The 64,941-nt window shown below is 46.4% G+C and overlaps 3 protein-coding genes and 1 pseudogene across 3 annotated transcripts; 2 read left to right on the forward strand and 2 right to left on the reverse strand.

Moving 5' to 3' along the window:
• Positions 1–4,258: 4,258 nt before the first annotated feature.
• emilin2b (elastin microfibril interfacer 2b) lies at positions 4,259–16,100 on the reverse strand. The gene is made up of 9 exons (XM_056583779.1): positions 15,517–16,100; positions 15,203–15,328; positions 14,141–14,295; positions 11,957–13,789; positions 6,426–6,674; positions 6,194–6,247; positions 5,809–5,859; positions 4,776–4,892; positions 4,259–4,596 (listed from the first exon to the last, which is right to left on the reverse strand). Exons 1-9 carry the CDS (start codon positions 15,672–15,674, stop codon positions 4,259–4,261), a joined length of 3,081 nt encoding a protein of 1,026 aa, XP_056439754.1. The 5' UTR covers positions 15,675–16,100.
• Positions 16,101–16,244: 144 nt separating this feature from the next.
• Positions 16,245–50,614, reverse strand: smchd1 (structural maintenance of chromosomes flexible hinge domain containing 1). The gene is given in 50 exon segments (XM_056583778.1): positions 16,245–16,733; positions 17,097–17,255; positions 17,848–18,022; positions 18,540–18,610; positions 19,726–19,829; positions 20,894–21,075; positions 21,395–21,517; positions 21,864–21,949; positions 22,290–22,409; positions 22,494–22,614; positions 22,714–22,860; positions 23,275–23,406; positions 24,385–24,469; positions 24,562–24,626; positions 25,757–25,875; positions 26,521–26,678; positions 26,829–26,908; positions 27,214–27,342; positions 27,847–28,008; positions 29,367–29,485; positions 29,798–29,883; positions 30,108–30,256; positions 31,595–31,825; positions 32,663–32,791; positions 34,589–34,728; positions 35,251–35,323; positions 35,578–35,677; positions 37,743–37,887; positions 38,112–38,225; positions 38,522–38,599; positions 38,734–38,844; positions 39,111–39,193; positions 39,905–40,011; positions 40,117–40,185; positions 40,602–40,715; positions 41,097–41,294; positions 41,676–41,859; positions 42,117–42,237; positions 42,998–43,211; positions 44,649–44,727; positions 44,845–45,011; positions 45,757–45,876; positions 45,967–46,081; positions 46,327–46,460; positions 46,654–46,736; positions 47,298–47,456; positions 47,829–47,904; positions 49,991–50,035; positions 50,037–50,183; positions 50,361–50,614. Coding segments are annotated over 49 exon segments (5,994 nt in total). The 5' UTR covers positions 50,160–50,183; positions 50,361–50,614; the 3' UTR covers positions 16,245–16,623.
• On the forward strand, positions 36,810–36,918 carry LOC130377795 (5S ribosomal RNA; annotated as a pseudogene).
• Positions 50,406–59,327, forward strand: mettl4 (methyltransferase 4, N6-adenosine). Its single transcript, XM_056583780.1, has 8 exons — positions 50,406–50,951; positions 51,829–51,894; positions 52,064–52,454; positions 52,748–52,817; positions 53,120–53,294; positions 53,669–53,934; positions 54,362–54,465; positions 58,570–59,327. Exons 1-8 carry the CDS (start codon positions 50,721–50,723, stop codon positions 58,743–58,745), a joined length of 1,479 nt encoding a protein of 492 aa, XP_056439755.1. The 5' UTR covers positions 50,406–50,720; the 3' UTR covers positions 58,746–59,327.
• Positions 59,328–64,941: the final 5,614 nt, after the last annotated feature.

Consider the following 64,941-nt stretch of genomic DNA (forward strand, 5'->3'; position numbering starts at 1 on the left):
ACCAATAAAAAACGACAGTGTTACCCCTTATGTTTTTTTTCATGACGACCAATAAAAAACAACTGTGTTACCCCTTATGTTTTTTTTCATGACGACCAATAAAAAACAACAGTGTTAACCCTAATGTTTTTTTTCATGACGACCAATAAAAAACGACCGTGGTACCCCTTATGTTTTTTTTCATGACGACCAATAAAAAACGAGTGTTACCCCTTATGTTTTTTTTCATGACGACCAATAAAAAACGACAGTGTTACCCCTTATGTTTTTTTTCATGACGACCAATAAAAACAACAGTGTTACCCCTTATGTTTTTTTTCATGACGACCAATAAAAAACGACCGTGTTACCCCTTATGTTTTATTTCATGACGACCAATAGAAAACGACAGTGTTACCCCTTATGGTTTTTTTCATGACGACCAAAGAAAAACAACTGTGTTACCCCTTATGGTTTTTTTTATGACGACCAAAGAAAAACGCCAGTGTCACCACTCATGTTTCATTTGATAAAAACGACAGTGTAACTCCCTGTGTTTTAATGGATAAATATCGACAGTGTTACCCCTTTTTTTTTTTTCATGACGACCAATAAAAAACGACAGTGTTACCCCTTATGTTTTTTTTCATGACGACCAATAAAAAACGACAGTGTTACCCCTTATGTTTTTTTTCATGACGACCAATAAAAAACAACAGTGTTACCCCTTATGTTTTTTTTCATGACGACCAATAAAAAACGACGTGTTACCCCTTATGTTTTATTTCATGACAACCAATAGAAAACGACAGTGTTACCCCTTATGGTTTTTTTCATGACGACCAAAGAAAAACAACAGTGTTACCCCTTATGTTTTTTTTTTGACGACCAAAGAAAAACGACAGTGTCACCACTCATGTTTCATTTGATAAAAACGACAGTGTTACTCCCTGTGTTTTAATGGATAAATATCGACAGTGTTACCCCTTTTTTTTTTTTCATGACGACCGATGAAAAACAAAAGTGTTACCCCTTATGTTTCATTTGATAAAAACGACAGTGTTACCCCTCATGTTTCATTTGATAAAAACGACAGTGTTACCCCTTGTGTTTTTTTTCATGATGACCAAGGAAAAACAACAGTGTTACCTCCTATGTTTTATTTGATAAAGATCGACAGTGTTACCCCTTATGTTTATTTCATGATGGCCGATAAAAAACGACAGAGTTACACCTCATGTTTTTTCCATGTTGACCAATAAAAACAAACAGTGGTACCCCAGTCAACATTTTTGCCGGGATCGGAGCCTGAACTGATTAGAGTGTTAACCTCTGAACTTATCAATGCACCATCACGACACCGATTTAATTCATCACAATGGTTATACTTGACTTTATAATTCGCATGAAATAGAAATATGAGTCTTCCAACAGAGGAAATCAACCGGACTTGAACCCCGGTCTCCATGGGGTTAGGCAGAGTGCACTCCACTGCACCACTGAGGCGATGGAAATACAGAATAATCAATCATCAATAAAGAGGATATACATGACATTAAAATGTATGTGTGTATTTCTATTATTTCCCTTATGTTTTTTTTCATGACGACCAATAAAAAACGACAGTGTTACCCCTTATGTTTTTTTTCATGACGACCAATAAAAAACAACAGTGTTACCCCTTATGTTATTTTTATGACGACCAATAAAAAACAACAGTGTTACCCCTTATGTTCTTTTTCATGACGACCAATTAAAAACAACAGTGTTACCCCTTATGTTTTTTTTCATGACGACCAATAAAAAACGACAGTGTTACCCCTTATGTTTTTTTTCATGACGACCAATAAAAAACGACAGTGTTACCCCTTATGTATTTTTTAATGACGACCAATAAAAAACGACCGTGTTACCTCCACTGCACCACTGAGGCGAAGACAATACACAATAATCAATCATCAATAAAGAGGATATACATGACATTAAAATGTATGTGTGTATTTCTATTATTTCCCTTATGTTTTTTTTCATGACGACCAATAAAAAACGACAGTGTTACCCCTTATGTTTTTTTTCATGACGACCAATAAAAAACAACAGTGTTACCCCTTATGTTTTTTTTCATGACACCCAATTAAAAACAAGTGTTACCCCTTATGGTTTTTTTCATGACGACCAAAGAAAAACAACAGTGTTACCCCTTATGTTTTTTGTCATGACGACCAATAAAAAACGACAGTGTTACCCCTTATGTTTTTTTTCATGACGACCAATAAAAAACAAACAGTGTTACCCCTTATGGTTTTTTTCATGACGACCAAAGAAAAATGACAGTGTCACCCCTTATGTTTCATTTGATAAAAACGACAGTGTTACTCCCTATGTTTTAATTGATAAATATTGAAAAGAAAATTGCATAATTTTATCATACAACATGATTTTTCATTACATTATTGACATCCACCCTTTTTATGATATTTATCATATTATGATTTCTTTTTATTTAGAAGATTGTCTGTGTAGGCTGACGTAGGCTATGACGCACAACGCAGAACTGTCGATATCTGAATATGGTACTATGCTGACTTTACATAAGCATGTTGGTGTTCAACATCTGTTGTAGTGAATATTCTAAAACGGTGTAAAATGTTGCTGCCATATTAATAGACACGTTGAATGTTATCGTTTTGATTCTGGAATCCCGCACGTCAACTGGTTGGCAAAAAAAGAGCAAAGATGGACGGTTCACTTGACGGAGAAACCGTCCCTTTCCTCATATCAGACAACTCGTAACTCTGGATGAAAATGAAGGCTTTCTTTTATTGTCACTTTCCTTTGTAAACCTTTAGAAATAACCTCCGGAATCCTTGTTATAACGCTGTGTATAATCCACAGCTGTTGCCGACAAGCAACAGCTTGTCGGCATGTTGTTAGTGTGTGAAATTCAGCACAGTATCAGCCGAGTTGACTCTAATTTCCACATTTGTTACACATTAGTTGGCAGAACTCTTTTTACACGCCAGTAGAGTGTTTATCAGAGCGGAGCCCTGAATGTGACGTCACCCGTCATCTCGTCTCTGTAAACAATGGATGTTGCGCAGCATTTATTATGACGTCATTATACAGACTCTCTCTCAGCACCCCCCCCTCGGACTGACTTCCCGCGTCCCTGCCGGCGCAAGTTGGGCTATTTGCTAACTTAAGTTAAAATCTCTCCAACACAATACATATACGTCTTTGACAATGTGTCAAAACGTTTTTTTCTTCAAATTCTGTTGATTGTGGTTCATTTTTAGCAGTTTTATATGTTTAAACAAATTATCTTAAACGTTGCACCTTTAATGAATACAAAAGGCAAAATTACAACTCCTGAATAAAAACAAATAATTATACATTGGGACCTATAAACAAAGCAAAGAGTAAACAATAAAACAATTAATGCAAAAAACAAACTGCTAAATTAAAATCATATTTTTCCATATATCTTCCCAAGTCACCATCATCACCTCTCATTCCGTTAAAGAGTTTTTGTTTGTCATAGTCTATTATTTAGGCACTATCTGAAGCAGTGAGCAGAGCTGTCTGAGGGAAGGGTTTATTTGTGAATAGGGGGGCGGGCTTATCTGAGGGTATGGGGAGGGGCTATCTGAGGATGGGCGGGGTTATCTGAGGGCATGGGGCGGGGTTATCTGAGGGCATGGGGGCGGGGTTATCTGAGGGCATGGGGGCGGGGTTATTTGAGGGTATGGGGAGGGGTTATCTGAGGATGGGTGGGGTTATCTGAGGGCATGGGGGCGGGGTTATCTGAGGGCATGGGGCGGGGTTATCTGAGGGCATGGGGGCGGGGTTATCTGAGGGCATGGGGGCGGGGTTATTTGAGGGTATGGGGCGGGGTTATCTGAGGATGGGCGGGGTTATCTGAGGGCATGGGGGCGGGGTTATCTGAGGGTATGGGGAGGGGTTATCTGAGGGCATGGGATCGGGGTTATCTGAGGGTATGGGGAGGGGTTATCTGAGGGCATGGGGGCGGGGTTATCTGAGGGTATGGGGAGGGGCTATCTGAGGATGGGCGGGGTTATCTGAGGGCATGGGGGCGGGATTATCTGAGGATGGGCGGGGTTATCTGAGGGCATGGGGCAGGGTTATTTGAGGGCATGGGGCGGGGTTATCTGAGGATGGGCGGGGTTATCTGAGGGCATGGGGCGGGGTTATCTGAGGGCATGGGGGCGGGGTTATTTGAGGGCATGGGGCGGGGTTATCTGAGGGCATGGGGGCGGGGTTATCTGAGGTTGGCGGGGGAGGGGTAGAGAAGCACGGCGCTGAACGTGGACAGGAATTCCGACGAGGCTGAGACGGCGAGCTTCCCCGCGGTCATCACCAGCCCCACCTGGTCTCCACGCTTCAGGCTGAGCACCAGGTTCAGGGTCGCCACGGCACCCCCACACTCACACGGGCCCCGGGGCCCCTCCACCGTGGCCCCCGAAGGAGATCCCGCCGTGTAAAGCTTCTGGATGCTGCGATTGGCCACAGAGAGCACCGCCTCCACAGTCGCCCCTCGCTGGGCGGTCAGCACGCCACTCAGCTGGTAGCGGCCGTCCAGCGGTGCCGTAAACACACCTTGAAGAGGGGGAGGGGCATGGTGAGGTGTTGCACATAGGTTTACCTCACAGTCAGATTAAATCAGTTTCAATCTGTAGCAGTCTCAAAGACCGAGGTAGATGAAGGCTCAGATGGAACGAAAGTCCAATGAACAACATTTATGTCAGTGTGTTGTTGTGACGCTAAACGGGAGATACCTTTAAGGGGGTTATAGTGTCCTCCGTCGTTGACCAAGACCTTGTTGAAGCGGATGATCCCAACCTCCCCAGGGAAGGAGGGGAGGCTAAACCCTGCTGAGAAACACACCTTCACCCCTGGAAACACACAGATTACCTGTTAATTAACATTTTAATCTCACTCAGATCACCTGTTTAATAACCTGTTAATCTCACTCAGATCATCTGTTAAATAACCTGTCAATCTCACTCAGATCCCTGTTAAATAACCTGTTAATCTCACTCAGATAACCTGTAAATCTCATTTAGATCACCTGTTAAATAACCTGTTAATCTCACTAAAAAGACGGGTTGATTAACCTGTAATTCCCAAACGGACGACCTGGTAATTAAATTTTTAACATCACTCCCATAACCTGTTAACTAACCTACCTATCCCACAGAGATTACATTTTAATTTGCCTGTCAATCCCACTCAATTTAGCATGATAGTTAACCTATAAATCCCGTACATGTTATCACATTACTCAAATAGATAACCTGTTAAATAACCTGTTAATCTCACTAAAAAGACGGGTTGATTAACCTGTAATTCCCAAACGGACGACCTGGTAATTAAATTTTTAACATCACTCCCATAACCTGTTAACTAACCTACCTATCCCACAGAGATTACATTTTAATTTGCCTGTCAATCCCACTCAATTTAGCATGATAGTTAACCTAAAAATCCCGTACATGTTATCACATTACTCAAATAGATAACCTGTTAATTAACCTGTTAATCCTACATACATTATACCTGTTAAATGTCCTAATCCAAAAAATTTGTTAACCCCAGGGATTACAACTGTTAATCACAGATTATGCATCTGGTAAATAACCTGTTAATCCCAAAGAGGTCACACTGCTAATGAACCTATTGATCACAAAGAGAGCAACCTGTAAATCCTAAAGAGACCGTTCATTTACACCTCCCCCAGGAATAACAACCTGCCAATCTAACACAGCACATATCAATCAGTGAACAATATATGAATCAGGGAAATCCAACCTGAAGGGCCAGCAGGTTCCAGGAAGCGTACTGTATGACTCATGTATGTATCTAGAGAGAGAGAGAGAGAGAGAGAGAGAGAGAGAGAGAGAGAGAGAGAGAGAGAGAGAGAGAGAGAGAGAGAGAGAGAGAGAGAGAGAGAGAGAGAGCATGTTTATACATCTGTAGCGAGAGAGAGAGAGAGCATATTTATACATATGTAGAGAGAGAGAATACACTTGGATACATCTGTAGAGAGAGACCACACGTTGATACATTTGTAGAGAGAGAGAACAAGTTGATAATCTGTAGCGACAGAGAGATGTTCATGTATCTTTGCATGCATCGGTAGAGGGAGAAGGGGTTTAACAGAGAGGGTGTTTTTAGAGATCTCTGGGGGTCTCACCTGGACGGGGGGGCATGTCAATCTTAACCGAGACACTGGCTTCGGACGGGGATGCTGTGGTGTGATGAGTAGGAACAAAGTAAGAAATAAGGACTTAATAGAACAAAAAAATGACAGTAAATAACCCTGTGGACACAAAGTGTAGATGATGGTATGGGTGCTTGTCCATGTGTGCATGTGTGTGTGCGTGTGTGCGTGTGTGTGTGTGTGCGTGTGTGTGCGCGCGTCTCACCAGGGGCTCCGGCGTATCCGTGCACGGTGGCCATGCTGCCGTTGGCCCCCAGGACGGGCCGGGAGGCCACCTTGGTCCCCGGGGGCCCTGCCTGGCCCGTTTCAACCACCCGGGGCCCGGCCACACTCTCCTTCTCCATGCCACCCATAGCCACGCCCCCTACTGCCACGCCCCTGACCTTAGGAGGGGCGGAGTCTTTGGAGGGGGTGGGGGCGAGAGTGGGCATAACCCCAACACCCGCCCCTCCGCCTAAAAGAGAAGAGGAGTTTTATTAAACTTCTGAGGGAAATATTCACTCAGTCCATTTCTATAAATGACCTGTCACAGATAATAATATAATGATCAAATATAATGATGTAGCCTCCCCCCTCGCCTCTCTCCTCACCTGTTTGTGACTGCTCTAACGAGAGGGTTAGGAGGAGAAGTCCCCTGGGAACCTTCCGAGGGGAACCTCCTCCACCTCCTCCTCCTCCACCTCCTCCTCCTCCACCTCCTCCTCCTACCTTCTAATCATGGCGGCCTACTGATCATCTCCAATTAGCTCCAGAATGATCCTCTGGTCCCTCCCTCTGTCTACAGCCCTCAGGACATCAGAGACGGAGCACTGTTCCCAGGGTTCAAACCCAGCAATGAGAAGCAGTGTCTAGTTCTACACCACACATCTAGAACTAACTTCTAGTTTATATCCACCGCCACATATCTAGGACCAACCTCTAGTTCTCTACCACCGCATATCTAGTACTACCTTCAACAACATCGGAGGTTTTGCTCTATATACTTTTATTTCAGATCTGTAAATGCATCCATTTATTTTCATCTTCTTAGACTATTATTCTAAATGTAATTGTCTATTATTGTTGTGATTGTCCTTCAAATCACACACACACACACACACACACACACACACACACACACACACACACACACACACACACACACACACACACACACACACACACACACACACACACACACACACACACACACACACACACACACACAGGTTGTCCCCTGTAGCCATACATTCCTGTGAAGGACAGCTGACCAATCCGAATCTTAAAATCTTATCAGGAGCCAGGGGGCCAGCTTCCCCCCAGGCCTCAAGAGTCTTAAATAAAGCAATATAGACCAAGACCAAACACACACACACACACACACACACACACACACACACACACACACACACACACACACACACACACACACACACACACACACACACACACACACACACAACTGATAACCATCAATGTTATTAATTGCAATAGTCATAAATAACTATTGTGCATTTTGTTGTTTTACTGTCTGAAGGCAGAACATTGTCTAAAGCCGATGTCTATCCAAAACCACTTCTCCCCTCGGGACAATAAACATTACCTTATCTTTCCTCTGATGCTGAACAAGGAAACACTGCCTGTTAAAGTGAGCAGCATACCAAGATACACCGGCCATCTAACCCACCCTACCCCCAACCGGCCTATACAACCCCACCACCCCTCTTATATATACATCTTATACCAAGATACACCGGCCATCTAACCCACCATAGCCCCAACCAGCCTCTATAACAACCCCACCCGTCTGGCCAACCCTACCACCAGCCAGCACCTATAACCACCCAATCCATCCAGCCCACCCTACCACCACCGAGCCCCTATAAACCCACCCCTCTAAAGCCTCCTACCCCGACCTGCCTCCCAGCTAGCTCCTATAAACCCTGCGGTAGGCGGCCCATTAGCTCCAACAGTGGACAGCAGAACAGTTTAGGGACCGTTAACCACACAGGGAGGGTCCACATGTGTTTTGTGTGTGTGTGTGTGTGTGTGTGTGTGTGTGTGTGTGTGTGTGTGTGTGTGTGTGTGTGTGTGTGTGTGTGTGTGTGTGTGTGTGTGTGTGTGTGTGTGTGTGTGTGTGTGTGTGTGTCTGTGTGTGTAGCCAAGGTATTTTGTGCAGACGGGGCTTTGATCAAAGTAATTGAAAGCCGTCCAGAGCCGAGGGCACTGTAGCAGTAAACAAGGAAATCATTTGGCTTCACTTACATATGTGTGTGTTTGGAGTGTATATTTGTGTGTGTGTGTGTGTGTGTGTGTGTGTGTGTGTGTGTGTGTGTGTGTGTGTGTGTGTGTGTGTGTGTGTGTGTGTGTGTGTGTGTGTGTGTGTGTGTGTGTGTGTGTGTGTGTGTGTGTGTGTGTGTGTGTCTGATGATTAACGCAGAGTGCAATAAAACGTTCCAAGTTGCTTGTTCCAAACCAGTTCTGCGCCCGCTACACCGAACTACTCAGTACATTGAAGTTCACCAAACATAACAAACTAAACAAACAAGAAATGAACTAAACAAAACGTAACTGGCTTAAACTAAACTCAACATCTAAATGTTTAAACCAGTCATTTTCAACCTCAAGTACCAAAACATAGACGCCTTCAGAGTTTCTGCAGGCGAGACCGTAGACCACAGGTTGGGTGTTGCTGGAGACATCATCGCATTGGTTTGGACCAGCCAATCGTGAGCTAAACATCCGGGCTCGTCAGAGTTTCTGAAGGCGAGACCCTAGACCACAGCTTGAGTTGTGCTGGAGCGGTCATCTCATGGGTTTGGATCAGGTCCCGACACGTCCCAGGACCCTCTCTGATCTCCCCAAGGGTCCGTCCCTCCCCCTCCCTCCCCTCCCTCCCTCGCCCAGAGCTGGGTGATGAAGCTCTCAGATCTCAGGGGATGTGAAGGTTTGATTGCAGTGGGACAAGCTTTAGGACCAGCAGAGGGATTATCATGGGCTTGGTAGGAAGGTAGTCTAGTTTAGTGGTTAGTGTGTTTTACTCCGTTCTGAAGGTTCTTTGTTGAAACCCCATTATCCTCAGTCGTCCTGTAGGCATCCTTGAACAAAATGCCCTAACCCCTACCTGCTCCTTAAAGACCTGTCTCTGTACTGTCTAACCCCTACCTGCTCCTTAATGACCTGTCTCTGTACTGTCTAACCCCTACCTGCTCCTTAATGACCTGTCTCTGTACTGTTTAACCCCTACGTGCTCCTTAATAATCTGCCTACCTGCTCCTTAATGGCCTGTCTGTACTATTTAGCCCCTACCTGCTCCTTAATGGCCTGTATTCTGAACTCACTTGAACAGTCAGTCAGTCCATTTGGATGAAGGCATATCCTCCATGACGATGGTAAATATAATGTAATAGTGATGTCCCACCAGAGGGAGAGGTTGCTACTCTGGCAGGAAGAAAGAAAATTGGTTGTATTTTAGGAACTCATCGGAATAATGGGGATGCATTAAGTCTTGGCTGGTTTCCACAGAGGGAACCCCAGATGGGCTAGATGATACTGGGAGCCTATTCCAGCTGGCAGGGTCTGGACCAGATCTTGGGAAGTTAACCCCCCAGATGAGCCGTAGTAGGGTGGGGCTGACTCTGGGCCTCACATCCGTCCAGCTTACACACACTCTTACATCGCTACAGTCGGGCCAAGGAGGGTTGTGTGCGTACTGATCTATTGACCCTTACATCCGAGCAGGCCGTGTTTATGGAGGGAGGGTTGGAGAATACGAGTCATCAGACCTCAAGAACCCTTGGAACCACCACAGCAGGGGTCACTATGACAACGGCGGAGGAAACAGATTGGATGAGACAGCAGATGATGTCACACCAGGAGAGCTGTGGAGCAGCCATGTGGGAGACCCCATCAGTAACCCGCGGCCCCTCATCTCATCCCTGCCTTCCCCCCCCAGGAAGATTTTCAACTCAAGAGTAGATAAGCAGAGACAATGGAAACAGAGTTGGTCAGCAGAGGATACAAGATGAGCAGCTGTTGGTCGATATCAGAAGCCGTTTGGGCGTATAGTGCTCTGTAACGGAAAGTACATTCTGTAGTAAAAATAGGCTATTGGATCAGTTCTAAATAGGGCAGTGATGAGATCGGCCACAAGAAAAAGGATAAAAAAATAATAAAAGAAAATAATAAAAAGGAATGAGTAACCCTGTCCTTTGGGGATGACCGGTGACTCATCTCCCGGTGACAGCAGAGTGACTAACCCCGACCGACCAGGGGGTGGAAACCTTTCCACTCACCATGGGTGTGTAGCTCGTTTTGGGGGGGAGGGGGGTGGGCTGCAGTACAGTACCCGTGCAACCGCCATCTCCCAGGCGACGCAACTCACCAGCGACACGGAAACACACACACGCAACCCACAACTTAACACTGACCCCCACCGAGCAATTTGTGTGTGTGCTCATGCTGAGAGAGACGAGCCAGCATCGTACCGACAGCCAAGCAGGGGAAACAGGGGGGGGGGAGCCAACACATTGCTCAACAGCATCAGGTCGCTTATTAAAACTAGCAGCATGTGTGTTTCATCAGGCCCGCTTACCGGGAGCCAGGGCATTGCTGCAAAGAGATCCAGCTCGCTCTCACGCTAACGCTAATACACGCTGTCGATGCTAAACACGCCGCAACCGCTAATACACGCCGCTAAGGCCAATGCACAAAGCTAAAGCCAAACATGAGCGGGCATTATACATAGTCGCTGGATGCATAGTTCCTTAAGTGCGCTGACAGTCTACCCAAGGCAAGGGTATTTAAGTTTGGCGTTTAGCCCAAACAGTTCCCTCGCTCTCCGTGCGGAGCTACAGCCTTTCAGAGCGACCCGTAACAAAGAGCGGTATGAACTCTGCACAAGGGCCGCGATGACGCCATTTATGGTTTGCGACGGCTCGCAGAAACAAAGCCCTCCGTGACGATGCAGGTGTTGGCCTCAGCTCTGTCATCTCTCCAGTTGTAGGCCGACATTGTTTTTCAATAACGTGACATCCGGAATGGTTTACTCTGCTTACACCTACCGTTACCAACAATCATAACTACTACGTTTTGTTCGTCTATAACATCTATAACGTTGAATTTATTACTGTGAAAAACCGATCATAACTTTATATGATGAAGAAATATAATTGGTTTTAAACCACTGAACGTTGAAGTGCTGAATCACAAGGGAAACATTTCACCGGGTGATTTGGTAGCGGGATGAATCACGTTTGGGCGTAGTGGACATAAATCTTAAATGTTGGTATATGAGTAGCAGTAGAAGAGTCCCATCTGTGTTATATTTGGCTGGCTTACTTACCCGACCGACATCATATAGTGTAAGCATGTTCTCATGGTGCGAACAGGGATGGAACTTCCTATTCAGAAAGCTTAGGTCCATCCAAAGATTTTCAGTCAACTACCTCAGTATTGCACATCATCTCAAGTCGGGCTAGTTTTTAACATTCTGGGTTTGGAAAACATGCCCTACTTGGTCCTTAATTAAATGTATAGCTGAATTCACTGTTCTTCTAAATGACTAAAAAAGTATTCATCTTGACTACTGTCCTGCCAGATTTTCGCTCTACCCATCTTGTGAAGGCAGAACTAGTATTTTCTGAACCCGGAGCCCTAGAACCTTTTTCTGATCGGTGAAATGCGTTATAGGTGAGCTGCTGCTCTGATGAATGAAGGTGTTAAAGGGTGGTGTTTAATACCAATGTGGATGTTTACCTGTGGTAACCCGGGTACCGCCTGTGAGGAGGTCTTCGGACCCACCAGACGCCTGGTCCTGGAGGTCCTGAAGGGTTCCTCTAAGCTGGGCGATGCCCCGGCCCTGAGCTCTCAGGGTCCCGTTCAGCTGGCTGACACTCGTCCACAAGCCGCTCACGTTTTTGTTCAGAGCCTCCTCGATCTCCTGCAGGTAGCCAGACATCGGGTCCAGCTTGTCGCACACCTTCTGTAGACTCCCAATGCGCTCTTCCACACCGGCTACCTCCCGGCCCACGTCTCGGGTTTGGACCTGGCAGTCATCGGCCTTGGTCCTCACCTCCCTGCGGAGCTCTTCCAGCCTGGCCCAGATCTCCAGCTGGTCCTTGGCTGGTCCTCTGCTGGCCTGGGTGCAGGTGGCGTTGAGGTCCTGGAGCTCCTGGGAGTGTTGAAGAACAGAGCTGTCCACATTTGACATGGAGCCCTCCAACCTCTCCAGCCGGGCTTGCACGAAACCCAGTACACTCCAGGGGTCCTCAAGGCTGCTCCGGCTGTCATTGGACAGACGTCTCAGAACCCCTTGCTCCGTGGAAGCCGATTGGCCGTTGACACTATTTTGGGAGGGGTCAACCTCATTCCTGGAGCTCAGAGTTTGGTCTTTTTCTCGTTCAGTGTTCGCTACAAACGTTGGTTTGCACTTGTTGCACTCTTTTGAATTCAACCTGTCTATGGTGTCCAGTCTCCCCTCCAATATGTTGACAGAGTTTCTTTGAGAGTTCATCTCGCTCTGAAGAGCAACGAGACCTTGTGCTTCTGCAATCCCAGACTGGGAGTTAAGACGTTCGTCTTCCTTCTCCTCGAGAGAGGAGATTCTGTCCTCCACAAAAGTTATCTTGTCCTCCAAAGTTCTCCTCAGATCTTCACATCCCTGGTCCGCTTGTTTTCCAAGCTTCTGCTCCCCTAAGAGGCTCTGAGCCTCCATGTTCTTCTCGGACAGGTTCAGACGGAGCTCAACGTTTTCCAACCGGGCCAGAACAGCGTGGATGTCTGGAACAGAAACACCTACAACAACCTTTTTGCTCTCCAACACTTCCAACTTGGTTCTGACGTCCAGGATCTCTTTGCGGAGGTCCGACTCCTTGGAGTCCATGAGCTCGGCCAGGCTGAGGTAGTTGTCCTCCTGTGCCTCCGACTCTACCTGGACCGACATCATCTTATAGTCGCAGGAGTTCTTCAGGTCGGACATCTTTATCTCCATGCCCTCCATCAGCTCATCCCTCAGAGCTCCGAGCTTCTCGTCCACGTAGGCTCGCAGGGTCGTGTCTCCGCCCACGCAACACGAAGAAGACGAAGAGGACGAAGAAGACGAAGAGGATAAGGGGGGAGTGGCCGGGGAGCCCTGCGAGACCTCCATCAGCAGACGAAGCTGCCCGTCGTGGTGGTCCACCCGCCCCTGGAGCTCGTCCAGGGCGTTGCTCTTGGTCTCCAGCGTGTCCACCACCTGGTTGATCCTGCCCAGCACCTCGTCCTCGTGCGACGGGTCGTGCTCCAGGGAGAGCCCCTGCAGCTGGAACATCTCAGTGTCCCCGCCCCGGGCGCCACTCGGCGGGCGCCGCTCATGGAGCAGCGTCACCAGCATCTTGCTGGCGTCCTCCTGGAGGCCCAGACGCAGACCCGAGCTCATGTCCGTCATGGCCGCCTGCATGTCCAGCACCATCTGGGACAGACGCTGGATGTCCTCCTCCATGCGCTGCAGCGTGGAGGGGCTGTCCTGGGCCCCCCGACCCCTCTGGGGCTCAGCCTGCCACCCCCAAGAGTGGGGCTGCTGCCCCCCCACCCGAGGCTGGTCCCGGTCCGCTGGGGACAAGAGAGGACATGGATGACTTGTGCACTTTGATTCTGCACTTCTGGATATCAACGGCATGCTGTTGTACCATAGTGAAAACACAATAAGTTGAGTCTGATTTTATATCATCAAATTATTTAGGATATATTTGAAACATTTTTGGAAAATGTTTTTTTCCAAGGATTGTTACATGGGGTTCGAACCCCAGTGTCCACAGTCCTTGAACAAGATACCCTCTTACACCTACCTGCTCCTTCATGACATGTATTTGTAAACCATCACTGTGTATAAATGACTGAACAGCAGTACACAGTAAGATAAAAGATAACAAAAATAATGCATAACATGATAGGATCTGTTACCGGGGGCTCGGTATGGGGCGGCCGGGGGTTGCCGCGGAGATCCACCCTTCGGCTCGCTGCAGTCATAACCCTGGTAACCTGGACAACACCTCCACTCCAGCTCTGTCAGCTGCCTGTAGCCGATCTTGTAGGTCGGCCGGAAGTGTCTCCGCTGGCTGAACGTCACATCAAATCGTGTGATGGTCAATACAGTGTGTAGTTACAACGTACAATGCACACAATGTAAAATATCCACGTGGTACATGTAATTCATTCATTTATTAATGTAGGAATAGATCATGAAGATTTGGTCAGATGTTAAAGAACTTATTCGTCCGACTTTGCCTGTTAATATTAGGTATATATTAATATTAAGAGGCTTTACTACAGATATAAAGTTTCAAATCTTCCATCTCGCCAAATTTGGACTAGTCACCATCATTAAGTCACTCGATTGACAGTGGATCTATTTTCTCTCGTCGGGAAATCAAAATGACCGCAAGAAGGGTTGGCTAGAATTTTGCGTGATTTATGTATAGGATTCTTAATATAGGATAGGATGACTCTCCTGAGAGTGTCCCGAGCCATCGCATAACGCGCCTTCTGCTCAGCTGCAGGAAGTCTGTGGAATGCTCTCCCTCACCATCTAAGGGCCCCACAGACTGTGGATTCTATTAAAAAAGGCCTAAAAACCCATCTTTTTGAAAAAGCACCTTGAGGACATTAAGTTGATGAAAAGTGAATTAAAAATTAAAATGTAGGCTATTATTATTTTAACGCAGCGATGGTTTGATCTGCAGGATGTGTCCAAATTGCCAATGATGGAAAATGAAAACCGTTTATCATTCCAAATCCAACTACAATCTTGAGACTGAATTGATCCCTAAAATAGAACAGCAATGAACCAAACCCAAATTTCAACCCACGCCGAAGTGCCAACTTCTAAGCCCAAGTAAATAATAAGTGAGGAATCAATTCTCTCACTAACAAGACAACCTGAAACAGATTAACAAAAGGAAATTGTTGTCTCGGATGAGAAGAAAAGTCAACTGAAGGGTACAGCTTAATTGAACGGAAATTTACCCTTGCTGTTGAGCGCAGTCCGGGTACCTCCCCGGGCACGGCCTGTGCTCCGGCTGGACGAACACCTCCGTCCCACTCAGCACCGCACCGCTCACGTTCTTGTGCACGACATGAGCGCACCAGTTTCTGTAGAGATAAGGTCAGTTGGAAGTTGATGAGTAGAACTCCCGGTCTAATTTTGCAGTCCTGTCAAGGATCGTTCTGTCGCGCAACTTTTTTTTTTTTCCGCCAATTTGAAATGGCACTAACACTTTCAATTTTAAAAGACTTACAATAGGAGTATACATGGTAACATAATAAGTAGAACAACTCACTTGTTTCTCTGTCGAGGCTCCCCTCCAGAATAAGCGCTCCCTTGAAACATGTTGTACTGAAACGGCGTTGCGCAAATAACTGAGAAAGTAATGATGAATAGGCCCAAGTAAATAGGGAGATATTTAATTAACCCAGGTGAACGAGTGAGATGATTCATCGTTGCCTGAAATCGATTGGTTATTATCTAACAGAGAAAGTAGAATAAGGTCCTCGCTCGTGCCTTTGCGTTCAGTTTCCAGTATAGAAACAACCCCGGACCAGAGTCTCTGTGCTGTGACGTCGGGGCCTCACTACCAGACTGACAAGATGCCTTTTTCCGTTTTCCATCGGAAACCAAACCCCTGATAGGAGTCACCTCCCCCCCACGGCTCCTCTCCCTACTCCACAACACAAGCCATTATTTTAGACGTTCATTCTACATCTAAACACCAGAGCTGGCTGGGGCTGCTGAAGTCTTTTTGTAGTGTATTCTGTCAAATACTGAATGCTCGTTCGTTACAGAGCCAAAATGATGCCGTTTAGTGGATTTTTTTGTGATGATGGTTTATGTAGAGAAAGGGATTTTAGATTGCCTGTGTATAAATCTGTATTCCTCTCTTAAGTGAAGATGGAAATGGTTTCCCCTGAAATAATAACAAAATGTGATGGAAAAAGTTCCACAATTGAAATCAAGCAACAAGAATGCCATGACACATATCATCTTGCTTTTAAATAAGCTCAACAAAGCAGGAAAACAGGTTGACAAAGCCTTTTAAATTCTATGGTTGAACATTTTAAAAGGTAAACAGAAAAATTTAAAAGGTGCATGCAATATTGCTTTGAAAAGAGCAAACAAAACATATTTGTGATAAAATATTGAACACATACAAAAGAAAATCCCTAATGCAAGCAGAAATTCAAGTATTTTACGTATACTCGTTTAATGTAAGCATCATTTTTTTTACTAAAAGTGCATTATCTGACTTTAATATATAAACGTATACAAATACCAAAAGTCTTGAACAATCTTTGGCTGAAGCATGTAAACCATTTGACCCAAGGTGGAGCATGTAAACAATTTCAGAAGGCGAAGGCTATCAGAGCGGCAGGAGATCCAGAGGGGGGGTCTACTGCAGGGTCCTCCGTTCAGAGGCCCGGGGCCTCTTCTGGGGGGGGCCGGCCGCCTCCTCCTCTTCTCTGAGAGCTCGCCTCCCCAATGTTGATACCGGAGTCCGCTCTGAGGACACAAAGAAACACGAAGAGAGACTAACTAAAACTAGCCAATTAGCTCCTAGCTAGGCTACTACCCTTCTGCGGCGTGAAATCATCGTGTTAGCCGCTCACTTAGCTACTAGCAGTCTGTGTGTTTAACAATAACTGTGGTAGCCTCTTGCTCAGCCCCTAGGAGTTGAGAGTTTAAGATCACTGTTTAAGCCGCTAGCTTGGCTACTATTCGCCTGTGGTGTGAAATCATTGTATCAGCGGCGAGCTAGGCTACTAGCCGTCTGTGGGGTGAAATAATCGTTAAAGGCTAGTTTGGCTACTAGCCATCCGAGGTCTGTAATAATAGTTTTAGCCGCTAGTTTGACGACTAGCCTACCGAGCTGTGACTCAATCTCCGTCAACTTCCGTTTATTCTCATCCATAGCCTGGTTCATCTTCATATTCTCTGGTGATTGGAGTTTCTGGACGTGAGCGTTCAGTTCTTCCTTGGCTTTATTGCTGGCCTCAAAGGCTTCTAGGTATCCTTGTAGATCCCCTGAGATAACAGAGAAAAACATGGATTACAAAACACAGCAGCCCTTAAACGGCACGGTTCAATCATACTACTGCACCAAATAACCGCCGTAGCTAGTGGACGTAGGTGACAACTATCTCATCCACCATAAAGATGGCATATTATACCACCAGGTGTGAGTGTGATTAGCCGTTACAAGCCGCTTTGAAAATCTGCCTCTTCTGACATCACAAGTGGGCGTGTCCACTTGTATGACGGATAGATGAGCAACGTTTGCTGCAGTCCACTGGATAGGCTGGTAGACTGATCCATCCAGCACACATCTAGGTGGACACGCCCACTTGTGATGTCAGAAGAGACCGATTTTCAAAACGGCTTGTAACGGCTAATCACACTCACACCTGGTGGTATAATATGTCACCTTTAAAATTCACTTCAGGGATGACCGTTTCGTCTGCCCTCAACGTCTTGTGCTTCCCCCATGAAAGAGGAATGGAGCGGGTTCACTTCATGTGAGCGTTCATTCGTTACGACTCATCGTCTATTCTACACATCATCGCCACACGTCGAAGCATTCGTCAACTTTGGTGGCCTCTTTCGAGAGAAGGGTTACCTATGTCGCTGCTGAGTGAGTGGTACAGGGCAGGACGAGGGGCCCCGAACGCCCGGCCCTGCAGGGCGCTGAGGGCCGGCGCTCGGTTCTGGGCGCCTCCAAACTTCCCCTTTGCGCTAATCCGATCGCCCCGGCGGGTCAGGATGGTGGGGCAGGATCTGTTGCTCTGGACCACCTGTAGACCACAACCACACTCTCATGAGAAGACCACCGCGGTGTTACTGTACATTACACTGTCCCGAGGAGACCACCGCGGTGTTACTGTACATTACACTGTCCCGAGGAGACCACCGCCGTGTTACCGTACATTAAACTGTCCCGAGGAGACCACCACGGTGTTACCGTACATTACACTGTCCCGAGGAGACCACCGCCGTGTTACTGTACATTACTGTCCTGAGGAGACCACCGCCGTGTTACTGTACATTACACTGTCCTGAGGAGACCACCGCCGTGTTACTGTACATTACACTGTCCTGAGGAGACCACCGCTGAGTTGCACAGATGTAAATGTTATAAATGCACGATGATATCTACAGAACTATGTTATATGTAAGTACATTTATATACAGAATTCATCTTAAATTTCTTCCAGTATATATATATACATATATATATATATACATATATACCTGAATACACTGTTCCTGTAGGACTATATAATATATGTATAGATCCATAGTTATACTTACACTCTTTCTGTAGGCGTTTCCAGCGTCCAGGTCATCGATGAGGATGGTGTCTCCCAGTAGATTCTTAAACACTGAGAGATTAACACTTTTTCTTTTAAACAAACCAACATGGACGTGTTGAAGTCACAATGGGTGACACACCGACACCTATTGCTATTAGAAATCTTCACCATTCAGAAGCAGGTCATTAGAGAGCAGGTAGGGTTAAACAGTACAGAGACAGGTCATCAAGAAGAAGGTAGGGGTTAGACAGCCCAGAGACAGGTCATTCATGTGATTTGGTCATCTGGCTTTCAAACAGACCAGCCTACATACCTTGTTGTCTAAACTAAACTACCCTTCATATATAGCGGTCTACAACTAAACATGGCAGTCACTTGTTCCCCAGCAGTGGAGTGATGCTTGATGTGTGCAGAGGTCCAATAGCATCACTTGTCCCAGGAGAGAATTACTCATAAACTAATGACGAACACACACACACACACACACACACACACACACACACACACACACACACACACACACACACACACACACACACACACACACACACACACACACACACACACACACACACACACACAAACGGTCCCACGCACACCCCCTGGATCTGCGGTCCCCTATGTCTGGAAGCGTTTAGGGTCAGGAATGGGTGGAAGTGGCGAGAGGAAGCAGCCCAACAAGAGTAAACACTGCTGCATTCTGGGTCCTCTTATGAAACGCGTTCTGGCATCGCTCAGTCAGGGGACTTTGAATTACTGTATTAGAGCTCTGCCTTGTAACTTTAATCAAATGTCTATATATATCAGTGGAGGCTTCTCCAGTGAGGAGAGGGAGGAAGATCCTCCTTAACATTGTTGAGAATAAAAAGGGCTGTACGCTGCCGAGCTGCGGAGCCGCGAGGAGGATTGACTTGATCTATAAATGAATGTATTGTCCCTCAATCTTAATTGGCCATATATATATATATATATATATATATATATATACATATACACATTAATAAATGTATCCAGATCACCGAACCTCTCCTACGCAGAGGTGATGTTCATGCGATGTATTCATGTAGCTGATCACGATATAATAGCTTCCATAGTTAATCCTCAATGTCAGACTGATGTGAAGCCTCTGGTGTGAAGCGACCCTTGGGTCAGGATGGGATGGTGAAGTCCGGGTTACACAGTACCTTTCTTGCAACTCTCTGTGTTATTGGGGTAGATGAGCAGGTCCCGGGCGAACACCGGCTTCCCGGGAGGGGTAGGGGTACGACACCCCAAGTGTGGAAGAGGCCTGAAACAAACCCAGATGTTCACAGTCTGAACCCTCGACCTCTGCACACCGCTCCCACGAGGTGGTACCGAGACATGGGGCCACGCTGCTTCTAGTGAAGTATGTGATGAATAAACAGTGAGCAGTAAACAGTAAAACAACTGCTTTTATCGCTTTAAATATGCAATGAAAGTATTGATAAAAGACAACAGATTATCTTCTTTAAAATCGTGCTTAAACATTTCTGTTTGCCAAGGATCAAAAAATATCCATTCAAATCAAAGTTTTTATAGTCTTAGATCCCAAATCAGTTTGAAAATGTGTGTTAGTCTGCGGCGTTATCAATGGTGCCAAAAGGCCTGTGGGCACAATTGAATAGACTTACCACCAATCAGAGCAAAGAAAGCTCTGCAGGCGATCTGTCTGTTCAGACACATTATGCAGGAGCAGATAAACAGTAGCTCGCAGTTTCGTCTGATTCCCAGGCAGTGAATTTAACAATTAAGGTATTTGCCACTGTTGCGTATCTGCTTTTATCTACCATAACTATTTTAAATAAGCCTTTAATAAACGTATTTTGAATGTCTCTAAAAAAAAAAAAACATGTGCGTTTTAAAAGCCATTCTCAGTAATGATAATCTGTATATCTCAATCTCATAAATTCTCTTTAATATAACATCTATATATTGTACATAACCAATGTGATCTCCTATATGTTCATTTATGGTTAACGATAGAGAGTGTATCACGATAGAACTGATGATCACTGTTTTGATTGTTTTTTTTTTGTTTTTTTTTGTCTTGTTTTTGTTTTATTTATTTCTTATTGCTCATGTTTATTTTTATTTTTTTTCCACAATGTCTTGTTTTTTAAAAAAATGTATGATGACTATATGCTCTGTAAGGTGACCTTGGGTGTCTTGAAAGGCGCCTCTAAATTAAATGTATTATTATTATTATTATTAGAACACGTATTTGTGAAATAATATAAACAAAGATAAACGAAGACCCATTGATACAGGGCTATGTTTACTCCACCTAGACACAAGCCTGCACCCTGTAGTTAGGAGGGAGGGGCTAGCCACCTGTCAGTGGGGTTGACGTAGATGCTGTCCAGGGGCAGCACCTGCTGGGCTCCACCCGTCCTGTCGTACACCTGCCGCGCCGCCGCCGTCGTCACGGTGACCAGGCAGTCCATGTCCCCTTGGATGTGCCAGGAGATGACGCGGGCCGAAGCGTCGTCCTCCACCAGCGCCAGCTGACCCACCTGGAGGGGAGGAGGCGGAGCCATGAGGCTCCTCCCCCTCATGCTTTACAGTGGCAGCTAGATAGAGCACCTTTCTGGGGATTGTTCCCATGATGCATTGTGTTTCCCCTAAAGGTGAACCTACGAATCACCGACTGAGCGACATCATAGAGGAGTCTTAATTCTTATGGTAATTACATTTTTTATGGTGGTGTTGTGATTAGGATTCAGTCTAGATAAGTGGTCAATCAACAGGAGTATTTAGCAGAGCCAGAGTTATTTAGAGTGGTGGTTAACATGACCAGGGTTAGTTGCCTGGTTAGTAGGTCATTAGCCTCACCTTGCCCAGAACGTCGGGGGTTCCTCTGTAGGGGTCTGCGATGGCGCAGGTTCTCCTGGGCTCTCCGCTGATCCTATTAAACTGGGCAATCTTCTCACTGAGGGCGGTCCTAACCTCGAGATCCTAGACGGGGATAAAATACACGTCCTGTCTCAATGGAAACCACTGGGTCCAAACCCCAAAAATTCATTGGTAGTGTATGGAGCTGATGATGGATGGCTGTTGTATTGAGCTATCATATGGTTCTTGGCTGTTATATGAAGATTATTCATGCTATCATATGGAGCTAATAGACGCTTATATATTGAGTAAATATGTGCTATTATATAAAGATAATAGATGCAAATATATGGAGCTAAAACATGATTATATGGAGCTAATAGATGCTATTACAAAGCGCAAATACTAAGCTATTCCATATGGACATTACATGGAGGTGTCATGTGGGTGGTATGAAAGGAGATCTTACAGATTGCAGTTGTGTCACGTTGACCTTTTTCCTTGACAGCTCACTTTTAAGCTCCGTCACTTTCTTAGCGGCTTGCTGGTTTTTATCTTGACGACAAAAACACTGTTCACTTATAGAAGAATGACAAACACTTTAGAGGCCCATTAGGGCTAAATGCAACACTTTATACTCCTTCCAGGCAGACTACCTCCTTGCATACTACATATATACATCACCATCACACAACGTCCACACACACACCTTCAAGTACAATGATATTACACTTGCACTAACTAAACTAAAGGAAAACGAGGGTTTCATAAGGCCAGACACACACACACACACACACACACACACACACACACACACACACACACACACACACACACACACACACACACACACACACACACACACACACACGTCAATAAGCTATTTTGCACGTACAGGTGAGCTCCCTGCGCAGGTCCTCCAGGTTCTTGGAATATTCCTTGAAATTCTCCAGATCACCGCTGAGCCGGGCTTTCTTCCTGGCCAGCTCTGACATCAGTATCTGGTTTTCGGCATCTACACACAAGATGGACCAGCTGCTTACGGGAAAACCAAATGGCCTTGACAGCAATACAAATGCTAAAGATTAGTGGATCAAACCATTGTAGAAGCGGAAGGGGAGCAGGTAGGGAGCCAGAGTCATCCCTGGTCCTCTGATCTGGAACACCAGGACATACTTGGCACCGTCAATACCCGGGCTGTTCCTGTTGATAGACAGCTTCTACACACACACACACACACACACGTTCATCAGTACTGGGAGGAACGCCAGCAGTAGGTCCCATCAAATGGGTCTTGGGAGGGGGGCGGGGCTACTCACGCTGACGTGGGCGGTTCCTTTGGTCAGCTGGAGATCGCTAGGGGTCTCTAGAGTAGGCAGCTCCTTATCTCGGTCCTCAGGGGATAGCTCCACCCTCACCTCCACCTGCCCGTCCACCTCCTGCCCCGCGGGGTTACCAAACCTGTCCTGGAAGCCCGCAAGAACCAAGGAAAGCCACTGAAAACTGGAGCGGTGCAACGTTGTGTTCTTACACAACGTTAAGAACACAGCAGATCAGCAGGAACATTTTAATTGTAGGTAGAAAGTCTGTTTACAAAGTTAAAGTTGTCAATATTGTTGTGAGTCAAATTAACTCAAAATGAGATGCAGATGAGTGTGTTTACAGTGCAGGGCTTGATGAGAGACTTTTAATTTCTTTCTGTTAACATGTTATCCATTCCTCATTGAAAGGCCTTACCACTCCCGACCAAGCGATTCACTCAGCCCAAGGCTAAGCTAAATGTTAAGCCAAGGACTTAATGTCAGGCTAAAGGCTCGGCTAAAAGGTAGGCCAAACGCTAAGCCATGTGTTAGGCTGAACGCTGCAGCAGGTGGACCCACCCTGATCCTCAGGCTCAGGTCCTTCACCAGGACTCTGCTGTCTGGCGCCTCGACGTTGGAGACGATCGGGGTGGTGGGCTGGCTGTCAGGGGCCAGCTTGATCGGTTCGTTGGCCACCACGTCTAGCACATACTGAGGAGGCGGAGGGGCAGGAGGAGGAGTCAAGTCAAGCCAATTGTATTTGCACAGCCCTTTACCACAGTTACAGTCCCAATTAGCTTTAAGGTCATATATTGATGACACCCCTAAACCCTGCATGAAAGAAACTCCCTTCTAAAGCAAGGAAGAAACCTCTCTCTCTACATCTGGATGGCAAGGTGTGCAACGGGTGTCATCGTTGACATACACAATTGTACATTTTAAGTACAATTTTAACCATTGGATTTGTGTTGTCCATGGTGAGGCAATGAGCATGTGTTCTGATTGCTGACATCCCTCATCCACTCCAAAGCAGATGTTGAAGAAGTGATTTCTCTACGCGAGGAACGTTCATATGTCGTTCGCACCTATGTGATCTGCAATTTTCTATTGACCTCTTCCAAACCATTTATTCGGATTAGCTTCATGTTACCTCTGTCCTGCATTAAACACCTATTGCCTGGTGCCTAGGGATGGGCGATGAATCGAATTTCGATCTCGATTTTGCCGTGAAACGATCACAAAGCTAATATAATGTAGTTTTCGATTTTTTTAAATTTATATTTTTTATTAAATGTTTTATAGCTGGATATCTGTACATTATTTTAGATTTGAATATTTTTCTTTTTGACCATTTTGGGAATTTTTTTAAGGCGAAATTTCAAAGTTCTCAGTTGCATTTTATAACTGAGAACATTACACAAGTTACATTATGTTTTCAAACTCAAAAATAATAGTTTGAATAAACGTGATTTCAATAATTACCAAAATAATCGTGATTATGATTTTTTCCCCATAATCGAGCAGCATAACTTGTGCCTATTGGTTAGATGTATATCGGTATGTCAAAGTGTTTTCCCTTCATTAGGCTTAGTGTTACAGGTTGTGCTATAATGTGTCCAGTGAAGCCCTTTGAGACTATAGATGTGATGAACCCTAACCATAGACTTGACTCTGTAATGTTGAACTGACCTGCTTGCTCTCAAGTATAGTCTTTCCTGACGTCAAGGAGAACTGGAGGCTGTACTTCCCTGTCTGCTCGGCTCCAGGCTTATCCCTGAAACCAATGTCATACGTCAGTACCCAAGGATGCACAGACCTTACGGACAGGAAGACAGGAACAGGAAGAAGTATTCATGGGTGTGGTACCTGAAGTAAAAGTGAAAGTCGTCCGCCTCGTTCTCCAGAGGTTTACTGCACTTGAATTGGATGGCCTGGCAGGCAGGAACCAGAAGGTAAAAGAACACGCATATAGTGAGTGGTGGTGTGGAGGGTGGAGTAGGAACGGGGTGGAGGAGATGGTGGAGAAGGAGTTGGTTGTAAGGGTGGTGGGGATTGTGGTGTCGGTTGGGGGGTGATGGAGTGGATGATGCGGTGTTGGTGATGTGGGTGGTGGTGGAGTGGGTGGTCATGGTGGTTGTGATGCGGTTGAGGTGGTGATGGAGGTGGTGATGGAGGGTTAGTCTGGGTGGTGGTGGTGATGGAGTTGGTGGCGTTGCTTGTGGTGTTAGTGATGATATGGCGGTTCTGCAGGTGTGGTGTGAGTGGTGATGGAGGTGTGTTGTGGGTGGTGAGGAAGGTTTTGAGTCTGTGGTGGTGATGTGCAGGAGGTGGTGATGGAGGTGTGAGGTGGTGGTGATGTGCAGGAGTTGGTGATGGAGGTGTGAGGTGGTGGTGGAGGTGTGAGGTGGTGATGGGGTCGGAGGTGGTGATGGGGTCAGAGGAGGGGATGGAGGTGTGAGGTGGTGGTGGAGGTGTGAGGTGGTGGTGGAGGTGTGAGGTGGTGATGGGGTCGGAGGTGCTGATGGGGTCGGAGGTGCTGATGGAGGTCTGAGGTGGTGGTGGAGGTGTGAGGTAGTGGTGGAGGTGTGAGGTGATGATGGGGTCGGAGGTGGTGGTGGAGGTGTGAGGTGGTGGTGGAGGTGTGAGGTGGGGGTGGAGGTGTGAGGTGGTGGTGGAGGTGTGAGGTGATGATGGGGTCGGAGGTGGTGATGGAGGTCTGAGGTGGGGGTGGAGGTGTGAGGTGGGGGTGGAGGTGTGAGGTGGGGGTGGAGGTGTGAGGTGGGGGTGGAGGTGTGAGGTGGGGGTGGAGGTGTGAGGTGGTGGTGGAGGTGTGAGGTGGGGGTGGAGGTGTGAGGTGGTGGTGGAGGTGTGAGGTGGTGGTGGAGGTGTGAGGTGGTGGTGGAGGTGTGAGGTGGGGGTGGAGGTGTGAGGTGGTGGTGGAGGTGTGAGGTGGGGGTGGAGGTGTGAGGTGGTGGTGGAGGTGTGAGGTGGGGGTGGGGGTGGAGGTGTGAGGTGGTGGTGGAGGTGTGAGGTGGTGGTGGAGGTGTGAGGTGTAACCTACCCCGCTAGGAGGGGAGGGGAGGCTGGTGGTTTCTATTCTCCATAACATCATGGAGAGAGCTGCAGGGTTCAGGTTCCTGATGGGACCGCCCTCTTCTGACAGCACACTCACCGAGAACACTGCACGCACGCACACACACACTTTTTATAATCCTGAATGCTATTAATAATAATAATAATAATGGATTTAATTTATATAGGGCTTTTCTAGACACTCAAAGACGCTTTACAGGGAACCACCACCAGTGTGTAGCACCCACAGCCAATTACACAGGAGGATGATTAGGGGGCCAGATTGAATGAGCCTGGTTAGGCCAGAACACCGGGGAAACCCCTACTCTTTGCGATAAGTTCCCTGGGATCTTTTATGACCTCAGTGAGTCAGGAAACTCGGTTTTACGTCTCCTCTGAACGACGGCGCCTTCCATCGTACAGGGTTCCCGTTACTCTACTGGGGCATCGGGATTGATTTTAAGGCCAGAGGGAAGAGTGCCACCTACTGGCTGCCACCCGACACCACCTGGTATTCCCAGGCGGTCTCCCATCCAAGTACCAACCAGGCCCGACAATGACAATGTCCTTAAAGTACCAAAACAGCAGGTTGGCATAACCTCCACGTGGACATGGCATTCACTATGCTAACTCTGCTAGCACAGCTAATACCAGCTAACACGGCTGGAACAGCTACCACGACTGACACAGCTAACGCTGGTAATATGCTAACACTGGTAAAATGCTATCACGGCTAAACCTTAACAGTCTCACCAGGGAGGGCTTCGCCTGCTGGACAGATAGTGTTGGTGTCGTAGTCAACCACGAGTCTATCTGGTTTGCTGGGGTCCAGGACCACGGTTAGCTGGATCGAAGGGCCAGGGATGGGCCTTTGGTTGAACAGACCTCGGAACTCCAGACTGAACTCCCCCCTGGAACCAAAACGTACGAGGTCAGCATGTTAGCACAGGAGCTAGCTGAGAGCTAAACATTAGCACTACGACTACAGTACTATGTTGTACAGGCATTCATACAGTTCTTCTAAAGGACTCTGACAACTGCAGTTGTAATACAGTACTCACTTCGGTCCGGCAATGCGCTTGACGGAGAATGAGGCCTTGCCCTCCCGGTCCACGGGTTTGGACATCACAGGACACTTCACCTGCAGGGACACGCCCACTTCAGAATCACCTCGGCTAGGGGGTTTCGGGTCAGGACCAAAAGGATCTATTCTGATGCATTTGTGGCTCAGATCAGATGTGTGCTCAGTTAACTTTTTCTTAACCCATTTGTTTTGATTCCTTTAAAAAAGAAAATTTGCGGAGGAGTTGGACCGGTTAAGTCATTTTATCTCCCTTCGTTGTTTTTGTTGTTTTAATCATCCGTTGTTGTTTGGGGAGATGGTTGCAATATGAATAAAATAATGTTGATGATTATTGATTGGTGTCTTGTGACCTTTGACCTGACCTCAAGGGAGGGGGAGGAGGAGGTGAGCGCCACCACCACCCTCTTGTCGGGGGAGGGGTTCCCCCACGCATCACACAGCTGGATCAGGAAGGGGGACGGGATGCCCTGCCCGTTGAACACCTGGAGGGGCTGGACAGGTAGACAGACAGGTAGGCAGACAGATAGACGTGTAGGCAGACAGGTAGACAGAGATAGACAGGTAGACAGACAGGTAGGCCGACAGGTAGGCAGACAGGTAGACAGACAGGTAGGCAGACAGGTAGTCAGAGAGGTAGGCCAACAGGTAGACAGAGATAGAGAGGTAGACAGACAGGTAGGCAGACAGGTAGGCCGACAGGTAGGCAGACAGGTAGACAGGGAGGCCGACAGGTAGGCCAACAGGTAGGCAGACAGGTAGGCAGACAGGTAGACAGTTAGGCCGACAGGTAAACAGGTAGTCAGAGAGGTAGGCCAACAGGCAGACAGACAGGTAGGCAGACAGGTAGACGGAAAGATAGACAAACAGGTAGACAGACATCTTGTCATTGGTTTAAGTTCACTTTTTTGCATAAATGCAAAGCTGGGTAGTGTGTGGCCACTTGTTAACTAGTAATTTACTAGCTCACATGACTAGCAACCAAGATGGCACATTACCAGTTGCGGTCCGCTGAGCAGCTGTAGCGTGGCGGGGGGGCCGGCGGTCAGCATGACCTTGACCCGACCCGTGAACGTCCTGAGGGTAAAGGTCAGCTCCCGGGGTCCGGGTTGTCCAGGACTGAACCTCACGCCTCTCACCACCACGTCCTTACTGCTCTCCTGGTCACACACAGCAACACGTCAACCAGGACCGACTACCCCAGGAACAATTAACCCACCAAAGACTTACTAACCCAGGACTTACCTGCCAATGACTAACATACCCTGAACTAACAAACCCAGGACTCACTAAACCAACTAGGACTAACTCACCTATACTGGACTAACTGACCAACCCCATACTAACTAACTCACACAGGACTAACTGTCCCAGGACTTACCAACTCACCCAGGACTAACTGAACCACCATGGACTAACTAACCTACCCAGGATTAACTAACCATGGACTGACTAACTAACCCTAATCCAATTACCAGTATTCCCTTTTTTGGAAGGCAAAAGTAGTTCATGAACTAATCAGAGGCAACCTGATTATTATCATGTTAGCCTGACCTGGTCTGTGTTCCAATACCCGTACTGTCAGTACTTACTAGCCAAAATTTGAGTACGTAGTACGTTCCAATTCAGATCCGGCGAAAATAAGTATACTTCAAGGACCCGGATGCCGTACTCAAAATGGGCTAATCGTGAAGTGTGGATCGAAGGACACTCCCCGTACTCAACGGCAGCCATCTTAGCTACGTAGCGGAAGAGGCGGAGCCAGGCTGAGCCAAAGTCGGCGCATTTTCCACATAGCCTGCATTAATAGAGTCATTTTGTAGTTTTTATAGCTTTTTATAGCTGCTAGGCTTAAAGAGTTCACCGTTCAAGGCGGGATGTTTATTGCGGGGGAGGAGCCACGGCGGCAGTCGTGATCGGCATTTCCAGTAAGTGCACCACAGAGTACTCGATTTGGAACAGCACTCACATCTGAAAAATGAGTGTACTCAAGTGAGTACGGATATTGCAGATAGTGTACTTCCTTTAAGTATACTCATGGAAGTACGGGTATTGGAACACGGCACTGGTCTGGTTGGTCCTGAAGGTTTACTCTAACCTCCACATGAGGCGTGTTTGTTTGTTTGGTACCTGAGACTTACTTCATTCTAAGTCTAGTAGAGGTGCGACCTGTCAGAATCAAAAATATCATTAAGCCAATGATCTATTTTAAGATGTAACCCAAATTTCTCTTTACCTCCAAATAGTCTAAATTATCTACCAGTGAAGGTGTGTTTGTTTGACGTCTAAACGTACTATAAAATCTAGTGAGGGGGCATTTGATGACGGCTAAAAGGTTACTTATATAGTCCATTGAGGGTGCGTTTGTTTGACGTCTAAAGGTTACTATAAATTCCAGTGAGGGGGCATTTGTTTGACGTCTAAAAAGTTACTTATATAGTCCATTGAGGGTGTGTTTCTTTGACGTCTAAAGGTTACTATAAAGTCCAGTGAGGGTGTGTTTGTACAACGTTCAGACCTGCCACAATACGGTCAGGGAGGTGGAGTCCAGTTCTACCCCCTCGACCTTGATGGCATCCACACACTGTGGGGTCAGCTTCTGGGTCAAGTTCCCGTGCTGATCCAGAAGCTGCAGATCTACGGGACATAGCACTTGATTCAGTAATGTAGTCATTTTTCATTTAGGTTCATATGAGCAGTATTTATCATTTCATCTCTTGATGTTTACGCAGGGCATACTTCAGAGAAATAATTGTCAATCATTGTTTGTTTTTCTAAATTAATTTGTGCCAAATTTGGTTTACAGTTATTACAGGTTGTGTACACAGACTTGGATCTAAGAAGTGCGTATAAGAACAAGAAAGAATTTAGAAATGTACAGAGCAGTTTGCCTCTGATTTGTCACAGATGGTGAACATTAGAGGTCATTAGAGGTATATTGCTACTCACGGATGTCCCCAGGTAGGACTTCTCCCATCGTCACTGAGGAGTGCTCCAGCGTGACTTTGAGATCAGATGGGACGTCCGGACACGGCCTGCGAAACAACATCAGACCCCTGCACGTTCAACACACTCCACATCTCAACAAAGGATATGCTATCAAAATGTGTGTGTTTCGCAGAGACAAAAAGGCAGTTTGCAACCAAATGTCAGACAGGTGCATTGGACTTATAGGTAAAGTGAGGGAAGGAGGTGAGGTTCTGCCACTACGGTGAAGCCGGTTAGGGGAGGAGGTGAGGGAAGGAGGAGAGGGTCTTACACTAGGATGAAGGAGGCGTCCACCGAGGCTCTTTGGTCCTTGTAGGAGATCTGATAGAACGGTTTGTTCGTCACCTGTGTGGGGACCTGGATGTGGGGAAGCTTTCCTCTGGCCAGGTCCTCCAAGTTCACCTCCGCCAACCAGTTCACCTGCCACACGACCACGGGAAAAAATCTCACCCACTTGTGCCCAACCTTTTTTGGTAAGTCAACACACTGGACATCTTTGACTACGATTACTTCTTACAAACATTGTTTCAACCCAACCAACATTGGCCAATGGTATCAATGTTTATGTATGTAAGTAGGGGTGTAACGGTTCACTGAAGTCACGGTTCGGTTCATACCTCGGTTCAGACATCACGGTTCGGTACAAGTTCGGTACAATGAAGGGAAAAGAAAAAACTAAAATGCAGAAGGCAATTCTTTTTTATTGTCTCAGGTTGTACCACCTAGTGTCATACAGTCTCTCCCCTGAGCTAGCTGCAGCAGCATGAACTGTGTAATCTAAGATGTAAACAGTAAACAAGTACCCCACATCACCTCCAGACTCCATCCGTAACTTGTAAACAAGATAAGACAATCTGTTATAAAACTGAAATTCAGTCAGTCTTATTTATGAAACTGCAAAGTACACAGAATTTGCGAATTTCCACATGAGGGTGCGGGTCGGTTTGGTGCGGCTTGGTGGAGTAGTGAAGGTGCGGTTTGGCGCAGCTCTGTTACGGCTCACGTTTCCACCGCCGACATTACCCTTGGGGGGGGGGTAAACTGGATTGCGATAGCCGCGGCAGCTACATTAGCATTGTGACCTCATAGCAGCCCGACATAGTGTAGCCTCCTAATAAATCCAAGGAAAAACAAGAATGCGCACAATGAGCAAAGATCAACCATGTAGGACGTCCAAGAAGAAAGGCAAACTTTTGTGCGACATTTTCTTCAATAAACTAAGCTTTCTCCATTGTCGAGAAATACCTTGCTGATAATGTGGTTGTTTATTATCCCCCTGTCGCACGGAAGTGCGATTCTGTCGACCAATCAACGGACTGCGTGCATAGCTCGAACTTGCCGGCACCCTTTCAGGCGTCTCAGTTGTCCCTGAAGATCGCGAATCTAACATTAGTTTGGCATTACATTAATTAATTCGCACGCCAGTTTTATTTTATTTTATACCGTGTATTCTCCGTGTAAATCCATGCACTGAACCGTGATGTCTGTACCGATTCGCTTCAATACGAATACATGTATCGTTACACCCCTATATGTAAGTGAACATATACGCATTGCTTAATTGATAAGTAGTAGAAGTCCAATAAGTGATTAGTAGTGGTTCACTAAGTTATTAATAGTAGTTCACTGTAATCTACAAATCATCAGACATTTGTCTTAGACTGGTCACTTTAGGAATACATTTATTCAAATTCCCTTCCAATTGTTTCTCTTGGTGCAACTCTGCCCCTATGACGCTTTTGGGACCTAAACCCTGACCTTCATGCTGCGGGCGGTGTGCTGGTCGAGGGGCAAAAGTCGCTGTCCCTCGTCATAGAGCCGGTAGTGGAGGTTCTCCAGCAGGTCCCCGGCCTTCCACTCCACCTGCTCCTCGTTCCTCAGCACCGAGTCGAGTCCCCCAGCGTCCTGGAAGTACACCTCTAGCCTGCTCACCCGCGTGCTGGGCACCACGATCAGCTCCTTCCACACCGCGCTCACCTGCTTCTGGCTCTGGGAACACCGCCCGCAAGAACCACAAGCACATAGATTATTAAAGGGGACCTATTTTTCGACTTTTATGACCTATAAACGTTGTTATACTGATTGATAGTCATGTTTAACCGTACACAAAAAACTATGAAGATTTTCGGGAAACTCTTCCTCTCATCTGGGCGCTTTCAGCCTTCTCTGTCAACGCTCGGTTTCGTCCTTCTCCGCCCCCTCGCCCCCCTCCTGCCAACCCAACTCCGTTGTGATAGGTTACCTTCCTTGAAGCGCGCGCGCGGGCATATGGGGGCGCGGCAGGAGTGCCTCTACGTAGATGATTTCCCGGAAATGTGAACAAGTGAATCGCAAACGTTGTCCCGAGTGTTTAGCGCTCTGCACAGCCACCCCAGACTGTCAGCAGGGAATACGTCGAAATGCATGTACGTCATTATTTGACACTTTGGTATGGTTAAACATGACTATCAATCATTATAACTACGTTTATAGGTCATAAAAGTCGAAAAAGCATAATAGGTCCCCTTTAAGGAAACACTTAACTCAACACTCGTCAACTGTTTTGGAATAACTTATCTTGATTGTCCTTGATTTTAAGCAGTACGGTGGTGGTTTGAATACAATGCGCCTTTATTAACAAACTCTACTAAAATCAGGCCATTTACTTACTCAGATGTCTCAAGTCTACATAGGGGCGAGATACCTGCTTCTTAATGACATGCCTCTTCAATTCAATTTAGGTCGCTTTGGATAAAAGTGCCAAACTATTATAATGTTAATATTGACCTAATGTGTAAGATACATAAAACTGTGAGTAACCAAACACATGACAGCATCATAGCTTACCTGCAGGTCAAACTTAGCCTTGACAACCCTTTGCTGTTCGTTCAGGTTCCTCGCAGTGATTGGCTTAGTGATCAGTTGCCCCGCCCCCGTGGTACTGCAGTCCACAGAAATGGGTGTGTGCTGTGGCACCTGGGGATCACAAGGGGAGGAGGTTCAGAGAAACTAGCATGTAGTTCATCCAACGGCCTTAAGGTGGTTTACGGTAGAGACTAGCATGTAGTTCCTCTAACGGCCTCTAGGTGGTTCAAGGTAGAGACTAGCATGTAGTTCCTCTAACGGCCCCTAGGTGGTTCACGGTAAAGACTAGCATGTCGTTCCTTTAATGGCCTTACAGTAGTAACTGTTTGAACAGAATATCTATATATGACACTGAAAACTGTATGAATAATAGAACATGTCTTTATATTAAAGAGGTAACTGTATGACAATAAAATATGTATATATATTACAGTGAGAACAGAATTTTTTGGCTACATTTGTATTTGACAGATATTGGAGTAACTAGACTTCCCAGGAATGTGATTCTCTCCTTTCAGTAAGAGTCAGTGCTCATTATTATTTATGACATTCAATACATGCCAATAAATATTGGCCAGACTTTTATGATAATGTAGTCGATTGCTATTTGTGTGTTAAAGTGCCTCGGTCTGTGTCTATCTTAAATAACTAGGTAGTAATCTCAACTAGTGCCAAAGAAGAGCAACACCAGAACACGGTTTCCCTCCTCAGGATGCACAACAGACTAACTTCCTAACCACGGAATCCTTCTGCGTTACGAAAGCGAGGCCTCTCCTTACTTTATGAGCTTAGAGAGTTGGATGCATAATGTTTCACTAGCATAGCAATTCCTCCCCCAGCTGCACTGAACCTTGGCCACGGAGAGCACTGAAATCTCTGTGGCCCGTCCAAGTATGAGCTCAGACCTCTTCTCTACGAGGAGCTCTGGCCGGACGGTCCGAATGTGATCCTTCTCAGGGAAACTGTTTGTGAGTCCTCAACACGAGGGCTGTGTATGACGCAACGCACTGGGACTTGGTTCTAGTACACTGACAAGCATGCTATCTGCCTATGGTAGGTCACCAGTAGACCTTGACCACCAATAGAATAGACTTGAATAGAAGTCACACTAGACAACCAGTAGAATAAACAGCAACAGTGCACTGATGTGGTCCCATCAAAACATTTGAATTAATCCAGCAGATCAGTGTAGGAAGAAGGATAGGCGAGAGGGGTCAGCGTGTTCAGTTTACAGCCATAAAGATTCTGCCTATCATCAGCATGTTCACAGCCTACCTGAAGGCATCTTATAGCAAGACGGCCTCTGCTCCTTAATGACCTGTCTCTGTACTGTCTAACCCCTACCTGCTCCTTAATGACCTGTCTCTGTACTGTCTAACCCAGACCTGCTCCTTAATGACCCGTCTCTGTACTGTCTAACCCCTACCTGCTCCTTAATGACCCGTCTCTGTACTGTCTAACCCCGACCTGCTCCTTAATGACCCGTCTCTGTACTGTCTAACCCCTACCTGCTCCTTAATGACCTGTCTCTGTACTGTCTAACCCCGACCTGCTCCTTAATGACCCGTCTCTGTACTGTCTAACCCAGACCTGCTCCTTAATGACCTGTCTCTGTACTGTCTAACCCCGACCTGCTCCTTAATGACCTGTCTCTGTACTGTCTTAACCCTACCTGCTCCTTAATGACTTGTCTCTGTACTGTCTAACCCCTACCTGCTCCTGAATGACCCGTTTCTGTACTTTCCAACCACTAACTGCTCCTTGATTGCATGGATCCAAATTCACTGTAAGTTACTGTAAGTCAGTTACCCATGACATACAGTACATTTAACTGTAAGTCATGGGTAAAAGCGAGCGGTACACGACTGAACACTATGGCCACCAGTAGGGTGCAACTAAGCGCCCTACCCGGCAGTAGACAACCAGTTTGGGCTGGGCCGTGATGTTCCCCGCCTCATCGAGGACCTTGATGTTGAAGGTCATAGGGTTTCCATTCTCCACAGTGAAGGTTTCCTTTTCCGATGTGACGTCGAGTGAGTGGGGATCGCCTGGGGGAAACAAACAGGAACCCCTGAATAATAATGATGACCGCAACTGATTCACAACGAGGCCTTGTTTCCATTTAGAAACACACAAACAAACAGTCAGCATGGAGGATTATTGGTGCTTCTGATGTCATTCTTCAGTATTTGAGTTAGTGTGCCATCAAATGAAAAAGCACAGCCCACTCTGCCAACATCTGGGAGTTGTCTGCAGGCCTCCCAGGGTCCGTCCCCGCCTCCATAAATATCATGTTTATTTTCACGTAAAAAATCCCCCTCCCACCCCGCAGCCCCCAAGCTGGGAGGGCTTTTTGATTATCATTACGACAACAATTTGGCATCCCCCATAACTCCTAGCCAGCGATAGAAAGGACGTTATCCTGTATCTGCACTCTTGGTGAATTCACATTTCTGTACTGATCCCAGGGGGGAATCTCTCTGTTACTAATTAAAAATAAAATAAAATAAAAAGACGGTGAGGTGATCATAATGACCACTCAGATGGACGGGGTGGTGGTGATGTCATACCGGGAAGTAGGCTGATCTTGATGGTCTGTGAGCTGGACTCCAGGCCCGGCAGCACCACATTCAGGTCCTGGGCCTGAGGGGCGAGACCACTCACGTTAGGAAGGAAAACCAACACTGCCACTTTGAGGAAACCATGACAACTGGTGGGGAGATGGAACGCAGAACTAAAAAAATATTGCATGGAGTTGTCATGGTTTCCAAAAGTCTACCCAACAAACCAACACGGCCACGAGGTGAAAAACCGTTGTGTGATCAAAAGCCACTTCTATGTGCTCTGTAGTTGTGTGTCACAATGTGTGTGAGAGTGTGTGTGTTGTGGGTCCCTACCTTGCAGTGGTAGTTGGGAACACTGCCGCTCACTTTGACCCCCTGAATGGTGAACTGGGTCCCGCTGGAGCTGGTTGTCTCATAACTCACGTTCAGATTGCTGGACAATGAAGCACAGAACATCTGGATGAATATACTGGAGGGCGGTGCTTCGTCTGTCACACAGCAGCTGGATCATCATCTCCTTCATGCCACAGGATGATGGCTGAGGTTGGACACAAGGAAACGGCGCTCGTCCCAGAGAAAGAACTCCAGGGAATGACCACACTAAACTCCCAGCATTACAGTGTCAGATGAGTCTGGAGGTGGATGACCGCACTAAACTCTCAGCATTACAGTGTCAGATGAGTCTGGAGGTGGATGACCACCCTAAACTCTCAGCATTACAGTGTCGGATGAGTCTGGAGGTGGATGACCACCCTAAACTCCCAGTGTTACAGTGTCAGATGAGTCTGGAGGTGGATGACCGCACTAAACTCACAGTGTTACAGTGTCAGATGAGTCTGGAGGATGACCACCCTAAACTCCCAGTGTTACAGTGTCAGATGAGTCTGGAGGTGGATGACCGCACTAAACTCACAGTGTTACAGTGTCGGATGAGTCTGGAGGATGACCACACTAAACTCTCAGCATTACAGTGTCAGATGAGTCTGGAGGTGGATGACCGCACTAAACTCCCAGTGTTACAGTGTCAGATGAGTCTGGAGGTGGATGACCACCCTAAACTCCCAGTGTTACAGCGTCAGATGAGTCTGGAGGTGGATGACCACCCTAAACTCCCAGTGTTACAGTGTCAGATGAGTCTGGAGGATGACCACCCTAAACTCCCAGTGTTACAGTGTCAGATGAGCTTGGAGGATGACCACCCTAAACTCCCAGTGTTACAGTGTCAGACGAGTCTGGAGGTGGATGACCGCACTAAACTCCCAGTGTTACAGTGTCAGACGAGTCTGGAGGTGGATGACCACCCTAAACTCCAAGTGTTACAGTGTCAGACGAGTCTGGAGGTGGATGACCACCCTAAACTCCCAGTGTTACAGTGTCAGATGAGTCTGGAGGATGACCGCACCAAACTCCCACCTATGTTTCATGAATAAACTGTAAATACTGGTCAATATACACAGCAGGGTAAAACAACCATAGGAACAACACAGACGAAAAAACCAACCAAACCCGTATTTATACTGCCCATTGCACTGTTCTCTGTGGCCGCAGCATTGACCAGCATTGACATTGGCGGCCATACCACCATGACCACGCCCGATCTCGGAAGCTAAGCATGGTCGGGCCTGGTTAGTACTTGGATGGGAGACCGCCTGGGAATACCAGGTGCTGTAAGTGGTGTTGGGTGGTAGCCAATAGGTGGCCCACTTCCCTCTGTCCTTAGCATCAATCCCGATGCCCCAGTGCAGTGACGGGGACACTGTGCTATGGAAGGCGCCGTACTTCGGAGGAGACGTAAAACCGAGGTCCTGACTCATGACGCACTGAGGTCATAAAAGATCCCAGGGCACTTATCGCAAAGAGTAGGGGTTTCCCCGGTGTTCTGGCCTAACCAGGCTCATTCAATCTGGCCCCCCAATCATCCTCCTGTATAATTGGCTGAATCATTAATTCCCTCACACGTTCTGGCGCCGATTGGCTGCCGGGGGGGGGGGGTGGATTTTGCGATTGCTCATTTAACAATATGTAAAATAATAATAAAACTAATAGTGTATAATAATAGCGGAGTGAGACGAGGAGGCCTGACGGGGGGGGGGGTAGTGTATACCCGCGCACCATTGGCATGTATGCGCGCTTGTCTGTTTGCGTGTGCGAACGAGAATGACAGGGAGAAAGAGAGTTAGGCGGAGATGAAAGAAGTGAACGATATTTATATTTCAAAAATCGCACATAAAAAAAAAGAAAGGTAAAAGCTGAATAAATGTGTGGCTCTCGTGTTGTTTCTCTGGCGCTGCGCCACACATTGGTCTATGTATGGGAAACACTGGTCATTGAAAAGCGCTATACACAATAAATGAATTATTATTATTATTAATTATTATTGGTCCCATTGGAGAACACGACCAGCAGAGGGAGTACGGAGTCTGTTCCCCTTCATTAGTCCCCTCACTACCATTGCATGCCTCCCTGTACAACCATTTACATCAGTGTCACACACACACCGGCATGAGAGCTCTGGGGCGAGGAGTGGAGGGGCCGGGGCCGGGTGATGAAAGGCGTCCAGCAGCGTCAGAACCATGTCGTAGGCCACGCCCACTCGGAGGGTGGAGGGAAACGCTTCCACCACGAAACGCTCCGCCTTGCCCTCTAAGCGAGAGAGAGAGAGAGAGAGAGAGAGAGAGAGAGAGAGAGAGAGAGAGAGAGAGAGAGAGAGAGAGAGAGTCAGTCACAGGAAGAATTACAGCATGAACAAGCATGAAAGCAAGTGCACCCAGAGGACCAGTGGAAGGGGGAGGAGTTCTGCTGAGGGGGCTCAGCTCGGCCCTGAGGAAGGTGAAGATACAGATGAAGGTTAAGACAGGGGACCTGACCTGTGATGGTGAGTTTGAGCTGGTGGCTGGGGAGCGTTTTCCCCCCAAACATCTTGGTGTCGTTCAGCATGGTATTCAGCTCCAGGGTGTACTGCCCAAGCTTGGTCAGGGTCTCTGTACCGGGGGGGGGGGGGGGGGACATCGCCATGGTGAAACATAAAGGACGTCACCATGGTGACGGACCCATGAACAATAGTTGTGTCTTCAAGCAGTTTAAAGGATCCCTACTGCACCACTAGGCGTGAGGTTGATCAGCCCAGCATCCACCTTCTGGTGACCATATGACGGCTCAATCAGTCTATGAGCCTACCCCGTGGACTGTACCGCATGATGGCGGGGGGACACTTTCAGCACCAGGGGTGCTAAAAGGGAGCTAGAAGCTAAAAGTCTATAGACGAGAGCAGACGTACCCATTGCCTTGAACCAGAAGGACCATCTGGGTGAATGCTGGGCAGTGTGGGTTTGGATCACCTGGGCTCCGTTCGGACCTGTCATAAACAGCAATGGCACATGCAAATATAGGAAATACACAAGCTGGTCTAATATTCCCAGCAGGAGAACACCTTTTTCGAACGGCGAATGTGTTGATACACAGAAAAGGTCTAGTATCGTATCATCTCACCATGACAGACCAATTGCAGCTCCATGACCAGTTTCCTCGCTCCATGGTTGGACGGCGGCATCCTGGCGATTTCCTCTCCCTTCTTGTTCAAGATGGACACCTTCAGCGGCCCTGGAGGGGACATCACGCGGTAGTACCGTGCATAGGCGGGGATGGAGGATAGCGTGGTGTTGGGGTGTTCCAAGCCCAAATGTACTGGGTTTGATGCTGACTGTCTGCAGTCTACCTGTAGGCATCCGCAAGCAAGATGCCCCCTAGTACCGGGTACACACTGCGGTATCATTTACAAACCCTTGCTTTTTGGCCTTAATCAATCAGTGGACAGCCAAACGAATGGAGGAGCTACCATGTTCGTCAGAGGACGAGGGGGTCTGTACCTAATCGGGCGCCTGCGTGCATCACTGCATTTTCAGACAATGCGTTCCCTTCAGGCCAAACCAATTGGAGCTTGTCTGGCATCCTGGAACCATAGAACAGAGCAGACAAGACGATGGGGGGAAAGGTTATCAGTAGGCACTTCTCTCTGTAAATAACGACATGTACTACTTAGAAACCCCTAGTTCCTGTGGATCTCTACAAGCAGAATAACACTGCCAGGGTAACAACTTTAGGATAAAAGCTTCCTTTATGCTGAATTAATTATGATTACTACTATGTCTCTAATGAGCTGTCTAGCCTAGCTGGCCGTAGTGTTGTCTATGATGATTAATAGTAACGAAGTATTACGGCCCGATTCCACCTGACGCGTTACGGCCGCGTTACTCAATCCATCAAAGGGTATCAGAGGGTCGGCAACATGGACGACGAGAGACTCATTGTCGAAGTTCAGCAACATGAAGTCATTTATGTACCAAATCATCCTTTTTATGGTAAGGACAATCGCCGGAAGGACAAAGCGTGGCATTTAATTGCAGTAGTTTTGGGAGTGGGAGGTGAGTACATTAGGTTTAGGATTATCGCGTGATCTCGTGATCTCCTGTGAATACGGCTGGCTCGCAAGGCAGCGCTCCGCTGCCATAACGCGCCCGGTGGAAATGCACGCAGGGCAGAAGTCGCAGCCGTTCCGTGCCGCAGCCGTAACGCGTCCGGTGGAATCCCGGCGTTAGCAAGCCAACCCTCTCACTTGACCAGCATGTTGTCCTTATGTATTAATACTACAGTAAACACTCACTTATTCATCTCAGTGTCAATGAATTTCTGGATGCTGGCATTGGTGGCGGTTCTGTCGATCTTGGATATGAGGAAGGTCCTGCAGTCGTCGTAAACCTCTTTGGGTTCCTGCAGAGACGAACACACCATGACAGAGCTCAGTGACCGCTTGAGGCTCCCATCGGCGGGAAAATGACTCGACCCTGCCCCTTGCACTTAATGACCAAACGAGACCTGGGATGTTTCCGCTGCCTTATCCTCCCCTATGGAGATGTCTGCCAGAGGAGCCGGGGGCATCACATTCTGTCAATGATTTTTTAACAAAATGAAGAAGCACACCTTTTTAGTTGTTACCATTTTGAAGGTGCTGTAGGCAACTGAGTTTGATCTGATTCTAGTGGACAGCTCTTGCCTCTGTAAGAGTATTTTGGACTGCTTATTTATTATCACTCTTCCCTGATTGGTTTTTGGGAATCTATCCTTTTCTGTCAATGAAAGGTGCGCCGAATGCAACACTTTTTTTCTTTACTTTTCTGCTCTCAAATCTTACCTACAGCACATTTAAGGTGTCATTATCTTTGTGTCATTCTCCCTCAGAAATGTATCTCTGTCTCAGACTCAAACTCATGTCTTGTCCGCGTGTTGTTTTACAAGTCAAGCGTGAAAAGTGCTTTACGAACAGAGTCTGCTTGAAGTTTGTCCATTTAGTGTCTCCTCACCAGGGAGATCTCCACCTTCCCATTGGTGGCGTAGATGTCACTGTCATGGTCCCCATAGAGCAGGAACTGAACGATGTAACCATACAGGATTGGCTGGGTCCTAAGGGACTTGACCTATCAGGAAGACACCAAGGACACGTGGTTATGCGTGAGAAGACTCATATTTTCCTTCATATAAAACGTAGATGAATGTGTGAAGACTCTCCCCTTTATACGGTCACACAGCATTGTGATCGTCTTTTTGGAGTACACGTCCCACTTTGTCCAATGCTTTACTGTACGGACAGCGATTTACAATGTTTCTCTTTCTTCTGAAAAATGTACCTATTGTAAGTCGCTTTGGATAAAAGCGTCTGCTAAATGAACTAAATTAAAATATTCCTTTCTATTAAGTTGTTGGACTTTGTCCTTATTGTTGTTACTTTTTTACCACGCCTCAATATAATTTTGGCGACATTTTGATGGACAATAAAGAAAGTTGAACGTGACTCCGACCAGCTGTCCCGTTTTGAAGGTCTTGTTGTCCCACTCTATGGAGGAAAAGGTGGCCCAGGGGTACTGCATCTTCTTGGTCTGCATCTCGGCCCGGGTAATGGTTTTCTTGAAGCCCACAAAGTGAACCTGCTTGTCCAGGCGCTCGTGGCAGCCGGTCAGCCACTGGCTGAACTCCCGCTTGATCTGAACCCGCTGCTCCTGAGCACAGAGACAGAGACCCCCATCAACACACGCCAAACCATTTGTCTGTGGTCAGTCTTTTCATTGTATGCAGTTACTAACGCTTCAATTCCTATTACTACTTCCCGCTATGGCACCTAAATAACCTGTGTGTGAGATCAATAGATTACCCTGTTATCTTACCATAAGTGAATTGTATGCTATATTTTATATTTAAAATGTCCTCCGATTGGTCGAAACCCGGCCGGCTGGGTTGGGTTTTAACAAAATGCAACGACAAAACAATTCTTCTGTTGGTCCCATGCAGCAGTGTTTGTAGGCCAAAGCAACCACTGTTGATGACGGAAAATGGTAATCATTTTGAATTGACGGACAAAGCGTGGCACGGTGGCCCCTTACCTGTCCGTTGACGATGCGTGTGAAGATGGTAGTATTCTTCTTCAGCTGCAGCTCCAGGTCGATGAAGGTCAGCTTGTTGGTGCTGACCTGGAAACGGTCGTTTGCAAACAGAACCCCAGACAAGCGGCTGTAGCACTCCAGGGGCACGGTGGAGTGTTTCCCGGGCCGCTTGCACCACTCAAACCTGCAGAAAACACCAAGGAAACACAGTTATTATGTTGGTGTTTAAAGTACCAATAACGACAGTTATAACTATCTAAAATAACAAGAAACCACAGTTATAACTATCTGAAGTACCAAGAAACCACAGTTATAACTATTTAAACTACCAGAAAACCATTATAGCTATCTAAAATACCAAGAAACAAAAGTTATAACTAACAAAGATACCAAGGTACAGCATCCATATATCGTTGAAAACAGAAATCCGGTGGTATTTACTCAGAGAGAGTGGTGTATGGGATGAGTCTTCCGTTCCAGAAACATTCAAAGATGGGCCGGCGTCCGTTGGCCTGGCTCCCTGCCCCAGACTCCCCGTCCTCCAATTCATCCTCGGTAGGAGCTGGCCAATAAAAACACACATCAGCAGTTTAATGTCAATGTATCTATATAAGCTATTCCCTACTGGTAAGCCAGGGTACTGCAGATGAGCTACCAAATTATTTACAACTTTTCCCCTGTGTGTGTATGCATAACAGATGCACCGACCGATACCAGTACTCTGACTCGGGCCCGATACTGTGCTCATGTACTCGTAAAACTTCTCCGGTACAACCACCCGATTACTTTTTTTTTAAACAAGATAATTTGTATTATATGATGGCCAGCATAATAATCTATAGTAATTTCAAATGTTAAAACACAACTGTGTGTGTGTGGATGGTGTATCTTCGTCTGAGCACCAATTCATTTACTACAATGGCGATAACAAGCCCCGCCCTTTGATAGAACTCTCGCTTAGATCTCAAAGTGTTCAAATTGCTGAAACAGTGGGTTCACTTGCCCTTTAAACTGTTATGGTATTACTCAAGTACTCAGTATCGGCAAATACCCAAATGTAAGTACTTGTACTGAGAAAAAAAAGTGCTTGGTCTGAGAAAAAGTGGAATAAGTGCCTCCCTAATATATATATATATATATATATATATATATATATATAGAGATAGATTTTGTTATAAAAACAATGTTAATGGTATTTTTCCAATAACAGGCATCAGTAATGTAATAGGTATAAGTAGGCGTTATTTATGGTTGTGTTCAAAAATACTGTGAAGCAGGAATCTTCTACAAGACAGTAGACGTGACTCTCAGGGCGGTCTTACCCTGTTGGGTGTTGGGGTCCTGGGGGTAGGTCTCTCGGTCGTAGAGGAACGGGTGGTACCTCAGCACTCCATCCACCGTCCCCCCGGACGGCGTGCATGCCTTGAACTCAAACGTGTCCGCCGCCGAGTTTATGTAAAGCGTTTGCATGTCAGTGTCCACCTCGCGCAGGTTCACCACCCTGGGGCATCTGGGGGGCTTCTCTCGCAGGGAGATCTGCTCTCAAGACATTTCCGTGATATAGTCATTTGGAAAACACTTCTCCGGTGAGCCACAAAGAGACGGGTCATGAGAGCGGCACAGTCACGAGTACGGCTTCATATGCAAGTGGTAGGGCTGTAACGATACACCAACTCACCATTCGGTTGGTATCACGATTTGTGACCCACGGTTCGATACATCCCACGATTCTTTTTACATTTAAACAGCTTATTTAAACAACACTTATATAACGATTAACTTAATGTAACATTTAATAACAAATAATTTGGAACACTGAACAGATTTGACCAGAAAGAATAGTATTAAAGTATAGCAAAATTAATAAATAAATAACCAAAGATTGCAGTTGGAGGATGCTTGCAGGTAGGCAAAAACCCTCAAATAGTTTTGTGGTTAGCCTTATGTATTTCAAAATATTAATGTCAAATAAATTATAGTAATTTGAATAGTTTGGTAGCACTAACCAGCGTCGCTAGAAAAATCGGTGCCGGTTAAAGTGACCTGCATAGGTTTAGTTTTCGGTCAAATATCCTATCATCGCTTCTTATTAGGCTATGTAGCTTAAATAATGACATAATCAGGCCTTATAGAATGCAACACGTTTAATAGCCTAACTTTCAAATAGATGTGACAAAACATGAACATCTGATTCGCAATAACGAGGCATAGTGTTACAAGTAGCGTATGTGTGTGCGCGAGAATGGCAGTGTGTGTGTGTGTGTCTGTGAGTGACGTCAACGAGTGAGTTGAAGAGCGAGGAAGGCGAGCGGCAGCGTGTGTGTGGGTGTGTCTAGTGAAGAAACAAACAAGTCTGGTAGAATAAAGTACCCAGCCTGTCAACAATCGGTGGCCGCTTCATTCCGACCTATAAGCAGACCAACTGCCGGTAAAAGCACACAAAACACTCGAGACAGGGATCACACAGGCTATTTTTGCGCGCTTGGCCCACTCTGGATAAATGTCGTTCATATCGCATATGAGGACTTCGCAGGCTGTGGAGAAGTGCAATCCTCCGTAGCCACGGAGCGCTGTCATCACAGAGAGGGCATCTCGTCGCAGACTTGCGGCATCGATAGGAGGAGCGGTGTTATTTAGACAGATTATTAGCAAATCTCAATCTGACAATTTGACCGGAGAGATACAATTTTGTCTGACATTTAATTGTTCTATTACCGGACCACGGAAACCCTGGCACTAACAGCTCATATCACGTGGCTGGATCTGGACTTGAGGATAATGAGATTAGAAAGGGCGTGTCGCGCTGCTGCCTTCCCACACCGCGAGACAGGTTCGTGGCTTTGAGTGTCGCGATTTCGGTTTCGATACGCATATCGTTACAGCCCTAGCAAGTGGTGAAAAAAAACCTGGTGGGTCTGGAAACAAAACTGTGTGGGATGGATAGCTGAACAGTGAGAGAAAGGATAGCGTTACCTCAATGTTGATGTTTGAATTCAGGGGGTGGACCAGGTCATTTCCATTGAGGCCGTGGATGTAGTAGTGATATATGTGGCTGTTGAGAAACGAAACACACAACACCCACCTCAGTGAACCTCCACTGAGGCTGAACTCCTGATGAGGATGTCAGGGGGAGCCAAGGGGAGTTAGGGCTCAGTGTGTGAGGTCTTACGCCAGCTCTCTGGTCCATTTGTCGAAGTCGTTCTTGAGGAACGTGGCGTGTTGCGGAGGGATCCCGGTGATGACCACGGCCGTGAAGCTCCCCTTTTCCGTCTCCTCGGCGATCAGGTTATGGAGAAAGCACTCGCTCTCCTTCTGGACGTGGGAGGAGTCCCCGACCTGGCCCGCGGAGGAGACGGGGTGTCAACACAGACATAGCCCAACCTGAAGGGACTCATAGAGCTCAACAGTCACTGTCCACTTTTTGCTCCGGTTCCTGTTGTTAATTTCACATTGGGGGAATTTGGGCTTGAGAGTTCTAGGAAGGAGGGAGGTCATGGTCACCAACAACATCAACTTTGGGATATTTGGGCATGAGAGGTATATATTCAGCGATGATGTATATGAAATGCGCCCCACACCGTGGTACAAAGTGTTGTGAAGCTTAACCCTATTTCGGACGGGGATATCACATCAACACACACACACACACACACACACAGGCACACACAAACACAGATCGTGGGGTTATTATATAGTGTATAGTATAGTGCTGTAGTGTTGTCATCAACATGGTACACTCCTTCATTCCGCGATATTATGGCAAAAACCTAGATGCACAATATGAATGGGATATTCTCTCCCATAAAATATAGTTATGGCGATAATTTAGTATTCTCGTTTATCATGTTTGAATGATATTGTATTTTCATTTAATGATATGTCCTAAAAAAATCGAACCTTCCGGTTCTGGAGGAACCTGATTGGTTTACAGGGACAGCCTAACCTTCTGGTTCTGGAGGAACCTGATTGGTTTACAGGGACAGTCTAACATTCTGGTTCTGGGGTAACCTGATTGGTTCATAGGGACAGCCTAACCTTCCCGTTATGGAGGAACCTGATTGGTTTATATGGACAGTCTAACCTTCCTGTTATGGATGAACCCGCTGTAGATGTCCTCGTTGTTCATTGCCTTGCTCTCAAAGTCTTCCTTGGAGAGAATCAGCTCATGAACGTCAGGAGAGCCTGTTGGCCTGGTGATCATCTGTCAACACAAACAATCACAGTTGAAAGAAACCAGGTGTGGTCTGGTGGTGTTCCTCCTTCCTTGTCCTTCCTGGTGTGCAGTATTTACCCTGGTGGAGTTGCCAATATAGAAGATGGCTTGTTTTCCTCCCACTCCAAAGCAGGATATGTCGCTGTTGATACTGCGTGAGACATCTTCCGGCCTTATGTAGCCTTGGTGGTCGCTGTGTTTAAGAAACCAAACCACATTGTCAAAACGTACTTCATGATGTAAGGAGAATTGGCTTTTTTTAAATTTGCTGATTTATCACCTTGGTTTGCCTCTTGCATTACTTAAGTGATATCACAATTTTTTCACAACAGGCATACAAAGCCGTGCTCTCTTGCAATCATCAAGCATGATGGTTCCGATAAGTGACGGTTCTGCTTTGACGAACACTCAACAGACGACCCGGCGGGAGGAACCAACCTTCTGAACTTGCCGTCTTCTCTGGTGTACTTGGAGAGGCGGTACACGGCCCAGTTGTTGAGCTGCTTGGAGGTCATGCCACTGCCGTTGTCTACAAAGACGACCGCTGGCTTGCCCAGCGTGTCATCAAACAGCTGTCACCGTGGCAACAAAAGTTGGTAGATATGAGCGAGGACGAGCGCCTAGAAGTTAACTGTTAACAGCTTTCCAACAGACTGGTTAACTCTATCAACATGGGTTACAATTGTTCAACAGCCTTGGGAAGAATGTAGTTGTGACCATCTTGAAGATAAGTAAGGACGTGGACTGCAGTCGTCCGACACTAACCAGTCGCAGCTCTATGGATCTCTCCCCCTTGCTGGACGCGGTGGCAGAGATTGAGTTGTCAATGAGTTCAGCCAAAGCGTAGGCTGGAGAAACATACGTTCTGGTTAGCAGCACACAAGCAGCACGTTAGCGTGTTATCAACTATGACCCATAGCGTAATCATACAATCAGGGAGGCAATGCTTCAAGTTCATTCGCCAAAGCAGGAGCTTTAATTTTAGATGAGACTAGATCAGCATCCTTAACTATTGGTCTGTGTCAGGTGAAATAGATAGCCCGGTTTCACAGCATTCTAACTTTGTGAAACAAGTGAACAGGATATGAGCGTAGAGATAGTATCAAAACCAGGAGTCTTGGGTAAGTGGGTTTGCTGTTTTAAGCCCAATCGGGCAACTGCTGTTACATCCATTTGTTATTATTCAGTGCCATCATAATACAAATATCTAATATCTAATGTCTATATCTAACCTGGTCGAGCAGGGTGGGTACACTGCCAGGGTTACGGGTTCAATTCCCACTGGGGCCACCCATGCACATGCTATTAACATATGCACTAATGGTACGGTAAGATTAAAGTGTCCCATCAAATGAAGATACACGTTATAAAGGTACGTTTCAGTGGTCTGGATCCCCATGGTTACTCACGCAGGGCCATCTGTCCCTCACTGGCGTAGTACTCATACAGGCCACTGCGGACTATCGTGTCGTAGTGAGGCGTGAAGACGATTTGCTCTTGGGTTGCCGCCGGCAACTCCTGGTGCTCCGTCTGCATGAGGTGCAAAGTGTTTCCATCCTTGAGCTCCTCTGCAGAGCAACGACAAGGGAGAACTTTAAAGGGCCACCGTTTGACCGACCGGTGGGAGGACGGTGATGAGTATTAAGTGATTAATCATGTTACCAACGCCTTTAGGCTTCAAACACATGTCATAAGGGTGCAGGTAGGGGTTAGGGGGGGGGGCTTGCTCTGGGATGCCTACAGGTAGAGTGTGGACATTGGGGATTGAACCCAGAACCTTTGTGTGGAGGTCAAACACCCTGACCACAAGACTGTCCTGCCACTTCGTTTCTAGGTATCTATCAACTGTATTTTTTCATGGATTTGGAATGTAAATTCACCTGACGCAACACAAGGGTTAAGCATAAAGGAAATCAGCAACACAAAGAAATCATACTCACGGAATTTATCAAAGTCCAACACTGTTCTGTCGGTTGTTGTCAGGACGAACCTTTCTGTGGATGGTATGATGAGCTCCTGCAGGAAATAAACACCACAGGAACCATCGTTACTTTAATCTAAGTGACATATGTTACATGCTAATTCATGTTTCATTGATATCCTAAATAAAACTCAAATATAAAATGGTTGGATGGAGGGATGACGAGGGATGGATGGAATGAGCATTTTTAAGAGATCTAATTCATTTATACAATGATATCAGGAATTACCAATAAATATCCGAAGGTATTTTGTGGGGGATGAGTCTCAGTTTGACGTCAAATCGCAATGACCTCCTTTTCAGAGGTAGAGTAGCATATAGAATATAGTAATCGTAGTAATGTTGTTTTGGTCAGTTTTATTAATCAATCATGAATTTAAGTTTTAAATTTGGGGAAACATTGTTGAATTTGAAACTCAGCAACAGGGTGGAGGACGGTGTGAACATTGAGCTGAAGACAGGAGCGTTGGAGCATCAGATCTCCAGTGCCTGAGTGTGTGATCATAGAGCTTTTGATTAAAGCTGACCTGGAGGCAGACAACCAAGGCTAGAACCTCAAGAAGGGTTCGTTGAGGAAGCCAACATGTGGCAGCTGGGGTCAATAGGCATTCAGCCAGCTGAGCCCCGTTACCAATCAAGGAACCTGGATTGAGGGAAACCAGTTACCTCTACAAATGTAGGAGAAATAAATGACATGCCAGGTTTATACTTTCAATGTACTGGGTTTAAATGTGTTTGGAATAAGAAAAAAACGTCATATTCAGTTGTTTCCTTTGGGGGGGCGGGACGACCATGCCCTTTAGCCCACTATCTGAGCGAATGCGAGGCTAATCCCCCCAACTGCCCTGATGTTTGTTTGGTCCACATCTAACCTACGGCATAGAATGTAATGATAATCTTTGTGGTTGTAATGCTATATGCCCCTTTGAGGTCCTGTCGATAAAATAAGTAAATAAGCAGAGTGAGCAATATTATGCTTGGCTACTTAAAAGGAGAAATGCAGCCTTTAATTTTTTGACATGATCATAATTTAGTATAATAGTCAAGGGCACGTGTCAAACCCAATTCTAACCAAATTCATTCCTATCTCCTGTAACTGCACAACGATACCAAGCAATCACTACAACATGTCCTGTACATGGTGATGGGTGCATTGCTGCACCACCCACCCCTTCACGGCCACATTAAAGCATACGCTCTGCTTATTCAAGGACACACCTAGATGATATCCGACCACTAACTGTTTCCGCAGCAGTCTTTATATTGTATTCGGCAAGACAAGCCCACTGTCGCACATTCAGTCTGACTTTTTGTTATCAATCTTTTTAAAGCAGTAACTAGAGACTATCTGTTTTCTTGCAAATTCCTATGCAAACGAAGAAAGAAATACTGAGGAAATTCATCTCAGTATACTTAATGGCAAATTCAGTTTTTAAAGCTTTCCAGAAGGATCTTTACAGGAAGGAAAGTCAACCTCATTTTCTCTAAATAGCTGTGCTGTGATATCAGGTGCATTGTGATTTTATTAGGCGTCATGTCACAAACAAAGAAAATATTAATGTTCGTTATAGACTCACTATCCCCTTCAGTTTGATTTATTATTAAATAAGTATTCTTATTAAATAGTTAGTTGCTGCATCCCCTACTTTGGTATTCATTATTGTATAATGATATAGTTAAACTATATATATAAAACCCTACAACTTTTATAGTTTTTGGATGTGGCATAGCTTGAGTTTCACACCCCGGTCTAGGGCATCAAAGTGATCTGGTGCAAACCGGTCGCACTGTCTAGCAGAAGAAAGTTAAAGTGAAGGTGGAAAATCTAATCAAAAGATCATATCATATGCCATGTTGTACATTGAAGACGCATGATGCAAGACCGGGGCCTAATCTGATCTAATAGTGGCACTAGAGATTTGTTGTTGTTAGGATAGAGTGTGGTGCGAATTTTTAGATTGAAACGATTAGCATAAATGTCGGCCATTGTGCGTTTCAGAAAAAGCAAGCCAAATATATTGTTATACATTTGCTCGAAATAAACAATTAGTACCATTAAGTATGCGTTTTTCTGTTATTAAAGTTATGTAATTTTTTGTTTGATATAAAGCCATAATTTGCCTCGGTTATAAATCGCAGAAATTGATTGTAGTCGACGCCGCTGGTGCTCCACTATGATGGCCTCTCCGTCGATGGAGCGCCGGTCGTACACGCTGATCCTCTTCTGGGCTCGTGTTTCTTCGAAGGGCGCCAAGAGTCGCGCATCGTCCGAGGTTCTCTCCAGCGACATGCTTGCCTTGTTGTGGACCTCAAACTATGAGCAAACAAAAAACAAGTCAGCCAGGTTGGACCGCGTGAAGGCGTCTACCGCGCTGGATAATGTACTCTGCTTAAAATGACTTAATACTTGGCACACACAGTGTCAAATGTTAAGTGTATAATAAATTGCTACAAATCCGTATTCTTCCTGGTCGAGTGACGAGTTACTCACGAGTCAAGAATGCCCACCCTACAAACAAAAAACAACAAAAAGGGGGCGTGCCCCGGAGAAATGCCGGAAGAAAGCTGGGAGGTCTTCGACTTTCGATTCGGAAGTCTGGCGTCCGAGGATTGTGGAATGTGGAACACACCATGAGCTTAGCGCTGCATAGACGTCACTAAACACGGACTGGCTTCATGTTAATCATTATTTGGTGAAATTTCAATCAAGTTAAGACATGTAATTTCACCCTGGTTACACACGCACTCGATTATTTTGTTATAATCGAGTGCGCATGCGCCTCGGTAGGTTTGTTCCCCGTTGACATGTGTTCGTGTTGGGGTGGTTGGGTCGTGGTTTGATCGAAAAATCATGTCTGTCGTAGTCCAGAACAAGAACGGGTGGGTTCTGGATCCTTGTTCCCTGATCGACCGAGGTCTATCCCGGTGTGTTCGGTGGAGAGGAGGACAGAACCAGGAGATTAAGTGTTGCTTTAGACGGCAATGCTTCGACGCCTTAAAACGACCATACGGTGCAAATAACTCAGGGAATGTAAATACGGATATCGACGCAAAGGATAGTTCACTAGTAAAACATTCAAGGGTAAGCATGTATGTAATAACAAGTGTGACATGACCATATGAAATGTGCACAAGCGATAACATAGTGTTGGGAAAAACGGTCTGTCTAGTTACTGGACCAGATGAAATGAGACGAAGAGGTAATAAAGTCTGTCGGCACGAGGACCTTGGATCTATTAAGTAAAGTGGCAACGGTTATACAGAGTCATAAAGCGTGAGAAATCGAATATGTCTAAGTCCCTAATCAGCGCTGATGGTTCGTCCGGAGCTTCGCCTCCGTGGAAGGTCTGCTTCAGAAGAAGGTGAAGAGTCTCTGTGATACAGTTTTATGCTGTATCCTCCTCTCGATGAGGTGTGTGCGTTTGAGGTGTGTGTGGTTCTGTGTGTTTTTGCTTGACCTTGGCTCCCAGGCCCTGGTGTATGCAAGTGTATCTTCTTGTGTTCCTACTAACGGGGAAGAGCTCCTCAGTGTCTCCTTTGTTCTCGAAGTATCTCTTGTGTGCTCGAAGTATCTCCTGTGTGATGAATTAATGTGGCTCTCCCGTTCTTGAGGATGACTGTTGCATTGTCTGAGTGTTTACCATTTGCCTGCTTGGGAAATGGGGCCTTGGCTCTGGCCTTTACCTGACTATATTATCATGTTTGTGTTATGTGTTAAAAGTTGACTATATTGTAATGTGACGGCCATGTGATGTGCTCATCAGGCTAAGGATGGAGTTAGCTATATTTATAATGTACATGTGATGTGCTCAGCAGGTTATTTTGCCCAACAATAGTATGATGTTTAATAGGATTAAATTAGGCAAACTAGTTACTTGTTCACATACATCCATGTTCCAACTGGTTCAAACTAGCCGTTTACTTGTACTGCCGACAATAAACTATTCATTTATGCACAGAAAAGGAAGAGGAAACATGTTGATTTGAACCAAGGAGAGATCGATGCCCTTGCCTACCATGAAAAGGTACATTACTCTATGAATCATTTTGACATCTCAATGAAATCACCATGAAATAGATCCTCTCCATTATTTGATTTTAAACAATAATACAGTACAGTTGGCCATATGCAATTCTTCTGGACAGTTTCATGCTTTGAACTTTGTGTAAGTGGTGATTTTACATTAAGTGCAGGTCAGGGCTTTCATTCTGGAAGGGACCAAATGTTTAGTGGAGGCTGTGAGGCCACTTGGGTACCTGGATGACTCGTCGAGGGACGGCGAGGAAGTGGAACCTGTCCCCGTCCCGGACTGTAACCTGGCGGCGCTCTGCGACATGGCTAAACGGCTCCCTCTAGCGGACGAACAGGATAAAGACGATGATGACTACGAGGTAGATGTCCCAGTCCAATTCCTCCCCGCAGAAGGTGTCTGTAGCACGTCACACCTCGACCTGTTCTCAAAGATAACGGAGAGTAACGCTGACTCGGCTATGGCGGTGACCTTAATGGGAGCCGATTACATCATACCACCACGTACAAGCTTCCTGCTGTCGGACTTCACCAGAATACAGCCTCTCGTTCACTGTGAGTACTTTACTATGTGTACACGTCTGTACAGTACTATGTTTACACTCTTACTATGTGTACACTCCTGCAAAGTCTACACTCTTGCAAGGTTTACACTCCTGCTATGAGTACCCTCCTGTGAGAAGTGCCCTCCTGTGAGAAGTGCACTCCTGTGTCATGAAGGTTTGGGAGTTTTTGTCCTCTAGTTTAAATTGTTCGTCTTCCCTGGTTTGGAATCGAAGTCTCCCCCAAACCCCAAGACGCACATTCCTTGCATTCGATATTTACTTGACTTCTTGTTTCCGGCATAGATGGGAAGAAGTTTGACCTGATCGTTGTGGACCCGCCGTGGGAGAACAAGTCTGTGCAAAGAAGTGGAAGGTAAACAAATTATTTCACTTGGCCAAAGAGGAGAATAGTATTGAACAAGACTAGATTGTCCAGCCTGGGCCAGCTTTTCGCCTGACCTCTGATACTGTTGAGCCAAAAACAGTATGTTGCAGACAGCTGCAGACCACAGAAAACCATTGCATGCATAACGTTTTATTTGATTTCAGCAGTGATAATTCTTCTGTTTCTAACTACTGTTGAAAACTGGGCAATATTCACCATTCTCCCAGCCCTTGTTTGCCACAGCAGGCTGTGTTCTGATTTGCTGGTGTTCATGTCCTGTTCTCTTAAAGGTATAGTAGCCTCCCCTCCACACAGCTGAAACAACTTCCTGTTCCTCTGCTTGCCGCCCCCGGCTGCTTGGTGGTTACCTGGGTTACCAACAAACCCAGCCTCCTGCGCTTCGTGCGTGATCAGCTGTACCCCCACTGGGGGGTCCAGGTCGTGGCGGAATGGTTCTGGGTCAAGGTGAGCAGCCAATCACAACAGGGCAGAGCCAGGATGGACAAAGAGGTGTTAGGCTGGAGATGAACTGAATAAACCATAAATAGATGGGCATATCTAGACCTCTCCACTCCTCCTTCTGTCTTTTCCCTTCTGTCTTTGACCCTGACTGTGTCTGTCCCAGAAACTGTCCCCGTCGCCGCTGTCTCTCGCTACCTCTATAACTGCCTCTCTCTCTCTCGCCCATTTGATTACTTATAGTCCTATCTATCTGTATTACTATCCCTCCATGTCTATTACTATCTCTATAATCTCTCTATCTCCATCTCTCTTATATTTCTGTCCCTCTCTCCGTCCACCTCTGTGAACATCCCTTCCTGCATCTCTCGCCCCTCCAGGTGACCACAGCAGGAGAGTACGTTTTCCCGCTGGACTCTCCTCACAAGAAGCCCTACGAGGTTCTCCTCCTTGGACGTTGCACACCTCCCTCATCCTCACCTCCTCCCTCATCCTCACCTCCTCCCTCACCCCGCCGCACGCAGCCACCCTCCCATGCTGCCTCAACCCCACATCCTACCCCACCCTCACCTCCACTCCCAGATCCTCCTCCGTCCTCTGATCTCGATCCTCCGTCAGATCCACGTTCCCCGGACCCCCAACGCAGGTTTGTGGGGAGTTTTATGGAAGCGGCACGTCTACCACACTGATTTATTATAAACTTGGGGATTTGTTTAAATTTGTGACATCACAAGTGGACTAAAGTGAATCTTTATTCAGCAGGCACTTTTATCCAAAGCCTCTTGCATTGAATTCCGATCTGTGTCCTTAGGTGGTAGGTAGGAGTCGAGGTTTCCTGCTTAAGCGGGCCACAGGCTGGCTGAGGTTTTGGCAGGGGGGTAAAGCCGTAACAGTCCCAACCATAGTGTGAAACTAGACTATCCTGTTTTCCAGGGTATCCTAGCTTAACTCGTAGCTCTCGGCACACATGGTGCTAAACATGAGGTGCATAAAACTTTTGGGTTCTGGGTGTGTGTTATTTTGTGAATACTGTTCTGGGTCATTTGGAGCAAACTTGACGTTGTGTCTTGCAGCAACAGCAGACCTCAAGAGAAGATTGAAGAGCTTCCTGTGGACAATGGTCGCCTCCTCGTGAGTGTCCCGTCGGTGTTCCACTCCCAGAAGCCCTCTCTCTCTGGTAAGGCTCTCCCGGGGGCTTCACCACGATCTGTGCTCTACAAGAGATATGCTTTTAACCGCCACTAGAGGGCAGTGTAGCTGCATTAATATCACTACTGGTTCTAGAATTGTGCAAAAAAAAAAGACTGAAGACTCATAGCCTCGTGGTCATGGAAAAATAACCTCTTCAGTTTTAATTAATACTCTATTTATTTGTACTTTTATGCATCCCCGGTTCACTCCTTGGCCTGACTGACTGCAAAGGTTAATTCACTTCTTGGGAACTTTTGATACATTTAACATAAGGGACTAGCTTCGCAACATTGATTAGTTGCACAATATAGATTAGTTCTGCAACATTGACTTGTTTATTCCTTTGATATATATTCCTTTTCTTTCACTTCCATGGATCGTGGCTTGACTGCAGGAAGCTGCGTCGATAGGGGGGAGGGTGGGATGGCCTTGGCGGATATATGAATGTGCAGAACATGCGTGACGTCAGTGATGAGGGGTGGTGTTGGAGGGAGAGACATCAGGAGATGTGTATCCGTCGCAGTCTTTGCTACAATAGGTGCGCATTTTAATAGATCTCTCCTCGTCATCCGGCGAGGAGAATGACGTCTAAAGTCGAAAGAATAAGTTATGTGTGTTGTTTTTGGAAAGTCTCTGCTGAAATCCATTATGAGTCTATGGGATCTGTTAGTCTGGGTTAGCACGGTCTGTTAGTCAAGGTTAGCATGGTCTGTTAGTCAGGGTTAGTATGTGCGTGAGTCAGGGTTAGTATGGTCTGTTAGTCAGGGTTAGTATGTGCGTTAGTCAGGGTTAGCGTGGTCTGTTAGTCAGGGTTAGAATGTGTCTGTTAGTCAGGGTTAGTATGTGTCAGTATGGGTTCATTTTATTTGAACAGCTAGGTTACTAAAATATGAATGTTTATTGAGCTTACAGAAGTAAACCTAGATACACCAAAGCACTAGCACTGTGGTGTATCTAGCCTGTGGTATATCCAGCCTGTTCGGGTCTGAAACTGGGGTTCTCCGTCACTCTGGCTGCAGAACAGATCGACGGTGGTGGTGGTGCTGGTGGTGGATGCCTTGTCAGTAAATGTCATGGGGAAGGGTGGCTCGGTGCTCCGGCCCCAGCAGGGGGTCTTGGGTGAAATGCCAGCAGACATGAAGTTAACCACAGTGGACTGGGGAGGACCACCAGCACCGCCCTTCTCCTGGGACCCCTGGAGGGTTCAGCCTTCAGCCTTTAGCTCCAACTTCAGCCCTGGACCTCTAAGCCCTGGCTGACACCTCACCCAACCTAGCCAACGAAAGAGTTACGAAGGAGATGGGAGATGGAGGCTGTGAAGCCCCAACCCTGTGGGGGAAGAGGAGGAGGAGGAGGAGGACTCAGGATGGAGATTAGTCTGGAGGGTCAAGTCAAGTCACTTTTATTTATATAGCACATTTAAATACAACAGGAGTTGACCCAAAGCGCTTTACATTGACAGAAGTCGGGGTTGGGCAGGACAGTTGATGAAAGGGGCCCAGGAATACACAGGTCTTGACTAAAAAAGAAATGCATAAAATAAGTAGAAAGAAAGCAATAAAAGTAGTAAGAACAAGGTTAAGGGTGTTAAGGGTTGTTAAAAGCAAGAGTGAAAAGGTACGTCTTTAAATTAGACTTAAAACTGGCAAGGGTGGTAGAGGACTTGATGTGGGGTGGAAAGGGTTTCCATAGGTTTGGGCCAGCAACAGAGAATGCCCGGCCACCTTTCGTTTTAAGATGTGTACGGGGGACAGATGGGAGCTGTTTTGTGGATGACCGGGTCGACCTGGAGGTGGAGTGTGGGGAAAGCATTTGAGCCATATAAGGGGGTGCTGAGCCATTAAGAGCTTCAAAAACAAAGAGTAAAATCTTAAAATCAATTCTGAATTTGACCGGGAGCCAGTGCAGCAGGCAGGTTGTCATGTCTATTCTAGGACAACAAGAAGTAGGTGTAGTTATGGCCGTGAAATGCTTGAATGTAATGCAATCACAACCATGTGACTTCACTAAATAAAGTAGTGCAGAGTAGGTGAACTGAACTGTACTGTACTGTAGATAGAAGTGTTGTGTCCAATGTCCTCTGCCTTGTGTTTCGTCCTCTTTGCCTTCATCAAAAGATAGACTAAGACCTGTCAGATATGCTGCTTCCACATCTGTCTGTCTTTCTGTCTGTCTGGGTGTCTATCTCTCTCTCTCCGTGTGTCTCTCGCTCTCTGTGTCTCTCTCCCTGTGTCTCTCTCCCTGTGTGTCTCTCTCTGTGTGTGTCACTCTCTCTCTCTCTCTCTCTCTGTCTCTGTCTCTGTCTCTGTCTCTCTCTGTGTGTCTCTCTCTCTCTCTCTCTCTCTCCGTCTCTCTCTGTGTGTCTCTCTGTGTCTCTCTCTCTCTATTCGTCTCTCTCCCCCCCCCCCCGCATCATTATTATGCAACGCAGTGAAATGTAAACTTCTCTGTGGCTCATGATCCAGCTTAAGGACTAGGCTAGGTTTCATCACTACCACACTGAAATGGGCAATACCTCCTGCCTACCTCGTAGTGTACACGGTGGGCAGAGTCAGGTACCCAGTAGGAGAGAGGCACCACAGCCATGCTGTTTAACCGCCGAGTGCCTTCCATCTTTTCAAAGGAAAGTAACATCGAGGAGATGACCACCGTCAACGCCTCGTCATCGACCCAGTGGATGGTCGGTGAAGCCACTTGTATAAACGAAACACTGGTGAACTCTATCTGCCATGGAGATTGTGCTGCTCCCATTTGCATGTTGAAGGTGTCCGCTGCCGCTAGCTGGGGCCCCCAGGTGAACCTAGGCTCCTCCCCGGGAGTGACATCCCTCTGTGCAGAACAGCGACTCCCCTCACCCCCCCCCCCCCCCCCCCCCCCCCCTAAGGCTAGCCCCCAGCCAGATGGTCTCAAACAGCAGTTATGCTTTGAATGTAAATGATGGAATGTTGAGCTCCATTAGTTATTATAATGTTTAATTATCAATGCTTCCCTTAACACCTGAGCCACAGGTGTTCTGCCATCCTCTGCCAGGAGGGAGTGTATACATTAGATCGGTGCTGCATTGATCTTTCCCAGTCCGTTCATTGCAGAACTAGTTTATCTGAAATTCTCGTCTCCATCTTTTTTTATTGTTTATTTGAATAGGGACGGATCCAGAAGCGCGAGTCAGACATCCGATGTTTGCATCGTAGTATTTCCAGACAAAGACTTATTTACGACACTTGTCCCTTGTTAATTGGGCGGGCTAGCTAACAAGCTTCTCTTAACTCAGAATTAGTGGGGGGGGGAAGCTCCCCCTGTCTGTACCGGGATGGATCACTGTGACAGAACCACAGCCTCAACACTGAGACTGTGTTCTGAAATAAGAAACTAAAGATCTTTTAGTTCAGTTCTGGGACGAGTGGAACTTCTTCTGAGAGATGTGGAGGAGGGAGACGGGGGGGGAGACGGGGGAGAGAGATGGGGAAGGGCAAAGGGCTGTCATCGGTCATGCTGTCGGCTGCGTGTTGTTTGAGGGCCTGTAGGCGTGGACGGGAAGGTGTGCGAGTGAGCTGGCAGAGGTGCGTGGGAGCAGGGAGAGATATGTCAGGTGAGCACATCCTGTGACGACCTTGTGCACGGGCTGAAGGTTCATTGATTAGATTAATCAATTATCCCGCGCTACAACAAGGGACTCAAGAACCTAGGAAGTATGACGGTAGACTAAGAACAGCAGGCTGAGCGCAGCCCTTTCTGTTTTACAACAAAAGTTTCATACTCCCACCTGATAGCCTACTGGTGATTCACTTTTTTCTTTGTCTCTCCATCTCTTTTTCTCAACCTCTTTGTTTCTCTGACTGCCACACCTCTCTCCCTCACTGTCTCGCACGCACAAACTCACTCTTTCTCTTTCATGCTCGGACGACCTCGCTCTCTCCAAATCTGTCACACACTCGCTTTTTCTCTCCCTCTCTGTCTCTGTCTCTCTCTCTCTCTCTTTCTCCCTCTCTGTCTCTCTGTCTCTCTGTCTCTCTGTCTCTCTGTCTCTCTGTCTCTCTGTCTCTCTGTCTCTCCGTCTCTCCGTCTCGCTCTCCCTCTCTGTGTGTATTAGAGGTACTGAGGCCCTATATGGGGCCCAGGGCCCGTCGTCTGGAGCTGTTTGCCAGGAGCCTGCAGCCGGGCTGGACCAGCTGGGGCAACGAGGTCCTCAAGTTCCAGCACGCAGCGTACCACCACCTGAGCTCCGCTAGCGGCCCCGCGGACGCTTCCTGTGGCGAGAAGACGTGACCGTGCACAGATTCAGCCTCGCCAACGCAACGTCACCACAGGCCCCTCCTCCATTCAACAGACCTTCCTCCTTCTTAACAGGCCCCTCCCCGTCCTCAACATACTCCTCCCCCTTCTCAACAGACCCCTCCTCATTCCCAACAGACCCCTGTCCTCAACAAACCCCTCCCCCTTCCTGACAGACCCTCCCCCTTTTCAACAGGCCCCTCCCCGTCCGCCACAGACTCCTCCCCCTTCTCAAAAGACCCCTCCCTGTCCTCAACAGACCCCTCCCTGTCCTCACCCCTCCTTCATCCCCATAATGGCAACGGTGTCCACAGGTCTCCCTGGCACCTTGGTACCCCTGTTCTCCATTTGGGAGCAGTGGTGTCATTTTCTTCACGCTTGCTATCCTAATCAGAAACATAGCCGAGATGAAAGTGAATTTTTGTGGAACATGGATCGAGGTTTGAATTTTGATTTAAGTTCCTGTTTTATCATCCCATTTATCGGCTCCCCTCCCTGATGCTTGCATCATTGGACGTTTGATGATTTCTATTTCAAGCTGTTTATTGGAAGACGTGTTTTGTGTCTTTGGCAATAGAGAAGTAAAACATTTTTATATTAAGATGTGCGTCATTGATTTTTCACTTTTGAGTATTTCAGATCTGCATCATGATATTATTTAGATATAGAGCTCCAGGACTGTAACGCAAGTGTTGCACACTTCCTTGTTATTTGGGTAACCGTTCTGCCTTTGGTGTTATGGTGCATAACACGTCGGACTCTCGTCTCTGGTATTTCTACAACGAGACTAGTGGGGGTTATCTGAGCCATGGTTGAGAATGAATTGGGGAGAAAGGAACTTTGGCTTTGACTCCCTCAAGAACATGAACCACGACATGGAGGAGAAAGGGATTGTTGGTGGCGAATGTCTCCCGCTTGAGCCCCGCTTCCCGCTGCCGATGGACCACCGCCTCGGCGCTGCAGGAGGCGGAGGTGCCTAAGCGCTGCCCGGCAACAATCCCTTTCTCCTTCTTGTCGCAGTTCAGTCTACTTCGAATTGATGTGGACGTGGAAGAACCAGGAACGTCGGAGAACCCAACGCGGTCGTTTGAGATTCATAATATCGGCTCACACAGCTTTTGGCCGTGATAATATATATTATATGATGTACATATCTATGTAGGCTATTTGATATTATTTAGATATAGAGCTCCAGGACTGTTCTAGAATATTTACAGAACACGGCTAAAGGCTGTGTGCGCCTCGCTGTTGCGATGCATCCACTGTAAAAAGAGCGCATGGTACCGTGGATGCAAGCTGCTCAGGGCCACACCCCCACCCTCCTCCTTGACCCGCCTCGCTCCTCCTCATTTGCATTATAGCTACAGACACCAAAACAGCGTATTTTGGGGAAGCTCAATGTGCGACTGGCTCGGAGTGGCTGTAACTCTGCACCACGGCTGAATTTCTGGAACGTCTTTGAATACTGTGTTAGTGGCCCACTAATACCTATATTAACGCATCCATAAAATAGCATGTCATGGCACCTTTAACAAATTTACAATACGATTGATTGCATTTTAATGCTAATTCATCATTCTACTTTCTTCTACTGTCATTTGGAGATAATCAGTTTTCCCAGTATTAATTTAACTCAAACAATATGTATCTAATCTGAAATCCAAACAAACTAGATCAAATTAATTCCTGTGCGAAGATTTAAAATGCGGTACTACATTTGGACTTGAAACTCTGATTAGCTGTATGCCAGCCTAGCAATTGTTTTCGGATATTACTGAACAAAATGGCCAACTCTAAAACCTAACCTATGCCTTTACTCAATTGGTTGGGCATGGCTTTCTCCTGCATTCACACGTTTTAATGTCTTCATTTAAAGTCTGGTTTATAGACCACTTGGAAATGTACACCCAACACAACATGCGTGTACCATTTTCAAGGGTGTCTGTTCAAAGTACAACGTAAAAAGTCTTATAACAGAAAACGTAATGAATCACTGGAGTTCATCCTTAACTTTGTCCAAATGTTCCAACACGTGTTATTTATCCAATAATGGATCTAATGGTTGTTATTGTTGCTATAGTTTGGAGAATAAATGGTCCATCATAAATGCACATTCATAAATGAATGATTAGTTTCTGGATAACAGAAAATCCTATGGATTGGTGGCTCTGACTATAAAGGCCTGGCTCTGTGGGTGAAGACTTGTTTGTTTGGGTGCCAGACAGTGGACGTGTCCTTGTAAACGTCCTCTAATAGCAGCGGAAATCTACTGAAGCGAATTAACTGTGGTGAAAACCAAGAGGAAATGTATACCACGTAATTCTTTAAACATTGCATTGATTGTCACTGAACAGTTCTTTTCGCATTCTCTCTCTTCTCTCTCTCTCTCTCTCTCTCTCTCTCTCCCCCCTCTCACATTCCCACCCTCTCCCCGCTCTCTCACTCACCTTTCTCCCTCCATCTCTCCCTGAATAGACCTGCTCTTTATTCCTAATTTATGATCAGTGCATAGTGCAGCCAATCCACTGCAATGATGTCAGGGTGGTCATTAGGTGTCTGTTCTCTAGGCGCCTGTCTCCCCCCCTCCTCACCCCTCCTACCCCCCCCCCCCCCCCTTCCTCACCCCTCCCCCCACCTCTCAGATGCAACCGGAAAAGAGGAAGCATTATTCTTGATTAGAACTGATTGATAAATATGGTCCATTTCTGTACTTTTCTTTTCATAAGGTTGTGTCTGCATCCCCTTACGGTCTATACTACTATACTTTCTTATGGACCCTATCTTTTTGGATTTCAATGGATTCATTGATCATCTGATTAGGATTGTAATATCAGGTTCAACTCTATATATGTAAAATGCTGCTCTAAATAGTTAAGTCAACAAGTGTCTGCCTCACAGGACACCAGCAGCCTCCTGATTATTACCCACTACTGTTCACTCTCGACTCTGGTAGTGAGTCATCAATCCCTCCCAGAGGCGGGGAGGAGAAGAGAGCTATACCGTCCTCAAGAGGAGAGGATTAGAGAGTCAAACCTCCCTACAAGAGGAGAAGAGGAGTAGAGAGTCAGCTCCCACCCAGAGAGAGGAGAGGAGGAGTAGAGAGTCAAAGCTCCCACCCAGGGAGAGGAGAAGAGGAGTAGAGAGTCACAGCTCCCACCCAGAGGAGTAGAGAGTAACACCTCCCACCCAGAGGAGAGGAGGAGTAGAGAGTCACAGCTCCCACCCAGAGGAGTAGAGAGTAACACCTCCCACCCAGAGGAGAGGAGGAGTAGAGAGTCACAGCTCCCACCCAGAGGAGTAGAGAGTAACACCTCCCACCCAGAGGAGAGGAGGAGTAGAGAGTCACAGCTCCCTCCCAGCCAGAGGAGAGGAGGAGTAGAGAGGAAGGGAAAAAGCAGGAGGCCAGAGGAGGAGACAGGCCCACCAAGAGGGGAAAGAGAGGGGGAAGAAGTACTTGTCTATGATGTCTATCTTGTCTAAGTCCATGATGTAAATTCATTAGCTCTCTGCCTTATACCTCAGTTATAACCTTACTCACCTGTCCCCCCTAACCTCCCCTCTGCCTCTGAGTAGCTTACCTCTCTCGACAGTCTTTCCTTAGCTAATCTCACTCACCTGTCCCTCGCCAGCAAACCTTTCTCACCTGTCCCGCGTTAGTTCACGTTAACTCTCTTATCATTACTTCGATGACCTCCTCTTAACTGAAGGTTGAGTGTATGTTGTTTTACTTCAGGATTAATTCATGAATAAAGATCACTGCCTCATATTACATACCACCACGCAGAATGTCTTTACATAAAGTCAGATTAGAGTGGGATGGACTGGAAAGGATTCAAATGCTAATCAGAATGGGACTGCTTGGTCTTGTTATTTTGCACGAGAGAAGATGACGCAGAGCAAAAAATATAATCTTTACATCTACATAACTTGGTTCATGGTAAATCTGTTCAAAATTTGAAATATAGTTATGAAAACTGATTTTTCCAACTTCCATGGAGCCACATATCGTCAGACCTAGATATTAAACTGACATCCAGAATGACGACACGTTTGATAATGCAGACTTCTGCGGGGTACGCATCGTAGCTCGTTGAATATCCCCACTTATTTGAAATATGGACAGGGACCGGCACAAGATGTTCTGCTGTAACAGGGTCAAATGTACTTTGTTGCTTAAATTGCTCTAGTGAGTCCTCTGAGATTTAAATGTTCAAATACATACATTTATTGCCTCGCTAACTCTCTTTCTTTATCTTTCACTCTCCAACTTTCTGTCTATCTCCTGTCTATTTCTCTCCATATTTCTGTTTCACTCTTCTTTTTTTGTCCTGTTTTTCCCTTCTCTCCGTCTTGTCACTATATCTCACTGTCTGTCTCTTCTCTCCATCTTTCTGTCTCCCTCTCTTACTTTTTTCCCCCTCTTCTTGTCTCCCTCTCATTGAATACTACTCTCTTTCTGTCAATTTTTCTCTCTCTCTCTCTCTCTCTCTCTCTCTCTCTCTCTCTCTCTCTCTCTCTCTCTCTCTCTCTCTCTCTCTCTCTCTCTCTTTCTCTCTCTCTCTCATCTCCCTCTCTCTCCCCTACCTTCATAAAACACACTCATCCAGTTGGGGTATGGTCCCCAGATGCTGTTTGTTTGCACATCAGATTATTGAGTAATAAAGTCCACGGTGGGCGACAGGAAACAGGAAATGAAGTCCAACTCGATCTGCCGCGTTTAAAACCAGGGTGGAAAACTGATGGAGTGAGTGCTGATAAGTAATAGTACGGTACTTAACAACAATCTTCAGCTATTTGCACTTCCATTATGTCAGACTTTATTAGTAGTAGAATAAGTAGTAGCAGTAGTTGTTGTTGATTTGTGACCCTTATATAGATACCAGGTGACCAAGTGGGGTCCCGACCTACAGGTTGGAAAACATTGTGTCAAAGATAAAGCTGTGTGTTTTTGTGTATGCGTGTGTGTGTGTGTGTGTCTGTGTCTGTGTCTGTGTGTGTGTGTACGTGTGTGTGTGTTTCACGGTGGAGGGGGGGGGGTTGCATTTTCCATATTGAATTAGCTTCAGTAGACCTCAGGGGGTCGGTCTGTCAGGGTGTCGGTCTGTCAGGGAGACGCATCCGTCAGCCAACCAATAACATGTTGTCAGATAGAGAGCTTGGGGGAGAGAGAGATCTGGTCAACGTCATAAAATGAGCAGCCAGTCGATCACAGGAGAGAGGAGCTGAGGGAGGTTCAGGATATGACAGCGTGGGTTTACGTCTCAGGGATCACATTCATAAACTCTTGGTGACACAACAGCATATTTATATGCACGTTAAGTTAAGTTATTAGATTATAGAAGCATTTCATTAAGGAGCTGGTAGGGGTCTGACAGTACAGAGACAGGTCATTAAGATTGCAATGAACACATACACACGCATACACACACACACTGCAACCTGTGTAGGTATTAGACATTACAGAGACACGTCATTAAGAAGCCGGTCATTAAGAGCGGGGTCTAAGACAGTACAGAGGACAGGTCCTTAAGGAGCATGGTAGGGGTTAGACAGTACACGAGACAGGTATTAGGAGGAGGTAGGGGCTAGACAGTACAGAGACAGGTCATAAAGGAGCAGGTAGGATTAAGACAGTACAGAGACAGGTCATTAAGGAGGAGGTAGGGGCTAGGGACAGTACAGAGACAGGTAATTAAGGAGCAGGTAGGGTAAGACAGTAAGAGACAGGTCATTAAGGAGCAGGTAGGTGTCTTCTTGCTTTAGATGAATACAGACCGTTGACATTGAGGTCGAACCCAGAACCCTTTCCTCGGGAAGTCAAAACCCTACCCTAATGCCCCGTTACACCATCCCGCTAATGGCCCGCTAATGGCCGGATGGACCACCGATGTGGAAGTCGGGGTGATTCGGGTGACATCGGCTAAAAATGTATGATCGGGTCAATTATCGGGGTAGCATTTACACATACCCGATGTTATAACGATAACATAACGATTTATGCCAGGGAAGACACCCGAAGTGCGTTTGGCGTCATTTGACGTCATTTCGAATGACGCCAAACACGTCAAATGACGCGTTTGGCTTCATTTGGCGTCATTTCGGGAGAAGGCAAAGGGGAGACTGGTTTAGACTGATATTTATTTATATATTTATTTATATTGCAATAGCGATTTTATAATAATAGAACGCC

Source organism: Gadus chalcogrammus, chromosome 23, assembly GCF_026213295.1.
Source record: "Gadus chalcogrammus isolate NIFS_2021 chromosome 23, NIFS_Gcha_1.0, whole genome shotgun sequence".
Classification (NCBI taxonomy): domain Eukaryota; kingdom Metazoa; phylum Chordata; class Actinopteri; order Gadiformes; family Gadidae; genus Gadus; species Gadus chalcogrammus.

Excerpts from the sequence above, each read along its gene's own strand:
- emilin2b (XM_056583779.1), bottom strand. The coding sequence starts at position 15,674 with ATGAATCATCTCACTCGTTCACCTGGGTTAATTAAATATCTCCCTATT. Across the intron at positions 15,329-15,516 it reads GAGCCTCGACAGAGAAACAA|AAACTGGTGCGCTCATGTCG; the intron begins GTGAGTTGTTCT and ends TTATCTCTACAG. Across the intron at positions 14,296-15,202 it reads GACTGCGCTCAACAGCAAGG|CCAGCGGAGACACTTCCGGC; the intron begins GTAAATTTCCGT and ends TGTGACGTTCAG.
- mettl4 (XM_056583780.1), top strand. The coding sequence starts at position 50,721 with ATGTCTGTCGTAGTCCAGAACAAGAACGGGTGGGTTCTGGATCCTTGT. Across the intron at positions 52,818-53,119 it reads TCTGTGCAAAGAAGTGGAAG|GTATAGTAGCCTCCCCTCCA; the intron begins GTAAACAAATTA and ends GTTCTCTTAAAG. Across the intron at positions 54,466-58,569 it reads CCAGAAGCCCTCTCTCTCTG|AGGTACTGAGGCCCTATATG; the intron begins GTAAGGCTCTCC and ends TGTGTGTATTAG.